The sequence below is a fragment of the Ipomoea nil genome, unplaced genomic scaffold, assembly GCF_001879475.1.
Source record: "Ipomoea nil cultivar Tokyo-kokei standard unplaced genomic scaffold, Asagao_1.1 scaffold1286, whole genome shotgun sequence".
NCBI classification, from domain to species: domain Eukaryota; kingdom Viridiplantae; phylum Streptophyta; class Magnoliopsida; order Solanales; family Convolvulaceae; genus Ipomoea; species Ipomoea nil.
Window position 1 is genome coordinate 327200 of NW_017617714.1, and position 72089 is coordinate 399288.

The following is a 72089-nucleotide window of genomic DNA, read 5'->3' on the forward strand; positions in this document are numbered from 1 at the left end:
TCCTTTCTTACCCATACTTTCTTGCTGTTATTTTTGCTTTGTACTGTCCAATCTCTGTTGTTTTGTCTGTAATAGAGATCATTTTGTCTTTTGAAGCAGTATGCCTTTATGTGTCCCAATTTGTGGCAGTAATAACATCTGATTCTCCTTCGGTGTTGAAAGTGATGTTGTGACACCTCAGGATTTTCAGAAGAGTGGCTTTCACTGGACGCTGGATTTGGAGATCTAGGCCTTCCATCTAGTGCCTTGATTTCTTGTAACAGTTTGGCCTCTCTGTTTTTAGATTCTAATAATTCATTTTGAGTTTCTTTGAGGCGCTTTTCTTCTCTATCTTTTTCACCTTTTAGAAACTGATTTTCTTGCATGAGCTCTAGATTCACTTTGATGATTTGTTCCCATTTAGCATACAATTGGGTATATGACTCTAGCAGTTCTTGCATATCATTTTCGTTTTCGTTGTCATTCTCATGATTTGCGGTGAATGCTACGAAATTAGTGTTGGTGTCTTCTTCACTATCTGAGTCATCGCTTAGTGTTGCCACATATGTTTTGTTCTTCCTTTTAAAATATGTTGGACATTCTGACTGGATGTGTCCAAACCCTTTGCACTCGTAGCACTGAATTCCTTCAGGTTTTAGACTCTCCCTTCCTTTTGAAATAGATTGATTTTGTCCAGTTGGGAAGTTCCCTTGATTGATTGAAGCACTTTTGCTTCTAAATTTGTTGAATTTTTGGAGAACTCTGTTGAAATTCTTTGTTAGGAGAGCAATTGATTGTTCCATGGTTTCAGTATCAATTTCTGGACTCTCTTTCTGCTTTGATTGGAGCGCAATTCCTTTGTCATTATTTTTCCCTTTTTGCAATATCTCAAGCTCATATGTTTGAAGATTTCCCATTAGATCACTGAGTTTGTAGGTGTTTAGATCTTTGTTTTCTTGGATGGCTGTAACCTTTATCATAAATCTCTCAGGTATGGAACGTAGGACCTTTTTGACGAGCCTAGGTTAAGGAATAGGTTCGCCTAGGTTAAACGCATCTCCAGCAATCCCTAAAACTCTTGCACTAAACTGTGAGATATCCTCATCTTCTTCCATTTTTAAATTCTCAAACTGTGTTTGTATCATTTGCAGCTTGGATTGCTTAACAGAAGTATTTCCTTCGTGATGATCACATAGTATATCCCATGCAATTTTAGCTATGCCAGTGGTAGCGATTAGTTTGAAAGTATCTTCACTTACCGCTCCATATATGGCATTCATTGCTTTTGAATTGTAATTATATTCTCTTCGCTCTTCTTCATTCCATTCTGCTTTAGGTTTTTGATTACCTTTATCATCAACTGGATTCTTCCATTCTTTCTTAACGACTTCCCAAACTCCTTCTCCTTGTGCCAAAATATAGATTTTCATTCTAGCTTTCCAGTAGGAGAAATTTGTACCAAAGAGAGCAGGGGGCCTGGTGCTTGACAGTCCTTCTCTGGGAAACTCCATTAGGATCCTGCTAATAATTTAAGCAGTTTGGCTCTGATACCAATTGAAAATTTGTAAAGCGCAGCACACAGTGATGTTGAAACTGACGTTGTAACACAAACGATCTGTAACGCAGTTCGGGCAAACAACCCTAATCTGCGAGGCACTTCTCAATTTGAGAACTTGCCTAAATCCACTAAAAGCTCAATATTTAAAGTACACTGTTTGGAACCTGAGATTACACAATAGAATGATCTTTCCTACCAAACTATTGAAACCTAAACACATGTACTACTTTCTAGGGGAATTTAGTATCCTATTCTCAAAGACTCTCGTACCTCACAATTAGATGTTGAATGCTTGAGGTCTACAATAAAGGACATCCCCTAGTATTCTTCAATAACCATTCCTCTTAGTACTGATATTCCTTTATAGAACTGGAATTCTTTTTGCACATAACTTTGACAAAATACTTTGAGTCAACACATTCTTTACCACCACATTGTCCAGTTTTACAACAATTGGTTGCAGGGGCAAAGTAAGAGAGTTGAAAAAAGAGGGCTCGGATTGCTTCCTCTTGCAGCGGCGCGTGTAGAATTGCGTAATAGGGGGCTTCCACATTTTTATATAATTGCTAGGTGCCGCCGGAACGAATTGCTTAGCTGCAGGATGTCAAAAGTTGTGATTTTGCGAGAGGCCTTGACTTTCTTCGATCCTTTGGCCCTGACGCAAAGGGAGGTTGCCAAGTAGACGTCACATAGTGAGACATACTTCAAAGGCGAACCTCTCTCCATGTCCACAGAGTCCTCCTCCACTTCCAGCAGCTGCCGCTGTCGCACCCGCCACGGCGACGGCGACCTTTCCTGTTCGTCTCTCCACGCAGTTCGAGTTAAATCACTGGACGGTAATGCCATTGAAGGTGGAGACGGAAGGGGTGCGTGTGGGTTCTTGATTTCCCAAAATGGAGCGAATGAAGGTATTTTGTGGGAAATGACATATTTACCCCTACTTTTGACACCTTAGACAGAAGGAACTAACGGGAGGATGTCAACTGGTCAGGTTTCGCAATTCGGAGGATCACGGATGGTAATTACGGAAGTTAGGGACTATAGGTGGTGAAACCACCAAACTCGAGGGACCTTGGCTGGTATTTACTCATATATATATATATATATATATATATATATATATATATATATATATATATATTTTTTTTTTTAATTACCGTCAAAATTTCTCAATCAACCAAGAACTAATCTGTTAATTAGTTTGAACTAAAGAATTCTGATTAAATTGGAAAAGATATGTGGGCACCATCTGGACTTTGTATTTTAGGGACACCAAAATTCATTCTCCCTCCCCTTATATTATTAAGAATATTATCATTTGTACCCGCATGAGCTTAGCTCAATAGTTTAGTAAGTAGTATTTGGGGTAAGAGATCAAGGTTCAAACTTCGGCGCTAGCAGTGTGGGAATTATGTCTAAAGTGGGCAGATTCCTTGTGCGCACCGGCATTCCGGCATTTGGTCCTGTTAAAAAATTTGAAGTGCAATATTAATTTTAATAGAATTTGTTAGTAATGGATTAAAACTGCTAATTTACACAAAATTAACAAGGAAAATATGTATATGCTAATAATTCTTGGATTAAGTCTACAATATATGTATATATTTTTTTTTATTTTTTTTATTTTGAGATAAAAGGCTTAATTCATTAAATCAGAAGAAAGAGAATCGACAAGACAAAGGGGTGGTATATCAAACCATTCTCCGCAACCTAACACAGAAACGGCTTCCCTCGCAATAGTGTGGGCAGCACGATTCGCAGATCGCTTAACACAGGAGAAATTAACACCATGTATACTGGATGCTAATTCCTTTACATCTTCAATAACCAAACCAAATGGAGAACAATATATGTATAATTAATGGACTAAAATCATCATTTTTTCATTTAAAATTTTAAAACGTATTATTAATATTGACATAATTTGTTAGTGGTGGATTAAAACAGCCACTTTACACATAATTAAAAGAAAAAAATTTATATATGATAATAATTTATGGATTGAATCTACGGTATAAGTATAATTAATAGACTAAAATGGTACATGATTTTCCCTTTGATTATTCAATTCTTTAGATTTTAAATCGTTTTCATAAACATGAAAACGTGTATTAGGTAGTAAGTACTTTTCTTAAGCACATACTTTAATCTTCAATCTTTTTTAAAACATCTCTTTTAAGTCATCTCTTGCTAACATCTAGCTTTTGCCTTTAATAATTAACTTTATGATACACTATTAAATATTTAAATATAATTAATATATTGTAGTTATTTTATAGATTAATTAATTTATATGTTTCTTAGTCTGATTGTCACCCCTTTAACTTTTTTTTCTTTTTTTTTTTTTTTTTTGGGATACGATGTACATTACATTTATTGTTGTTAAAGCATATGAAAGGTTCAAAATAAACCTCTAAGGGGTCGTTTACTTCATTTCTCTGTTTTTCTATTTTTAATTTTTCATTTCTCAATTTCTCTAGTTTTCCTTCTCCATTTCTCCAGTTTACCATTTCTTCATTCCTCCAGTTTTTCATTTTTCTAATTTTTTATTTTATTAAAAACAATCCTTCCATATAACATTTGTACATTTCTACAACAAAAAAAATTTAATAATAATAATGATAATAATAATAATAATAATAATAATAATAATAATAATAATAATAATAATAATAACAACAACAACAACAACAACAAATTTGTGTACATAAGGAGGAGGAAAATGAAAAAAAGGAAAAAAAAAAAAAGAAGATAATAATAAAAAAAAAGTGACATGCACAGCAATAGAAAAAAGAAGAAGCCAGCTTTTAAACAACAAACATGTTGTGGGCAGCATTCCATACCAGGACCTTGGTTTAAGCACTATTCACGCACATCCCATTATCCATCTCTCCATTTAGAGAATGTGTATTATTTTTTCTCCAAAATTGTACATGAAGTTGGAAAAAGGAGAGGAGATAGGTAATTGGAGAAATGATTTTAGTAAATAACTTCTCCCATTTTTATTTTTCCACTTCTCAATTTCAACATTTTTCTGAAAAATCTTCCATTTCTCCAAGTTAGTAAACGACCCCTAAACTTTGTAATCTACGATTGAAGAATATAATATAGGGGGTACAATATGAATGACCTCTAATAGGTCCAGAGTCCTTAATCTCGACTCAACTTGTAAGTTCTCGAATGACCTCTTATGTAACGGTTGACACTTAAATTTTGATAAATATTGATTATTTATCAATATAAGTATATTTGAATATATTTGAACATATTTATGAATAATATTGATATTATCTAATTTGTTAATTAGATACTATCAAAAGAGTTTGAGTTTATCAAAACTCTTCTATCCTACAGCTATAAATATGACCTTTCATTTCTATGTAATCACACATCCTAGGAAAAAATTCATAGAAACATCAAGTTTATTCATAGATCACAATAAAAATGTGATCCTGAAAGTAAAAGCCCCTCCTCCAATCCAATCATGCATGTTGATCCAAACCTCCATTGAAGGTCAAACCATTTGAACCCGGAGGCCCTTCAATGAAGAAAGCTATATACAAGCCCTTCTTTGAAGATTAAGCCACTTGAAACCTGGAGGCCCTTCAATGGTGGAGTGTTCAAGGCATCCAATTGAAGAATCAGAGGACATCCAGAGATCTTGTACCCACACCACATTGATACTCAATGTAACCAGAATTTTGAATATAAATATATTTTATTCAATTTTCTTTGTTCACAAATTGGCACGCCCAGTGAGACAGCTCTGTCTCTCATCTCTTCATAGACACTTACAACCGATATGGGGGCAAACCCTGTATGAAATTTGAAATGGAGGAAGCTAAATGATACTCCTTGGCACGAGTTTAAACGGCCTCATATTTAGGCTCCTTGGCACGAGTAAAAACGACCTCATATCTTTCAAGGCTCCTTGGCATGAGTTGAAACGGCTTTATATCTTAAAGTTGTAGTGTCGAGACTTCCTTGCACTACATACTTTAGAGTATTATATACTCTCAAGTGGTGTACACACAAGTCTCGAGGGGGCATTTGTTGACACTTAAATTTTGATAAATATTAATTATTTATCAATATAAGTATATTTGAATATATTTATGGATAATATTGATATTATCTAATTTGTTAATTAGATAATATCAAAAGAGTTTGAGTTTATCAAAACTCTTCTATCCTACCGCTATAAATAGGACCTTTCATTTTCATGTAATCACACATCCTAGGAAAAAATTCATAGAAACATAAAGTTTATTCATAGATCACAATAAAAATGTGATCCTGAAAGTAAAAGCCCCTCCTCCAATCCAATCATGCCTGTTGATCCAAACCTCCATTGAAGATCAAGCCATTTGAACCCGGATGCCCTTCAATGAAGAACAAGCTATATACAAGCTATATACAAGCCCTTCTTTGAAGATTAAGCCACTTGAAATCCGGAGGCCCTTCAATGGTGGAGTGTTCAAGGCATCTAATTGAAGAATCAGAGGACATCCAGAGATCTTGTACCCACATCGCATTTGATACTTCATGTAACTCAGGAATTTTGAATATTAATATATTTTATTCAATTTTCTTTGTTCACAGGAACATTTAGTTCGTGGAATACATTAGCAAATAGAATGTCATCATTATGTGAAAGTGTGAAACATATAGATCTATTCTACTGTTTGATTCCATTTTTACAGCATGGAATATAATTCAACGGGATGGGTTATTACATTTGCAATAGAAATAGTAATTTCCAAGACCCCTTGGTATTAGCTATTCCTAACTCTTTGAAAATATCTGTATAAACCCTTCATATAAATACATATGTTTCAAGGCAGTGGGGGACCCAAAAATTTTGTTCAGTGGGGGCAAAACATTAAAACAAAAAGAATAGCTTAAAAAAGTTGAAACAGTTAAATAAGTTAACCATAAATATTGTGATATGAACGAAAAATAAAAAAAAATATTTATAACAAAATATGAAACATAATTAATTTGAGACATTATAAATTACACGTCTTATTATTAATAGAAAATACATTATAAATTATATATTTTATTATTATTTTTTTGAAAGGGTACACATGTTACGTCTTATTATTAATAGAAAATACATTATAAATTACATATTTTATTATTATTTTTTTGAAAGGTACACATTTTATTAATAGAAAATACATTATAAATTACATATTTTATTATTATTTTTTTGAAAGGGTACACATTTTATTAATATAAAAGTAATTACTCATATTTTTTATTCTTTGAAAGCCTAATTGTGTTGGAGGCTTGGAGCCACGTAATCACGCCTTAAGAGAGAATCGAACCCTTGCCCTTCCCTATAATGACACACTTGCTCTGCCATCTAGACTAACTTACTTTTTATTAATATTAGCTGTTTTCTTTTACTTATACTAAATCTTATACTATATATACTTACACATATACATACAAGGGTTATATATGGGGTGGGGGTGGGGTGAGTGGGGGCAGCTGCCCCCACTGTAGGTCCGCCCCTGTTTCAAGGTCTCCTTCAAGCTTCTGTGATTAATTTGTTAGCTTCCCATCATCATATCGCTAATCAACAATATTATGTTTCTATGTTGTGTTTTAAGTTTCATGTGTACGAGAGTGTTTGTGTGTCTATATATATATATATTTATTTATTTATAGTTTTTGTTTTTGTTTTTTTTTTTTTTTTTTTTTTTCGATTTCATATGATCATATGCGTATATTTAGTTTTACTTCCAAATTTTGTGTATGTATATATGAGTATATGACTATGTACATATACACTACACAAACTTGAAAAACCCAATTCATGTACAATGTATACACATACACTGTCCATGAACTGGGTTTTTTTCAATTCGTGTATAATGTATTGTTTTGTTCTTTTTCAGTATTTTTTTGTTCTTCGATCTCCTTTTTAGTTTTTTTTGTGTATTACTTGTATTTAGAGAATTAAATCTACTATGATGCATGGTTCACTTTATATTTATAATGTGATGTAACCAAGAGCTCAAGATATTTTGTTTTGTTTTGTTTTTTTTTTTTGTTTTGTTTTGTTTTGTTTTTTTTTTTTGTTTTGTTTTGTTTTTGTTTTGTTTTGTTTTTTGTTTTGTTTTTGTTTTTGTTTTTTTTTTTTTTTGTTTTGTGTTTTTTTTTTTTTTTTTTATAATGTTTCTAGAATTGTTTAGGAGTTTTAGATGAGACATGTATCAAAATTTGAGTGCCTTTGGAAGATAAATCTTGATATGGAACTCGTAAAGGTGAAATTGTATGAACTAGTCAATCAGACAACATGATGTGTGTTAATGAGCTTCCTTGATGCCTTCAGAAGGTATCATAAAATCTTTATGCATATAGGCAACGTCGAGAAGATGACCTTCACTCCCCAAGAGGAGATTTTCTGTTACCAAGTGATAGGCCTTCGAACTTAAGAACTCTGGGGCCACATATATGAGAATGGTGGCTAAGGTGTTTCAAACTAGTCATCGACTATACCATGGAGGCCTATATTGATGACATGATCGTCAAGAGTTGTGAAGCTGGCTCCTATGCAGTCGACCTCACCAAGGTATATTCCACAATGAAGAATTTTAATCTAAGATTAGACATTGCAAAAAGTGTATTGTACCTACGAGGTGCACATGGGGAAATTTATGGGTTTAATTTATTGTCTCAAGGAGGGGGATTGAACCTAACCCGAACAAAGTGAGGGCCATCCCTAACATTGAATCCCCGAGGTCCATCAAGGAAATCCAACGCCTTAATGCATTACTTTCCACCTTAGGTTCGTTTCTCTTCAAGTCAGCCGAAAAATGTTTACCTTTCTTTTAAATTTTAAAAAAGCACTAAGGGTTTGAATTAACCCCGAAATGCCAATGAGAATTTGAAGAGTTAAAGCAATATTTGATGTTGCTGTCCCCACTGGCCAAACCCATAGAAGACGAAGTCTTATATTTATACTTAGGTATTCGCAGGTGGCAATCAATTTTTTGCTGGTCCGAGAAGACAACGAGACTCAACGTCCCATTATTACGTAAATCGAGCACTCCACGGTGTTGAGATTAGATACATATCCATAGAGAATGTCATATTTGCGATGAATGTATTGGCCAAGAAGCTAAATCATTACTTCTAGGCGCATTTGATTCATGTCTTGACAAACTAGCCCCTTGAGTCCGTCTTGAGGAGCTCAAACACCTCTAATCGCTTAATAAGATGGTCAATGAGGTTGAGCCAATTCGATGTCCATTTCAAGTCTAGGCCAACCATCAAGGGGCAAGCTTTGGCTAACTTCATAGTCGAATGCATTGTCCAAGTGATGACAAAGCAAGCCCGAGTTGCGGAGGAAGAGGGATGGACCATGTCATCATATGGATCCTCCAACATGAGGGGTTGTGGTGGTGGGGTCATCCTAGTAACCCCCAAGGGCTTCTGAGCTTACTATGCCTTCCACTTCCATTTCAAACTCTCTAACAATGAAGTCGAGTATGAAGCTCTTCTTAGTGGCCTCCAACTAGAAGTTGGAATAAGGGTAGAAAAAGATAAAGTAAAGTGTGACTTGAAAATTGTGGTTGGCTAGGTCATAAGCGAGTTCGAAGATAATGATTTGGGGATGAGGAGGTATAGGGATGCGGTGCTCCGAGTCCTAGGTTAGCTAATCTAGTATGTAGTCTAGCAAATTCTAAGGGACCAACATGACAATATTGATATGTTGTTCAAGCTATATCAAGGCGCCCTAGAACGCATCTCCAAGATTGCAAGGATAAAGGATCCCTCAAGTCCTCGAGCCTGGATTCATACCTAGTCTATTTGGTGTAGGTTTAGGTCCCTTTTTTGGGTAAATCACTTGAACGAATACAAAAAGCTTGACACCTTACCCATTGATGAAGCCGATCACTACAAAAAAACACAAGAATAGCGACGGACGAATTCCGTCGCTAAATAGTGAAAATCCGTCGCTAAATACTTTAGCGACGGAATCCGTCTGTCACAAAAACCCTCCTCGCTAAAAGTTAGCGAGACAAATTTTTTTCCGTCGCTAAACTTAGCGACGGAATGCTCCGTCCCTAGCCGAAATATATCCGTCACTAAATGCCTTTCGACGACGGATCCGAAGACGATTATTGCGAACGAATAACGACGAAATAGTCCGTCGCCATAAGTAGCGACGGATATGCCGTCGCTAAAGCAACAACAATTTCGTCGTTAAAGTGCTACTACTATGCTCCGGCGACGAGATTTGCAACGACTTAGCTACGGATTTTGCAGCGACGGACATGACCGTCACTACCGTCCATCGTTAATATAACGACGGAAATTATCCGTCGCTAATATTTTATTATTATTTGAATTGAATGTGATTTAACTACAACTTAGTGACAGAAATATCCGTCGCTAAATTTAACTACGAATTTTTTGGTTGCTATTTCGTTACCTTACTATCGTATTTGTCCGTCCCTAAATTTTGAAAATTAATAAAACAATGGTACCCACTAATTAATATCAAAAACATGCATTAAGCCTATAATATAGTACTTGAATAATATAATTATAAAATATATTTATATTAAAACATTCAAAGTGAATAACAACAACAAAGTATAGTAGTATTATGTTACATCATTAGAACCAGTATCAAATATACTAATAAATATAATCTAATCATCTCCTAAGGTTTCATCATTTGAATTAGCCGAATGTTGAGCTTGAGTACTTTAGATTGGATAACATGCCATTGCGACACAACTCATCCATCAAACTTGCAATTTGAGCTTGCATTTAAACTTGCATTTGAGTTCTTTCAGCTTGCATTTGAACTTGCATTTGAACCTGCATTTGAGTTATTTCAGCTTGTAGTTTATCCGGTACTGGTACCCACAGGCGGTTTATCCGGCAAATAAAGAACAAATGTAAAATGCAGACAAAACAGACAACAAACCTTTTTAATTTCTTCTTTCTCTTCTCTTTTGATGATGAATAATAATTATCCTCTGCAACTTAATTTCTTCTTTCTCTTCTCTTTTGATGATGAATAATAATTATCCTCTGCAACTTAAACAAGTTCGGGTTCCTGCAGATTCAAGTAAATAATTGAGTCTACAAAATATTCAAGTAAATAATCATACTCTCATATCATCGGATCTAGATATCAGAAGTGACTCTCATATATCAATCCATTATTATCATCATCATCTAAGAAGTGAAACCAACCAATGTGTTCCAAAATGTACCAGTTATAAGAAATTTTTTAAAATACATTCATGTATATAATCTTTATTCTTTTTGAACATTCTTCCAGTAAAGTTGACAGCACTGTTCTTTTTGAAGGTGCGCAAACTAATGAAGAGAATCAGACAAAAACCAAAACAGATCCCCTCTTAAATCTCTCTTTCTACCCAAAGCCTAAAAGCCCCCCACTACACCAACCATCTATTCCATTCTATTTTCTCAAACCCATCTCTAACAACAATCAAATCAAATCATGAAATATGAACAAGCAATTGCTTCAACCCTACACTCCACCCTAAGGGTGCCCCCCCCACCCCCCCTTAGGATGGATATATACAGCCAAGAACAGCTAGAGGCTCTCATGATATTGTTGGCAAAGGGACAGACCCTTTGCCATTTGTTATAAACTATTCAAATTGAAAATCAATCACAATGCTCCATTTGACTTCATATTTCTGGCCTTTGCATTTCCTTGTTTTGACTGATCTTACTTTTGCTTCTCCTTCAATATTCAGTGTTGAAATATGATTTTTTTTTCCAGGTTTACTGCTCTAAACAATCTGTTCTGTGCAATATAATCGATATATATTAATTTCTTTATAAAGGACTTGTTTGATTACAGATCGCCAGTTGAATGACCTGCAAAGCACTTTTCTTACCTATATTTCAAAGGTTATGTATTTATTGCACATCTCTTTCTAGGTGTTTTTTGAGCTAACAAGTGATAAACTGAGTTTTGAGTGGACAGACCAGTGACATCTTGCACCATACTGTTAAACACTTCACTTTATCAAATCAAATATATATATATATATATATATATATATATATATATATATATATATATATATATATATATATATTATCACACAATGGATTCTCAAGAAATCCTAGTAAAGAAATAATTAACAAATTACATTAAAGAGACGGTATACAACAAGCTCAATTGAGATGATAATAACAAGAATCGAACATATAATATTTTACAACGAGAATCATACTCTATTTATTGGACCGTCCCTTCTAGAAAATAGTTTTAAATATTGTTAAATCAAAATTAGTAGAAGATTAGAAACTCCATATGTATGAAAAGAAAATAAAGTATCAGTCCTTGTAACTGGGAACATTACCATCACACCACCCACCCTTCACCTTCTCTCTCTCTCTCTCCACTCAATTCTCTTGATTTTGAAAGAAATAAACAACTGTGCATGTCTCGATCACAACACACAACAGCCCAATATTTATTTCCCCATAAACACATGGCCACAAACTCTAAAATAACAAACTTTGTTTAGATGATGTAAATAATAGTGATCTGATCTGATTAACTTCTAAAATGATTAACTTGTAAATAATAGTTCTGATATGATCTTGACACAATTTTGTACCAACAAGATAACTGTGTGCTGCATAATAAAGCGAAAATGACTTTTAAAACCGAATTAGAGGCAAAGTTTCATAGCAGAGGGCCTAGAGGCTTTTCAGAAAAGTCTCTAGTTAAACAAGCCCTACCTGTATTCTATCCAGAAGAGACAATATAGCTCAAAGTTAGAATCTAAAAATTATCCAAATACAGATTCTAACTCTGTATTCTAACTCTGCCCATTATTATACAGATTCAGAACACCAAACCTGCTCACCTTGAATTGGTCAACAAAAGTCACCACAATCTCCCTTGTTTTCTACTCCTATCTACAACAATCCCGTTGGTTAATCTCCCTTGAATTCATATCTTTCAACATCATAATACTATTAAAAATTGCAATTAGGCCTAATTCAATACTTGGCTTTCAGAGTAAGATAAATAAATACGCTTTAAATACTCAGAACAACGAAGACCCGACCTATTTTATATCAGAAAGAAATGGAAAAGCAACGACCAAAAGAAACGAAAGCACATTTAATTGTCGAACTCCATTTCTGTGTTTCAATGGCGTTTAGAAATTGGTGAGCAAAAGGGTATAAATTTGTTGTTTTCTCGACATTGGGATTTACCTGGACAAATGGAACGCCGGAGACTGCCTTCGGCCGGAGATAGGAGAACGCCGGAGAAGCTCCACACCCAGCGAGTGGTCGGCAGTGAGAGGCAGCGAGCGGTTGGCGGTTGGAGGCAGCGAGCGGTCGGCGGTCGGAGGAAACTAACGGCGATGGGCGGTAGAGTAGGGCTAGAGCTCTGAGCGGTGAATTTGTTAGCAAGAGGCCGTCGAATGCAAGAGGCCGGTAGCTAGGGCTCTGAGCGATAATTACATTACATATGTTAAAATCTTAGTAAATATCCTTAGCGACGGACAAATATCCGTGGCTAGATATATACTTTAAAATCAAATAAATAATCTTAGTGACGGACACCTATCCGTCTCTCTCTCTCTCTCTCTCTCTCTCTCTCTATATATATATATATATATATATATATATATATATATATATATATATATATATATATGATACCGATAACTAATATTAGCTACGGAATGTGATCCGTCGCTAACTTATCCATGTCAAATTTACTGAATAAGTTTAGTGACGGAATATGATCCGTAGCTAGTTTATCTATGTTAAAATTCACTGGATAAGCTTAGCGACGGAAACATATCTGTCGCTAGCTTATAAATGTTAAAATCCTTAACTAAAATTAGCGACGGACATCAACTTCCGTCGTTATAATATTTTACGAAATTCGCGCGTCCTAAATCTAGCGACGGATATACATGTCCGTCGCTAACTAGCTACGGAAATATAAATCCGTCGCTAAAGATAGCTACGGATATGTATATATGTCGCTACAATATAAACAAAAACCACATTGATGTTGTAATATCTAGCGACAGATTCCATATCCGTCGCAAGGTTGTAGCAATTAAAATAATCAAGTAAGACCGCGAAAATTTCGTCGCTAATCCGTCACTAATCTGTCTCTAATTTTCGCACCAAAATTTACCGCTAAAATTAGCTACGTATTTAATGACGGAAATTTTCCGTCGCAAAATCCGTCACTAGGCCGTCGCTAGGCCGTTGCTAGAGTTTCATTTAACAAAAAAATTAAAATCTGTCACTAATCTGTCGCTAATCCGTTGCTAGGTTAGCAACGGAACATACCTAGTCTATTTGGTGTAGGTTTAGGTCCCTTTCTTGGGTAAATCACTTGAACGAATACAAAAAGCTTGACACCTTACCCATTGATGAAGCCGATGCCGAAGCCAAATTGGTGATGAAGACGTGAAACTCTACTTAAGTATTCCTAGTAGATACCTTGGTCAAAAAGTTGTATAATAGAACCTTACTTTATTGAACATACCTAACGAGACCCAAGTTGTTGACCAATGAGCTTATACCATAGAGGAGTTTATGGCCTAACGAGGCCAAACAATGTGCTTACTACGTGAGAGGTTGTCCAACTTTTCAAGAGTTTAAGGACGTGACAGACCTGGCAGACGGGCAACAAATTACAGCCCCATTAGCTTAGTCATCCTTTCTTGAGATAGGGGTAGACATAGTTGAGTCCCTACCAATGGGGTAGGGAAAAAAAAGTATCTTATCGTGGTAGTTTGCCTACAAGAGTATCCTATGTTGATTCAAGGTCCCTCTGCAAATCATTACTGATAACAAATGCTAGTTTGAGGGCAAGGAATTCAAACTATTTTAAGCCAAATGGTACATCATATCATGCATAACTTAGTTACCATTTCATATCCCCAAGCTAATAGCCAATAGTCGAGAATGTCAACCGCACCATAGTCAATGTCCTAAAAAAGATGTTGGAGTTGATTGGAGGAACTTTGGTAGAAGAGATGGATGCCATCCTTTGGACATATCACACCACACCAAGGAGGGCGACTAGGTAAACCATGTTTTCTCTAACGTATAGCTTCGAGGCTTGAGCACAAGCCAAAGTAGAGATCCCCTCGAGACAAGTTGAGGAGAATGTCTCTAAGGCCAATGAAGATATGCATTGGATCAACCTCCACCTTGTTGACAAAAGAAAGGAAGCTACCATTATCCAAGTTGAGAAATATCAACGGCAAACAAAGAACTATCATGATAAAAAGATCTGACCTTGGTACTTTTAGATCGGTGACTTCATTATCCTCTAACGGGAAGAAGGCTAACCACTAACCGGTGGAAAGTGGTGGCGACCTCATTGGTGAAGTGGTGAAGTTGACCAGTAGTTGACTCTTCCTTAATCCATAGAGAGGTTCAAAGGGTTGATCGAGTCTAGAAATCTATCAAAGGGAGATTTTATGCGTTAAAGGAACAAGGGAAAAAAGTGAAGATGGAAAGGCGGCAATAGGACTGAACGAGCAAATAGGAAAAGGGAGATGGAAAGTGTCTAATAAACTAACCTGACCTAGGAAGAGCGGAGGAAAATCGGCTTGGGCTCGGACCTAAATCCTTGACCTCAGAGTAACAAGATGAAGAAGATGCGGGGGGGGGGGGGGGGGGGGGGGAGGGGAGGGGGGGTAACAAATTAGTTTTAGGAAATGGAAAAAGTAGAGGTGACTTAGGGAAGTTTCAACTCCTTTCATAGTGTTCCAAGGAAGGAAAAAACCCAAGACATGTTGGGTTTTCTATGTGGTGGCACCGATGACTGTTACTACACCCAACGGTTGTGGTCTTGGCTCGTTGTTAACAGGCCCAACAACGACAAGGGTAATCGATGAGGTGAAAATGGTTATGAATCTTAGATGTTGTCCATGATCAATCGACTAGGTCTAGCTCGGGTATCGAAACGGGGCAAATACTGTATTGATATCGATGTCTCACAGATCTGAGAGGAGGGAGGGGGGGGAGGGGGGGGGATGATGATGGATATATTGGATCATTCTAAGGGGTACGAAGTGGATTAGAACCGAGACGATGGAGCCAAAACCATTGAACTCAGGGTTGGTCGACTTGAGTTGGGAGGTTGGGTCAGTGAAGAGGACTACGGTCGGTCAAGCCATTGTAATCACTCGTTCAGCATAGGGTGTCTGGATCACGCAAGAGTCAAGACGATACTTGAATGCGACTTGTATAAATGGCTATTAGTTTGTCTTGTTTAATTTAGACATCTCTTGTCATATAAAATCAATTTGACTTGTAATCTCTAGCAATTAGTACTACATTCACGATCATCTTTCTTATCAAAATGTTATTTTTTCCTTCACGTCCTTTCCTTTATTCTTAATCGGGTACTTAGTTCGGGCGGATAAGATGAATTTATTCCATCATGTACGCGTAAATGTTAAAATCATTAAGGGAAAATGATCAAAAGTGTAATTAGGATCTTGAACTTTAAAAAAGTACAATTAAACACTCAAATTTGTCAACGGTTGTATGTGTTGTAAATAAATATATGTGGACATTACTAAAGTTATTATACTATGATATATAAACCCCTCATCTTTTTATAGTAATATCCTAGTTATACTCGAAACTCTGTATATCTTATATAAATTGGAATTGAAAAGATGATTAATAAAGATCGATCATTCTCTATGTATTCTTGTCTCTCTCTTTACCTTATTGCATTCCTGAGATGTAAGCGATGCACTATGATACATTATCAGCACGAATGTTTTACATCTTCGGAGAACGGTATTTTTCTGACAAATTCAAATCTTCATATAAAATTTGTTGGGGTATCAATATGTACAAATTTTAGTATCGTTTGAGGCCAAAGAAATTTGCATAACATAATTGGTTCATTAATATGATTAATTATATGAATACGAAAGGAACAGTGAAGTATGTGAATGTATAAGTTTGTTTGTGCAAATTGAATGTAATGATGACAACAGGTTTGGCAAAGTCAATATGTGAGCGTATAATACGGAAATTGAATGTATAAGTTCATGGTGTCTGTTTCCATGTAGCCAAATCCGTTTGGCAACCACTGCGGCGGACGGTGGTGTCTCATCTTGCAATAGTTATGCCATGAACTCGAGTTTACTTTACAAGATAAATTCAAGTCAAAATACATATTTTATATATTGAATGTTCGTAATTTATATACTATATTATGTAAATTGTGAAATTTAGTAAATAAATTGTAAATATTTAATACGCAAATTTTGAACATTCAACATATAAATTGTGAACATTCAGTATAAAAATTGTGAACATGCAATATATAAATTGTGAATATTCAATATATAAATTTTGAATTTTGGACCTGGGTCCACCTTGCAAAGTGGACCCGGGTCCACAGAATTTCCTTAACTTTTTACTTATTAGTTTGTGAAGAGTTTTACCTAATAACGACATATTTAAGTTGTTACAAGAGGAGAAAGTATTGCATTCTCACCAAACCTTGGTTTAAGAAGCACAAGGAAATCAGTCGTTATACCCTACACCATGGCGCGCATAGCACTGTGCGCCGCGCGCCTCCCAAAACGACGTCGTTTTGGTAGGCGCAGTAGGAAGTTGTTGGGATTATGTGTATTTGTTCACACAATTATGTGTATTTGTTCATACAATTATGTGTATTTGTTCATACAGTTATGTACATTTTTTATACAATTATGTACATTCTTTTTATACAATTATGTACATCCGAATCAGAAAATTTGTGTGTATTATGTTAAGAGTTGATGTATATTATGTTAAAAGTTTATGTTTATTATGTATTATGTTAGATTATGTGTATTATCTTTTAAAAAGAGTATGTATATTTTGTTATATAATTATGTACATTTATGTATACAATTATGTGTATTCTAGTATAACATTATGTACATTTTTGAACAGCGGATTTTTTTTAAAGAAAAAATTACTGCCATTCACTGGGGCGGGAAATTTCAAAAAAAAAAAAAAAAAAAATTAAAACGACGTCGTTTTGCATCTGGGTGCACAGTGCAACGCGCGCCGTGGTGTAGGATATAAATTGCCCAAGGAAATACAACATGCTATCAAACTTACCCTGATTAATTAATTTACAAGTGCAAATGCTTCACAGGTGCTTTTATTTTTTTTTATATTTTATTTTATTAAGATCAATTTTATAATAAATTTTTTATACAATGTTGCCTAAAAAAACATTTATCTGTAAGTGAAAAGAAAAAAAAAAAAAAAAAAAAAAAAAAAAACAAACAAACAAACAAATTGAGCAACACCGCAACAGCGAACTCATTTGTATTTAAATAGAAATATTTTCTTAACCAACGCACGGAAGTCGTTGTAGTATAGTGGTGAGTATTCCCGCCTGTCACGCGGGTGACCCGGGTTCGATCCCCGGCAACGGCGTAGCATTTTGTTTAATCTTTCATGCATGAATCCCAGTTTCTGCACTTTTGCGATTTCTTGGCAGTGTAACTAAAAAATCCGACCTGCCGGATTCGAACCAGCGACCTAAGGATATCAGCTAACACTCAACTACAGTCCTCCGCTCTACCAACTGAGCTAAGGTCGGAATTGATTACTAGGCCTAGAGTCAAACTATATAATTGATGAGAGTAGACAGAATTGTAGCATTATATAATAATAATATACTCCGTATAATCTAAAAAGAGTTAATACCCAAAATCGTCCTCGACTGTAGTGGTTTTTCTCAATTTCATCCTAAACGACTTTGGTGACCTAATATCGTCCCAGACTTTTGTGTTTCGCTCAATTTAGTCCCAGACTTTTGTGTTTTTGCTCAATTTAGTCCCTCATTTGTTATTCTGTCCATTTGGTGTTAAATAAATAGACAATTCAGTAATTTTAATATTGGCATCTCTTTACTCATAGACATGTGAACTGCGAAATCCCTTTTTTTTTTTTTACGAATTACTGCTAAAACTGCGAATATAAAATTTGATTTGCAGGTCCGAGAGTAATTCTGCGTGTAATTCGTACAAGAAAGAGGAATTTCACACTTCACAAGTTGAAAGTAAAGAGAGATCAATATTGACATTACTGAATTGTCCCTTAATTTAACACCAATTTGACGGAATAACAAATGGAGGACTAAATTGAGCGAAACACAAAAGTCTGGGACGATATTAGGTCACCAAAGTCGTTTAGGACGAAATCGAGAAAAACCACTATAGTCGAGGACGATTTTAGGTATTAACTCAATCTAAAAACATAATAAGTTTCAATCCAAATTAGGTTCAAATGTAATAAGTATAGACTAATTTGATGCATCCATCTAGGATAATAAAAGGCTAAAAAATCGAGTCAATTTTATAAATATTTGTATAAGAGAATCAACTTAGGGATTCCATACATCTATTTCTTTACAGTGTTATTTATACTACTAGTAATTACATGTGCATTGTGCGAATAGTTCAATGCCTAATATGTATTTTTAAATTAGTATTTCAGAATTTATCAAAGTATCATTCGGTATCTTGACGTATAACAATACAAGATTATCATATTTTTCATAAAAGGAAATATTTCAAGAATTCATATCTATGATATGTGGCATAATTTTTCATAACATTAACTAGTCAATAGCAATTTTAGAGGGAAACAACCTCACTAGATAGTACCAAACATAATTTAGAGGGAAACCCTATTAATTGGTGTAATCCATGCTTCCTCTTGTTGCCACTCCCGCCAGCAATAATTCTTGATTTAATCTAGTTCCCTGGTTTGCATCACTGCAATTTTAGTGCTTCAACGCAGTGCACCTTCAAAAATATAACCAAATTATCCTTCCCCAAAAAGACAATGATAATAGGCATAGTTTCTCATATGTGTTGAATATACACTGTAAATTAGGTGTACCATTTCATCAATGCCAATGCGTGATTCTAATTAATTGACCAAAGCTCATGTTAATAAATTTTATATTGTATTTTTTAATATAGGTACTCTAACATATTCATAGACTAGGCGAAGGCGTGGCGACTAGCAAGCCGATGAACTAGAGAGTAGTGAAGTCGCGGCGAACCACCGGCTGACCGGAGTGACCGGCGATTGTAGACGAGTGTCGATGGTATTGGTAGAATAGGTAGATTTGCATAGAATATTTGTTATTTATCGATTGTCGAAGTAGATTAATTGTCGATTGCCCATTGTTATTTGGTTTCTATGCTTTTAATAACTTCATTATGAAAATCAATGAGTAAGTTAAGAATAATAAATAGTTAACGGAATATTCCGTGACTAGAGTTTACACTGATGGAATGCACTAAGCTTGTTATTTGGCTTTGGCTGCAATGTAGATTTTTGCAGAGAAAATTTGTTATTTGGCTTCTAAGCTTTTTTATCCTGGTTCTTCCGTCTTCTCGACTTTGATGAAAAGTCGAAAATACAATTAACCAATTTTTCAACTTGCCCTCTGTTGAAGACACATTTAAACCTGTACGATACAGAGACTAATCCCCGTCACACCGGGCCGGCCTAATTAAGAGGGAAAATGCTAGTCAAATTGATTTTTCTTACACGAGAGAAGATTCGAACTCTCAACCTTTCTTAAGGGATAAGAGTGCACGACAACTCAGGCCAACGAAACTGGTTATGCACAATTCAAGTTAAGTACTCATATTCTTCATGCACTTCATGTGCATTGATAGTTGCGTATATCACTACTGGAAATTCTGAAATTTCCGACCACCTGAAAGTGATCTTAAATCAAGTTGAAAGTCTTTTTCCGACCACTTTTGGTATTCGGAAAAACCTTTGTTGCTATTTCCGACCACTTTTTGGACTTTTTGGTATCAACTTAATTTAAGATCATTTTCTGGTGGTCGGGAATTTCAGAATTTCCAGTAGTGTATATGTATACGAACTTTCAGTAGATATATTGTTATGGATTCAAAGCCTCGTTATACATGCATGTGCATAATATTAATTCATTTTGGATCTTTGTGCAACTAATGTATAGTAGTGTTTTAGTCAATAAATAAATTATTAATGACAAGAAAGGCTTGGAAGTGTTGGAAGTGTCTTTAAACATCTCGATCACCTTCAGAACTAGAGGATTCAGTGTTTCGTTGTTATTGAAGAAGCAACTGTTGACATCAGAAGAGAATGAATTAAATGATCTTGCGATGAACATAAAATTGTCAAAAAACTTTTTGAAAGAGCGGCTAATAAGTATTCTTAATTTCTAATGAAAATTTTTACATGCATATATTTATTTGATAGATGATTATTATGTGCAAGTTATCATATTTTCCTGAAAACATGTCTTTATGTCTTTATCGAATATTTAAATATTCATGGTAATTAACTTAGGTGGATAATACCTATTGTATATAAACATAAATGCCAGATAGAGTAGAGGTGTCAAAACGGGCTAGCCCAGCCCATATGGGCTGGCCCGTCACGGGCTGCTGGGAAACGGGCCAAACCCGGCCCGTTCTCCAATACGGGTTGGGAATCATGGCCCAACCCGTACACAACGGGCTGGCGGGCAAAATGGGCCAGCCTGCCAGTTTATTTTTATATATTATTATTTTATTAATGTTGTAAAATTTGTGTATAAGACAAGAGTTTAACCTTAGACCTCTCATATAATAATTAAACTTTATTCCAATTGAGCAACATGTACTTTTGAAGCAAATTGCATGTATAAACATAAATAAGTATATATATGAACAATGCACACACATAAATTATAATCAAGTTGTGATATATAGTACACATAATCACATATACACACATTAACTTATAAAGTTTATAAAATATATACAATAAATAAATTTTATGTAACTATATAATTATATTAATATTTACATAAAGTTATAATTAATCATATAAATAAGCTTGTAAACATAATATATATATATATATATATATATATATATATATATATATATATATATATATATATATATATATATAATTAAATTTATAATTATTTATCCGTTATGTTATATATAATTTATATCATGATAGTTTATTAAATGTTAATCAATAAATCAATTACATGATCATGATTCATAAATTATATAAATATATAACTAGTATTTGCGCCCGTGCGTTGCACGGAATGAATTTGTTATAAAATTTTAAAAATATTTATATCGATATACAATTGTATAAATTATAAAATCGAATATTATATAATATAATTGAAGAATTGAGTTGCACCGATTATGTTTTCTGATGTTATCAATGCTTGAATTTGAATAAATAATTGCCCAATTAATAGCTAACGTGTAGATATACGCATTCGGTGTTGTAACTTTAGATATTTTATATATCAGTGTTTATAATTTGTATTAATTGGGCTAATTAGCTCGTTGTTTAGCAACTCAGTTATATAAATTATTTATACAGAAGATATATTTTCTATGTAGATCAGCTATATAGCAATTTTGTCATTTTTGTATATAAAAAAAACATAATATCAATGGCTTAAATTATACATTATTGAAAATCTCTTTTTAGCTAGACGACATTGGTAGTAGTAACGGAATTTTATCCATCATCGTCTAAAGTTAAAACTATCAGACTATCAGGATGGGTGACTCGGAAAAAAGTAACATACAATTAACCGTGATTAAAGACTGATTTTTTCAGTAATAACTCAAATATTATTATATAGTGCAATTAAAGATATGGTTTCGCCCGTGAATTTGTTGTAATATATTAAGAATATCTGGATTGATATATAATTATTTAAATTAGAACATTAAATATTATATAGTGCAATTGAAGATATAGTTTGGATCGTTTATATGTTTTGATGTTATCGTTGCTTGAATTTAAACAAATAATTGCTCAAATTAATAGCTAATGTGTAGATATACGCATGCAGTGTTGTAACTTTGAAGCTTTTATTTATCATTGTTTAGTATTTTTATAAATTAGGCAAACGTGCTCATTCTTTAGCAACTCAGTTATATGAATGAATTGCTATCCTAATTCATTTGTATGAATTTTTTTTTTTGTCTAAATTGCTTTAAAAAATTTTATTTTATTTTTTGTGTGTAGATATATAGCAATTTTGTCATTAAAAAAAAAAACATAATATCACCAATTGTATTTACACATTAATAAAACCTCATATTGTAGACGACATTGGTAGTAGCAACATAATCTTGTCCGTCATCGTCTATAGCTAACATCTTCAGTCCATTATAATGGGTGACTCGGGTGAAAATATATCATCGTAAAATATCAGTCAATTAGTAATATCATATTCATTTTCAACCAATTATTCTTTTTATTTTCTGTCAATTAATCAATTAGAATATCATATGCAATGGTATTTTTACCTAATTTTAGTTTTATTTTTAATTGGTGATGTAGAATATTATTATTGAAATATTTCTGTTCAATTTTTAATTTATCTTTATTATTATTTAAAATATACCTTTACTATTGATGATGTAGAATATTATTATTGAAATATTATCTTTTCATTTTTAATTTATTTTTACTTGATGATGTAGAATATTATTATTGAAATATTTTCGTTCTATTTTTAATTTCCGTTCTTTTGTTTTAAATTTTGAAAGATTTATTGTGATATAATTGGTTCACATATTTCAATTATTTATTTTTTCTTTAATTATTATAAACAGAAACGATATTGTACTAATTAATTTATGATATTTATCAAATTGTATTTTTTAAAAAATATAAGATTTACACATGTTATGAGGGGTTAAAAAAATATTTTAAAATGATTTTTTATTAGTATGAATTTTTATTTTAAAATATTTTATAGCAATCCAAACACTCCATTAGCCTCTCATAAAAAACTGATAAAAGAAAAGCCATTCCATTAAGAAAATTAAAATTAATTAAAGTAAATCAAATCATGCTATATTTATTTGTAACTGTATATTAATTTCATATTGAAATTATTGGTTCACATATATGAATTTTTTTTAATTATTATAATTTATAAACAGAAATGATATTCTACTAATTAATTTATAATATTTATCAAATTGTAATTTTAAAAAATATAAGATTTACACATGTTATTGGGGGAAGGGGAGGGGGTAAAAAATATTTTAATTTTTTTTATTAGTAAGTATTCAAAAAATAATAATAATTTCCAGCAACTCAAACACTCCCTTAGTCTCCCACAAAAAACTGATAAAGAAAAGTCATATCATTAAGGGAATTAAAACTAATTAAAGTAAATCTAATCATGCTATATTTATTTGTAACTGTATATTAGTTTCATTTTGAAATCATTGGTTCATATATTTGAAATTATTTATTTTTTATTTAATTGTTATAAATATAAATGATATTGTACTAATTAATTTATGATATTTATGAAATTGTATTTTTTTAAATGTAGTGTTTTACCCGTGTGTTGCATGGAATTTTTTTTTTTTTTGTTTTTATGAATTTAAAATTAAAATAAAAAATAAAAAAATGTTAAAATGTACAATATAATAATATAGTTGGACTTTTATATATTTGGTCAAGTATCTATTTTCATAACATACAAAATTTAAATTTAAATTTTGTATGGTTAATATAATCTCTAATCATGTACATATTTAGATAAATTTATAGAAAAAATTCATATAATTAAGTTGATTTATTCCAAATTGTATTATATATATATATATATATATATATATATATATATATATATATATATATATATATATATATATATATATATATATATATATATATATATATTATTAATTCTAAAAATATGAATAATAATAACTAAGAGAATTGTACTTAGAAATCAATAAAAATGTAAATTCTAAATTTTGTATGAACAAATATAACCTCTAATCGGACGCATATCCTTATATGATTGTATAATACATTGTATATACACATAATATTTATTAATATGTATATAGGAAAATTATAATATAATTTCATTAATTTTAATTTATATTGATAGATTTATACTTAAAAAATTATATTTAGAAATTTAAAAAGTGTATGTATGTATATTTAAAAAAAATTATAAATATTCATGTTTTGTTAATTTTATAATTTCATTTCTTTAATTATATTTCATATTTTATTAATTATAATTTAATGAAATTGTCACAAATATTTCTACGAAAGAAATCTTATATTTCTCAAATTTCTTAATTATATTATTTATAATTAACAAATATTGTGGCAATTACAATAATAATTTCATTAATTATAACATTTTTTCTCTTCTAATATTTAAATACATTACCATAATAATTACACAAAAGAATGAAAGAAAAATTATGAGAATAATTACCTTTAATAAATTAGGAAATTATATTAAAAATAATCTATATATATTAAGGTAAGTATATTTATTTTGTGCCCAATAATATTATACATTAAGTATAAAAATATATATGTATATAAATTACCATAATAATTACCCCGAAAAAGGTGACAACACATAATTATTAGGCAATAATATTAATAATTAATTATTAAGGCAAGTATAATTGATTTTGTACTAATAATATTATACATCTATACACTTTTAATTCTATATTGATAAGCATAATCTGTGTATATACTTTAAGAAAATATTCATTATTAAAAAGGGAATATAATTTAAAAAGTAAATTATTAATTAGATTACATAATATAATTGTCCTACTAATTAATTCCATGCTACTATGTATAATAATTAATATATTTATTCATTATGAGTAATATTAATTTCCTTTTTCACTCATAGAAAAAGTTAATATTCATTTCCATTTCTTTTTCCTTCATAATTTTTCCTAATATTTCATGTGTGGTGGTTACTAATTTTTTTGTAGGGAAAGCGGTGTTATATTTTCAATAAATTTTTAATATTAAATCTTTTTTTCATTTGTCCTGATTCCTGTGTCTATTAGTAACAAAATATTAATAATAGATTCTCGTGTGTAAAATTCATTTTTTTCTGTTCATATTCATTTCCTTTTTCCTTCATAAATAATTAATATAATTATAATAATATAATTACTGATTATATTTTAAGTGAAATATGGATATATTCATTTCCTTTTTTCATTCATAGAAAGAGTTAATATTTGTTTCCATTTCTTTTTTCTTCATAATTTTTTCCTAATATTTCATTTGGTGGTTACTAATTTTTTCGTAAGGAAAACTGTGTTATATTTCCAATAAATTTTTAATATTAAATCCTTTTTTCATTTGGCATGATTCCCATGCCTATTAGTATAACAGAATATTAATAATAGATTCTCGTGTGTAAAATTTATTCTTATTTCTGGTCATAAAAACAATCTGGTACGTTTGTAATATTCATTTTCAATCATAAAAATAATCTAGTACAATGTTTAATAATCATTTTCCTTTTCCTTTACCCTAATTTTCTGTCTAGCAAATTAGTTATTTACTTATTAAACACATTTTTTTAATTCGAGTCCATTTTTAATATTAATTTCGTTTTTCTTTTAGTCTGATTTCTGTGTCAATTAGTAACAGAATATTAATAACAAATTTCATTATTACAATTAATTCTTTAGTTTTTTTTTTTTTTTTTGAATTAGAATAATGATAATTGTAATTATATTAATTAATTAATTGTATGGACATTTTTTTGCAATGAGATACAGATCCACCAATATACCCAGATGTGTTCTCCTGCCTCAAAGCTTAATAAATCATACACATGTTGCATCTTAAATGCACGTAGATATAGACATTCATTTTTTTTTTTTTTGAGAATGCTAATCGATTCACTGATAGTTGAAGGTAGATAACAATACTTATAATATGAAATTAAACCTTTTGGAAGAATAATATGAAATTAAACTCAAATCCAAGTTACTTTACATCTATTAATCCCTAATTGAGATTATATAAAAACGAAACATAGATTTAAATGATTTCATCTAAGAGCTTGTAAATATGGTGACTGCTTTAGTGTTTTTAGAGAGACAACATGCTTTACCAATTCGCCAGGAAGAACCAATCTCATGCCAGCCTGGATCTCGCGGGAAGTGATTATTGGCTTCTTGTTGTAGTGGGCCAAGCGAGTCACCTCTTGGGCGAGCTTCAAGAAGATATCGTTGATGAAGCTATTCATGATGTCCAAACTGCAAAACATATTGAAGTACGTGAGAATATAGTTAGAAAAATATAGAAAATTCATACAAAAAGAAAGCAGAAAGATGAGTCTGAGATTCTTTGATTGAAGAAGCTCTTGTATTTATAGATAGAAAATACTAATTCAAAAGGAAAGTATAATAATTTATTTATTTAAGGGAAAGTATAATAATTTATTTATTTAAGGTAATAACATTATTATTATTATTATTTATTTAATTTCCATTTGACATTTACTTACCAAATAAGTTTTACTACAAAAGTTTTGGGGGGAAAATTTGTTAGGAGGATTTTACTTTTTTATATATATAGATTATAAAACATACCGTATGGATTATGAAAACATATAATGTTTGAAAGTAATTTATATGCATATATAATCATACAACATATGAGCAATGAGTGGTATTAGACTAGTTGGTTATTATTAAATAATAAAGTAAGTATAAGAGTAGGAGGTCATGGGTTCAAGTCTTGTTGCAAACAAGTATTTAAAACTTAAATCAATTAAATTAAAAACGGGTCCTGAAAAGTGGGTTAAATGGGCCCAGGTTGGGCTTGTTTTGACAGCTCTAAGATAGAGCATATGCTTCAATTTTGTGTCAGAGTCACGCGTCACCCGATAAAAGAACCATCAAAAGTATTGGCGCACATCAAAAGCAATCGTGAAGGGGCGTGTTGAGCATAAAATATATATAACCGTAAATGTGCAATCCAACTATCAGCTTAGGCTTTTAGTTGAGATGGAGCACATGCTTCAATTCCTATTTTGTGAAAGAGACATTCCAATTTTGGTCAAACAATTGACTGATGCTGATGATGTTTGTATGTAGGCCTTTGACAAGAAGAACTTTCTTTAAATTCGGTAAGCCCGCCACGTTCAAAGTTCCAACGCCCATTATTTTACCTTTGACCCATCACCAAAAGTGACTTCACCGTCACTGGTTTTGACATTGTTTAGGTATTGTGAATTGCCCGTCATGTGGCGTGAGCAACCACTGTCAAGATACCATTTTTCTTCTCTTGACACACTTTTGGAAAGAAAGGATGCGTGACATACAAAATCAGCTTTCCTAACCCACACTTGTTTGACAAAAGGTGTGATGTTCTTGAGCATGTACTTCTCATGTCGTTGGTCTTTGTAGAAGTGATAGCATTCTGGCCTTATATGACCCCGAACCCTGCATTAATGACAAACGGGATTATAATTTTTATATTTTGGTTTAGTTTGTCTTACTTTAAGGCGTTCCTGTTGAGTTGAGCTAGACTCTGGAATATCAGGGTTGCAATAGTTGCTTTGACAAAGACTGTGTTGTTGTACTTTTGTCCCTTGTAAATCCCAAATCATACTTTGTGGTGGATTTTCTTCCTGAACCAAGTATTTGATCCAGCGTGGATGTATTATCCATCATCTTGATTTGTCATTTTAGCATTTTCAGCTCCTGTTTCAGCTTTTCTTTTCGTTCAAGACTTGTCTTTATCAGTACATCTCTATCAGACATTTGATTTTTATATAAATGTTGCGCATTTTCTAACATTTTAACTTGACTAGACAAGGATCGATTAGCTGTTAACAAAAGCTCTGATTTTGCATGCAACTTCTTATACTCTTGTTCAAATGAAGGGGCTGGTAGGTCTTTGTCTTCGGCTGAGATATACTCCACAGTATCTGATTCTGATTCGATCCCTGTTATAGCTGTGAAAGCAACAAAATTTCCTGCAATTTCCGAGTCAGGCTCAGTGTGGTCTGATTCAAGTTCATCATCGCTCCATGTTAAAGCAGATATGGACTTTTTCCTCCTTAGGTATGTGGGACACTTGGCTTGAACATGCCCGTATCCCTCGCATTCGTAGCAGCGAATCCCTTTGTTCTTTTCTTTCGATTGAGAAGTATTTGAGGTTGATCCTCGGTAGTAGTTTGAAGCGCCGTTTCTTTTCGATGAGTTTGAACTTTGTCCTTTCTGGCTTTGTGATTTTCCTCCACGTGAACTATTCCTTTGCTTTACCTATTTCAAGATTTTAGAAAACTATTTGGTTAGTAAAACAACATGATCATCGTTTGACTCTTCAGAGTCTAATACAGAGTTATTTTCTTCCACAGTAAAGGCGATATTTTTCTCCTTTTTAGTGTGATCAGATAACATCTCCAATTCATAGGTCTGTAGATTTCCCATTAACTCGGCCACAGTCTTTTTCTCTCAACCAGCATTCTCCCGGATGGCTGTTACCTTCATTCTGAAACGCTGAGGTAGAGACCTAAGAATTTTCTATACCAGCTTAGGTTGAGGAAAAGGTTCACTAAGTACTACAGCACGATTAGCAAGCTCCTAGATTCTCGCATGAAAATCCACTATAGATTCTTCTTCCTTCATTTTGAGATGATCAATGTCAGTCTGAAGTAGCTGTAATTTGGATTGTTTGACTGAGCTTGTGCCTTCATAAGTGGTTTCAAGTATGTCCCACGCCTCTTTTGCTGTATCACAACCTGCAGTAATAGTGAATTGGCTCTCATGCATTAAAGAAAAAATAGTATCTAAAGCTTTGTCGTTGTAGTTAGCCAATGCCATTTCGCCCATTGTCCATTCAGTTTCAGGCTTTAACACAGGGGGATCAGTTGTTGTTCCTTCGTTGGATGCTTCCACCTAGTTAATACAGATCTCCACACTAATTCACCTTGAGCTTTTACGTGCATTTTGGTGCGAGTTTTTCAATAGGCATAGTTAACCCTAGTTAACTCCGGTGGTGGCCTATGCCCATCCATGCTGAAACGCTCAATAAACTGTTAGAAAAGTTTAGCCAAAGAAGAACAAAAAAAAAAAAAAAAAATCACAAATAAACTTATATCCTGAGTTCAAGAACCACAAATCCCCCAGAAATCTAGAGTAAAAAATTAAGTCCACGTGCTCTGATACCAATTGAAAATTGTGGATCTTGAATGCAGGATAAAACCTAACTGGTTTCTACTTCACGAATTAGCCATCTGTGTTTAATACTGTATTAGAAACAAAATAAACAATAAAATAGTGCGTGAAAAATAAATTGAACCAGGATATGTTTACGCAGTTCGGAGAAGCACTCCTACGTCTGCGGGGCCACACACAGGTGAACCCAACTCTACTAGATGATTAAAGATGTTACACGGTTCAATAGATTTCCATATAACTTATATGGCCGAATCTAATACACTAACCACTCATCATCATCTCCTGAGCTGGTTTGTCTCCACCTATCCTGGACTTATCTAAAGAATAATCTTCCTTGAGCAAGACCAGACGGAGGAACGATGGAGGAGAAGTGTTGGTGCTGTCAGTCGATCTCTTTCTCTCCATTGATGGCGGCAGTCTTCCTTTGTTTCTCTCCTAATTTTGTGGTTGCGCCATGGCAGTAGTCTTTATCTCTCTCCTATTTCTAGTAAGGTAATACATTTTAATTTATCAGTTCTTGTGCTAGTCAGAACTGCCTCAATCTTTTTACTTCAAGATTGCAACTTTCACTAGGTTTGTTGTGGGAATCCTATGAAGCTGTTTTCTTTTTCATTGTATTCATGAATTATAGCATTAGTGGGCTGTTGTGGATGCGATTTGGCTGTGCGATTGCTCAAGAGCCCCCCCTATTCTGAAGAGCAGAAAAAAGAAATTTAAAAAAAAATACAAAAAAATTCACGAGAGATTTCATTCTTGGTTTTGAAGATTTGGCTGATCTGAGGGGTTGTTCTGGTATTTCTGGGATGTTTTCAAGTTCGCAGCTGACAAATTTCTGCTTTTTTGTTTGGTGTTTGCGTCTTTAGCTGAAGAATTCTTTGCCCGCTTGCTTAACCAAATCTTGATTGCTTAAACACATTAATCAATCTAAGCTTTATGGGTTGGTGTTACAAGTATGGCAATGCCAAGAACAGGCCACCAAAGTTTTTCTTGGTTTGTCTCATCGACTTTTGACTGAGAACAAGAAACAATAAGGGCTGAGGAAGAAGAGCAATAGAAAGGACAAAAACGCTCTTCAATTTCACGGAAACTTAATGTTAATTTAGACGGTGGACTAAAAGTGTCCAACTTTTATAAAGTCTGTCCAAAATATGGCCAAATTAATAAAAGCGGGCAAAATGTGTTCATTGCACATTAAATCTAAGACCAAAAGTGGATTTCACTCTTGCTCAAATCTAGTATTCAATATAATGAAGCGATTTTCATATCCACAACAATTAGAAAATAATTGACTCTAAAGGATTCCTCAAGTGATTGCATTTCCTCTTCATGATCATTTTCGTCAAATTGTTATCTCCTAATAATACATCGTTTAATTGAAAATGTAGAACCTATGTTCATCTCACATGAAATTGGTTGCATTGATAACTTATACATTGAACTTTATTTTTTGTATATTTACAAATACCTTTTAACTTTATAATTTTCTAGTTAATTTTGTCTATATCATTTCAATTTTGAGTTGCTGTTGTTGTTGTTTTACCTATTTATGAGTTTTGTTGCAATTCATTTTTTAACTGCATAATTTTTTTATAGTATTAGTCTAAATAAAACTCTTAGCTCAAGCTTAAAAAAAAAAAAAAAAATCTAAGCTTAAATATTGTGATGGTTAAAAATAAATTTAATATTTTTTCTTTTATTTCTTTGAATTTCAATAAAATGAAGTAATTTATTATTCAACTACATATAATTATATATTTGATAGTGTAAATTGATTGATGTTGACTATGATTAATGATGATCTCAATTACTTAATATATTATTCAACTTTTTTTGAATGCTACTAGCTCTATTACATTGTAGTAGATCCTTCACTGAGGCTTGAACTCACAACCTTTCAAATGGAAGTCCAACCCGAGTACCATTAGACCACATAGTCCTGGTTAATATATTATTCAACTATTTTGTTACAATTAGATAAGATATGATAAATAGATATAAAATATAAAATTATAAACTAATTAACAATTTAATTATCAATTGTACCTGAAAATATTGTAATTTTATATTTATTGATAATGTAATTATACAATTATTTTTTAAAATTGAACATTTATTTAGTTGCGCAACGCGCTTCATTTAACTAGTTATCTTATAGACAATATGTGATATCTACCTCTACAATCTACAAATCTAATAAGATCCAATAAAGTTAGACCCCTAACAGAAACAAAAAATGTTAGTGTAATTGTTTATTAAAATGAATGGTTCATATTATTTTAATTTTAGTATTTTTTTTTCCTATTTTATCATCTATTACCATTTTCTTAATACTAGTGCATTCCATCAGTGTAAACTCTAGTCACGGAATATTCCGTTAACTATTTATTATTCTTAACTTACTCATTGATTTTCATAATGAAGTTATTAAAAGCATAGAAACCAAATAACAATGGGCAATCGACAATTAATCTACTTCGACAATCGATAAATAACAAATATTCTATGCAAATCTACCTATTCTTCCAATACCATCGACACTCATCTACAATCGCCGGTCACTCCGGTCAGCCGGTGCTTCGCCGCGACTTCACTACTCTCTAGTTCATCGGCTTGCTAGTCGCCACGCCTTCGCCTAGTCTATGAATATGTTAGAGTACCTATATTAAAAAATACAATATAAAATTTATTAACATGAGCTTTGGTCAATTAATTAGAATCACGCATTGGCATTGATGAAATGGTACACCTAATTTACAGTGTATATTCAACACATATGAGAAACTATGCCTATTATCATTGTCTTTTTGGGGAAGGATAATTTGGTTATATTTTTGAAGGTGCACTGCGTTGAAGCACTAAAATTGCAGTGATGCAAACCAGGGAACTAGATTAAATCAAGAATTATTGCTGGCGGGAGTGGCAACAAGAGGAAGCATGGATTACACCAATTAATAAGGTTTCCCTCTAAATTATGTTTGGTACTATCTAGTGAGGTTGTTTCCCTCTAAAATTGCTATTGACTAGTTAATGTTATGAAAAATTATGCCACATATCATAGATATGAATTCTTGAAATATTTCCTTTTATGAAAAATATGATAATCTTGTATTGTTATACATCAAGATACCGAATGATACTTTGATAAATTCTGAAATACTAATTTAAAAATACATATTAGGCATTGAACTATTCGCACAATGCACATGTAATTACTAGTAGTATAAATAACACTGTAAAGAAATAGATGTATGGAATCCCTAAGTTGATTCTCTTATACAAATATTTATAAAATTGACTCGATTTTTTAGCCTTTTATTATCCTAGATGGATGCATCAAATTAGTCTATACTTATTACATTTGAACCTAATTTGGATTGAAACTTATTATGTTTTTAGATTGAGTTAATACCTAAAATCGTCCTCGACTATAGTGGTTTTTCTCGATTTCGTCCTAAACGACTTTGGTGACCTAATATCGTCCCAGACTTTTGTGTTTCGCTCAATTTAGTCCTCCATTTGTTATTCCGTCAAATTGGTGTTAAATTAAGGGACAATTCAGTAATGTCAATATTGATCTCTCTTTACTTTCAACTTGTGAAGTGTGAAATTCCTCTTTCTTGTACGAATTACACGCAGAATTACTCTCGGACCTGCAAATCAAATTTTATATTCGCAGTTTTAGCAGTAATTCGTAAAAAAAAAAAAGGGATTTCGCAGTTCACATGTCTATGAGTAAAGAGATGCCAATATTAAAATTACTGAATTGTCTATTTATTTAACACCAAATGGACAGAATAACAAATGAGGGACTAAATTGAGCAAAAACACAAAAGTCTGGGACTAAATTGAGCGAAACACAAAAGTCTGGGACGATATTAGGTCACCAAAGTCGTTTAGGATGAAATTGAGAAAAACCACTACAGTCGAGGACGATTTTGGGTATTAACTCTTTTTAGATTATACGGAGTATATTATTATTATATAATGCTACAATTCTGTCTACTCTCATCAATTATATAGTTTGACTCTAGGCCTAGTAATCAATTCCGACCTTAGCTCAGTTGGTAGAGCGGAGGACTGTAGTTGAGTGTAAGCTGATATCCTTAGGTCGCTGGTTCGAATCCGGCAGGTCGGATTTTTTAGTTACACTGCCAAGAAATCGCAAAAGTGGAGAAACTGGGATTCATGCATGAAAGATTAAACAAAATGCTACGCCGTTGCCGGGGATCGAACCCGGGTCACCCGCGTGACAGGCGGGAATACTCACCACTATACTACAACGACTTCCGTGCGTTGGTTAAGAAAATATTTCTATTTAAATACAAATGAGTTCGCTGTTGCGGTGTTGCTCAATTTGTTTGTTTGTTTTTTTTTTTTTTTTTTTTTTTTTCTTTTCACTTACAGATAAATGTTTTTTTAGGCAACATTGTATAAAAAATTTATTATAAAATTGATCTTAATAAAATAAAATATAAAAAAAAATAAAAGCACCTGTGAAGCATTTGCACTTGTAAATTAATTAATCAGGGTAAGTTTGATAGCATGTTGTATTTCCTTGGGCAATTTATATCCTACACCACGGCGCGCGTTGCACTGTGCACCCAGATGCAAAACGACGTCGTTTTAATTTTTTTTTTTTTTTTTTTTTTTTTGAAATTTCCCGCCCCAGTGAATGGCAGTAATTTTTTCTTTAAAAAAAATCCGCTGTTCAAAAATGTACATAATGTTATACTAGAATACACATAATTGTATACATAAATGTACATAATTATATAACAAAATATACATACTCTTTTTAAAAGATAATACACATAATCTAACATAATACATAATAAACATAAACTTTTAACATAATATACATCAACTCTTAACATAATACACACAAATTTTCTGATTCGGATGTACATAATTGTATAAAAAGAATGTACATAATTGTATAAAAAATGTACATAACTGTATGAACAAATACACATAATTGTATGAACAAATACACATAATTGTGTGAACAAATACACATAATCCCAACAACTTCCTACTGCGCCTACCAAAACGACGTCGTTTTGGGAGGCGCGCGGCGCACAGTGCTATGCGCGCCATGGTGTAGGGTATAACGACTGATTTCCTTGTGCTTCTTAAACCAAGGTTTGGTGAGAATGCAATACTTTCTCCTCTTGTAACAACTTAAATATGTCGTTATTAGGTAAAACTCTTCACAAACTAATAAGTAAAAAGTTAAGGAAATTCTGTGGACCCGGGTCCACTTTGCAAGGTGGACCCAGGTCCAAAATTCAAAATTTATATATTGAATATTCACAATTTATATATTGCATGTTCACAATTTTTATACTGAATGTTCACAATTTATATGTTGAATGTTCAAAATTTGCGTATTAAATATTTACAATTTATTTACTAAATTTCACAATTTACATAATATAGTATATAAATTACGAACATTCAATATATAAAATATGTATTTTGACTTGAATTTATCTTGTAAAGTAAACTCGAGTTCATGGCATAACTATTGCAAGATGAGACACCACCGTCCGCCGCAGTGGTTGCCAAACGGATTTGGCTACATGGAAACAGACACCATGAACTTATACATTCAATTTCCGTATTATACGCTCACATATTGACTTTGCCAAACCTGTTGTCATCATTACATTCAATTTGCACAAACAAACTTATACATTCACATACTTCACTGTTCCTTTCGTATTCATATAATTAATCATATTAATGAACCAATTATGTTATGCAAATTTCTTTGGCCTCAAACGATACTAAAATTTGTACATATTGATACCCCAACAAATTTTATATGAAGATTTGAATTTGTCAGAAAAATACCGTTCTCCGAAGATGTAAAACATTCGTGCTGATAATGTATCATAGTGCATCGCTTACATCTCAGGAATGCAATAAGGTAAAGAGAGAGACAAGAATACATAGAGAATGATCGATCTTTATTAATCATCTTTTCAATTCCAATTTATATAAGATATACAGAGTTTCGAGTATAACTAGGATATTACTATAAAAAGATGAGGGGTTTATATATCATAGTATAATAACTTTAGTAATGTCCACATATATTTATTTACAACACATACAACCGTTGACAAATTTGAGTGTTTAATTGTACTTTTTTAAAGTTCAAGATCCTAATTACACTTTTGATTATTTTCCCTTAATGATTTTAACATTTACGCATACATGATGGAATTCAATGATGTGTTGGGTGAATGCGAGCTCATTGATATGGGGATGACGGGGGGGCGTTTCACTTGGGAGAAAGGTCGAGGAACAGATACGTGGGTGGAAGAGAGGTTAGACAGGGTCGTGGCAACGGTGGAGTGGTTGGAAATGCATGATGGGGCGGTGGTTAAGAACATCTATACTAATTCATCCGACCATTGCGCTCTTCTTGTCGACCTTCATACAAAACCTGTATGAACAGCCTTACGCAAATTCAGATTCGAATCAGCGTGGCTTTTACAAGCACTTTGTGCGAAAGTGGTGGATGAAGCATGACGCATGTCCACTGGCATGAATTTTCAGGACCGAATAGCTATTTGTGGCGAGCGTCTTTCAAAATGGGGTGGGGATTATCATCGGCAATTTGGCGCACGGAGCAAAGAACTTCGGCACATTCTGGCTAAGTTGAAAGAGGATCGTACGCCTCACGCTGTGGCCATTTTTTTGGCGGCGGAGAGGGAGTTCGCGGCTCTTATGAAAGCGGAGGAAGTTTTTTGGAAACAACGATCCAAGCAGCTTTGGTTAAAACACGGGGATGCCAACACGAAATATTTCCACAGGTCGGCAACGGCACGACGAAAGCACAATATGTTGTCCCGTGTCAAAGATCAGAATGGCATGTGGGCCGAGGGGACGGCTATGAACTCAGAGATAATCAGGTATTTTGAACACATTTTCTGTTCTGGCCCTCGCACTGCTAATTTGTTTGACCGGGTTCGGGAACGTGTAACAAACGAGATGAAAATCTCTCTATCACAACCGTTCACAATGGCAGACGTTAAATCTGCCTTATTCGATATGAAACCGGAAATGGCGCCCGGGCCGGACGGTATGTCACCGGCCTTCTTCCTGCATTTTTGGCCGGTCCTTGGGCATGACTTAACCATGTTCATTCTACACTGTGTGGAACACAAGCAATTTCCACCGGAGTTGAATGATTCTAATATTGTTCTAATTCCTAAAAAGCCTGTACCGGAGAAAGTGTCGGACTTACTTCCAATCGCTATGTGCAATGTGGTGTATAAGGTGTTAGCCAAAATGCTTGCCAATAAGTTAAAGGGGTGTCTAGCTCAGATTGTTTCCCAATCTCAGAGTGCGTTTGTTCCTGAATGTTTACCCACGGATAATATCATTGTGGCCGGGGAGATAGGTCACTACCTACGGAGGAAAACCGGGGGGGGGGGGGGGGGGGAGGCACAAGGGTGGGCTGCGTTAAAGCTTGATATGGCTAAGGCGTACGATAGGATGGAGTGGCCCTTTTTAGAGGGCATGATGCGGGCGTTGGGTTTGGAGCGTGGGTGGGTAGAGATGATTATGTTGTGTGTCACGTCTGTGAATTATTCTATTATGGTAAATGGAGATGTCGCGGGACGAGGACGTCCTACCAGGGGTATCCGACAAGGAGACCCTCTATTACCTTACCTCTTCATCATCTGTGCAGAAGGTTTGTCTATCCTTCTGCAACAGGCGGAGGCCCGGGGGGACATTCACAGTGTGAGGGTGGTGCGGGGAGCCCCGACCATCACCCACCTCTTTTTTGCTGACGATAGTTTACTCTTTTTCAGGGCAAATGAACGGGAGGTACTAACTGTAAAAGAGTGTCTTGAAATTTACAGTATGGCCTCGGGACAACTTATCAATTTTGAGAAATCCAGTGCAATTTACAGCCATAACACGACAGTGCCTTTACGGGAGGTGGTATCTAGGCTCATTGGGGTGCCCGAAGCGGTGGATTTGGGGCATTACTTGGGCCTTCCGTCGGTCTTGGGACGCAACAAAACTATAATTTTTAAATATATTGAAGAGAATATCCGGGCAAGAATTGGGATGTGGCAAAACAAGATACACTCTCGTGTAGGTCAAGAAGTGCTGATAAAGAGTATAGCACAATCTCTACCGATTTTTACTATGTCGGTGTTCTTATTACCTGTTTGTGTTTGTGATTCTCTGGAGAAGATGTTTAACCGTTATTGGTGGGGTGGTGGAAGTTCAGGAAGTCGAGTGATTCATTGGCTCAGCTGGGGTAGAATGTGTACTCCAAAATCGAAGGGCGGGCTCGGCTTCAAGAAACTACACGAATTTAACATAACTCTTTTGGCCAAACAGGGGTGGCGACTTTTAATTCATCCAGATTCCTTAGTGAGCCGCTTGTTAAAGGCAAAATACTACCCTACGACGGGGTTCATGGACGCACAAATTGGGCAGAATCCTAGCTTCATTAGGCGTAGTATCCTTGCCGGGGGGAGAGCTTTACAATTGGGCGTTGCTCGCCGAATCGATGATGGCCGTGACACAAGGATATGGGGTTGGGACTGGCTTGCAGGTCCTTCTAATATACAGATTCATACTCCGTGTGTGGAGCAGCTACGCGAGGCCAAGGTGCACAGCCTCTTGAACGAGGCCAGGGGGTGGGATGTTGATCTTCTCAGGGATATTTTTCTTGCGGAATATGTGCCCAGAATTTTAGCAACCCCGGTGAGTAACCATTTTCGTGACAGTTGGCGGTGGAAGGGAGACATTCGAGGCTGCTACACGGTCCAACATGGTTATCGTTTGTTAGTAGGCGAGGTGGCTCGACACGATGACACTCACGGCTTCCTTGCGTGGAAGGCGTTATGGGCACTGCCAATCCCTCCAAAGGTAAAAAAAACTTCCTATGGCGTTGTGCTCGCAACATTTTGCCGGTTCGAGATACTCTGCATACAAAGAGAGTTTGGTTAGGTGGAGGTTGCCCGATGTGCGGCTTTGTCTCGGAAACCATAGAACACCTCTTTTATGGTTGTGCTTTTGCGGAACAGGTCTAGGATGAGGAGAATGTGCTGTGGGGAAGAGATGCTTTCAACTATATGTCTCAGGTGATTGGTGGTTCATCGGTGGATATAGCGGTGCACCTAGCAGCAGGGTGTTGGACTATATGATTGTTACGCAACGATGTGGTGTGGCATAATAAGCAACCATCAGTTGAGGTAGCCCGTGAGCAGCTATTGTGGCTACAACTTAGCTGGAAAGAGACATATACTGCCCAACCTACGGCTACAATCTAGACGGCTAGCTGGTCTCCACCTCTAAGGCATACTTTCAAATGCAATGTTGATGCTGCACTATCCGGGGACGGCGCAAGTTTTGGTGCAGTGGTGCGGGATTCCGAGGGTCGTTTTGTTGCGACTAAAAGTGGGCGTTTGAAGGATGTAGATGACCCATATATGGCTGAGGTTCTTGGAGTGAAAGAAGCGTTGTTATGGCTCAAATCGCAGTTCCGTAGAAATATCATCGTTGAATCTGATTGCTTAAATTTCTGTAATGCGTTTAATTCTTGTAATTCCGACTTTTCGTATGTTGGTCTAGTAGTGAAGCAATGTCTGTCGATTGCTAGCGACATGGAGAATATTAGTGTCTCCCGTGTCAAGAGATCAGCGAACCGTGTGGCTCATGAGTTAGCTCGGGCGACCGTTTCTATGGCTGTCTCAGGGGTGTGGACTGATATCCCACCATCTTGTATCGTGCATTATTTAAGTTAGTAATGGAAGTGTGTGATGTTTTGTTCAAAAAAAAAAATTAATTTGTTATATAAAAATATTTAAAGCATTTCACAAATATATTTGATGAAATCTATTTATTATTTATTTATTTTTAAATTCAAATGTATTTTTGAAAAGAATTTTTTTCTATGTTTTGAAAAGCTTCACATTTTTTTCAAATGCTACCTTTTGGTCTGATGACATCACTGTCGCAAATACTATTGATAGGTTAGATCAATCGTTATACCTTGGACCAGGATCCACAGTGCACTGTTGAGCCTAGTCCTAAACGACGTAATTTTAAATTTTAATTTTGATGGCGGCCGTTTGTTGTTCAATTCACGTTATAGTTTTTTTTTTTTCAATCGTAAAGCATGTGTATGTGTCTTGTGTTATGTGTTTCTGTGCTTCATTTTATGGAATTCTGTATCTGAAATAAAGTAAATATAACATGCGCTTTTGTGTCTTGCGTTATGCATTTTTGTGTCTTATAGTATTATGCAATTATGTACTTTAAGAATATTAATTATGTACCTGAACTAAAGTAAATATAAAACATGTTTATGTGTCTTGTGTTATGCGTTTTTGTGTCTCATGTTATGCAATTATGTATCTTAAACGTATGGATTATGTACTTGAAAAAGATTAGTAGTTGTGTAACACACAATATATTGTGTGTCTTATTTTACGAATTTATGTCTTGTATTATGAAATTATGTGCCTATAAGAAATATTATCTACATAAATCAGATTTAAAAATAAGTAAATATATAACATGTGTATGTGCCTTGTGTTGTGAGTTTTTGTATCTCTTGTTATGAAATCTTGTACCTTAAGAGTATTGATTCTTCTCCTAGATAGAATAAATTAAAATTTGTGTTGAAACATGAGAAACAGAAAACTACAAAATCTGTTAAAGCTTAAATATCAAAACAAAGTCGTTTTGATCCAGGGTCGATAATGTTATGTGGACCCTGGTCCACGATATAAATTGCCAGGTTAGATGGTAGTCACAACCAAAAAAAAAAAAAAAAAAAAGTCTATTTTAATCAATTTTCAAAAAAAAAAAAAAAAAAAAAAAAAAACACCTTGGAAGAAATTAATTAAATCAATTAGCATTGTTATATATGCTGCAAACTACAATCAAGAATTATATGACAAAAACAAAAACAAAAAACAAAAATGATGGCATCTAAAACTAGGATGAAATTACAACAAAACATAGAAAGAAATATTTCATTGTCCTAACATTATCTTTTCAATTAAGAATGGAAAAAGGGAGGCTCTTGCTCCAGTACGGCTTCTTAGCTTCAAGAACAAAATCCCTGAAATTCCCTTTGAATACTCTTCGATCTTCTTCATCCATTATCCTCACCATTGTAGATGCACCAGAATCCAGATGTTTATAGTATATCAAAACCCCTTTCTCATCATTAAAAGTTGTTCTTTGCTTAACAGCAGGGCTGCCTTTTCTCTATGGGCAGTTTTCTTGTGTAGCTATGGTGTTAAAGGTCAAAGAGATTGTTGAAAAGGTCAAGAGAGGGTGTACCTGGAGAAATAATAATTCTTGGAGAAATGAAAGTTGCTGAAGGACTAGGTAACATGAAACTTGTTTCTAAGCCGTCGTAGATTTTATTACTATGGAAAACCGGGCTTAAATCTGGGAAATAGCCTACCGGGTTTTGACCGGACGGCGACGAAAATATACTCGCCGGTATCGGCGGGAGAGAAGCCGGATTAGGTGACAAAACCCCGCTTCTTTCGGTATCAGAGCTTAGCTCTATCCCTTGAACCATTCCCAAGTCCGGTTTTCTCACCTGCGTGGACCGGGTTTTTTCTACCGAAGCGAACCGGGCCGCCGGAGACACGGCGCCGTCGTCAAAACCGCCGTGGAAGGCGTCAAACGTCGATGGCTGCACGGCCATGGAAGAGGAGTCCGGGCCGGTGAGCCGCTGGACCAACGTCATGAACTCATTAGGGTTTGCATGGATAACCTTGGGTGACACGGTGTAGATGATCAACGGAGGGCGAGGCGGGGCCGTCGCCGGCGGTTGCTGAGGCGGCGCCGCCACCGGCGGCTTCCGTATCTTTTGGGAGTCTTTGCGGACTTTGAGAGGCGTAGGACGGGGGCCTTGGAGCTCCCGCCGTGGAGACTTTCCGGCGACGGGTACGATGTTCATTGGTGAAATATAATGTTAATCCAACGGTCAGTAATGATTGGGAAGAGAGATTGGAGATGATGGCGAAGGTGGCATTACTGTTTTTATAATACAAAGGAAAAAATAAATAAATATAAGAGTGTAGGGTAACATTGAATTCGTATTAGGTAGCTAGTCAAAGGTGGTGAAATGGTTAATATAATGGAAAAAATTAATAAAAAATGTTGTTATTCAGTAATTGGATAAAATTTGTTGTATTTTAAGGTTGCGCCGGTTTCGTATTTTAGTGGGTGTTTGAATCTGTCTAAAGTTATTATCGGAAAAAGAAATCAAAATACTTACAAAGAAATTGTCAAACTATCTTTAAAAAAAGGCAAAACGCTTTAGCAAGTACGGAGTATATTAGTACTACTACTAGTTATAATATTCAAATTGTGCAATTAAATTAATGTCCAACATGAAAATTTAAATAAAAAGAAAATGGTCAAATAGGCCTTTAAATTTTACTTCAAAAGTTAATTAGACGCTTAAATTTTAAAAAACTATAATTAAACTCTCAAACATGTCAAATTGAGTCAATGAAGCCCCAAAACCGATAAATAACCTGTTATTACATTTCATTTCAATTCCGACGACGAATTCCGACATCCGATGACAAATTTCGACTACCGGTGACGGCAAAGCTGCCGCCAGTCACCTTCTATTGGTGAAGGCGACCAGTTGGTCCCCTTCCCTTGGAGAAGGCGACCAGAGCGCCTTCTCAGGCGAAGGCAACCAGAGCCTGCTTTTCCTTCTCCTCAGCCTCTGTGTTCTTCCCACACTCTTGTTCGTCAGGTTCTAAGTTTGAGTGCTCAAAACATAGAATCGTAGTATGTTTTAATTATTCTGAGAAACCTAGGTTGCAACACTCCTAGCACCTTTGGGAGGCAGCAAAATAAGGTTTTAAGGAGAAAGTGCTACTCGGCTCGTATTAAAAACCTATCCAAAAATCCCTTTCGTCCCTGTGGTTGATTATCCCTGAAATTTCCAGTTTTTCAAGAAAATAATAATCCTTTTTCGTAGAATTATTATTACGTTCTTCCGACTTGTTTACAACACTTTGTAAAGTTGGGTTAAAGATAGAGTTAGGGTGTGTTTGGTTCATGGGTTTATACACTAGCAATGAGAATCAAAACTATAGTTAGTGTTTGGTTAACAACTTTTTATAATACAATTATGAGATTTAACTACCCTTTTAATTATAAACATCATTCCTTAATTAAACACGAGTATCATTCTATCCTATTGGTAGTTTAATTTTTTATTTTTTTGACAAAAAGAAGGAGGTTACCTAAGGTCAGTTTCTGACGCTCACGTTAACATCACTACCCAAGAGACCAAGTTCATCAGCTCTCAGGAATCTCAACATGTTGTCCGTAGCTTGCACGAATACGCGATCTTCACTTTCATCATCAAAGGCCTAATTTGCCATCAGGTCAGCGGCTCTATTTTGTTCCCTGGGTGCATGCTTGAAGCAAATTTCCCAGTCCCAGTGCTTTGCTTCTCTGCACAACATCACTAAACTCCTCCCTTGACCAATGTAATCTTCTTAATCGTTGATGAGTTTGATTGCCTTCGCACTGTCTAACTCGATGATAACTCTGCGGTAATCAAGGGCCTTAGCTTGCTTTATTCCCTTGCAAAAACCCCAGAGCTCAGCTCCTCCCTTGGTAGTTTGATTTTTAAGTTTGGATTAGTGATTTTAGATTTTTGTTTTGATTTATTTTGTTCATATAGGTGCTTTGAATGTTATTATAATAGGATTAATTGTCTTAACTTTTAATTTTTGTATTTCTAAAACATTTATTCCCATTATAGGTCATATATAACAAAACATCAATATTGATAATCATTTCAATTCCACCATACTACCAAACATGCAAAATATTTTCACCAAAAGCCATTACCATTACCAAATATTTGATTCTCATTCCGATTCTGATTCCCTTATGCGAACCAAACACGTCCTTAATTCCATTTTTGGTTTAGTTTTATAGGTGACAGTCCATTTTTTTTTTAGAACATCTTTCTTTGGTCCTAGTATTATTATGGTTCAACCAATTGTGGTCCTCCGTCATCAAAATCGTTGAAATATCATTAAATGCAAGGACATTTTGATCTTTTTAATATAAAGTGGATTGACCTGCTATATTTTTGTTTTTGCTTTTTTTTTTTTTTGTTTTTTGTGAAAAAAAAATCACAATTGAAGACCTAAATGCTTGTTTACAAATAAACAAAAGTGAAGAAGGTTCAGAATAATTATTTAACAAAATTTTCGTATCATGGCGTTCTACTATGTAACAACTAGTAGTAACATGTTCCAACCACTTTGGGATTATGGCCCTACATGAACTGCAGAAGGGTGTGTTTGAATAAGATCAGTTATATGGCATATCTAGAAGTGGTATGGATTAAATGTTGGAAATAATGAATCAAAGTTGATTTAATATCGCAAAATAATATTTATATATACACACGAAAGTATATAAAATATTATATATATATATATATATATATATATATATATATATATATATATACACGAAAATATATATATCAACCAAAATGAAATTTATAATCCTCAAATTATAATTCCACCCAAAAGGAATCGGAGTAACGATTTATTGCTTAAAAGCATAATCCCAAAATCGAAGAAGAAAGAAGAGTGGTTCGTGTTTGGTGTAGGTTTTAGCACGAGTCGAGCGATCACTCATTCCTTAAAACCTTATTTGTCACCTCCCAAAAGTGCTAGGAGCGTTGTGGCCTAGGCTTCCCAGGATAAAATGTACTACGATTCAACATTTGAGCACCCAAACTTTTAACCCGACGAACTAGAGCAAAGTTTAGAACACAGTAGGCTAAGAAAGGAGTAGAAGCAGAGATTTTGGAGCTGAAAATATTATTTCGTTATGTCTTTTTCTACTGAAAATTCTGCTGCTACTACTACTTCTTATATAGAAGAAGGTGGTGTAAATAGCATTTACTTTGACATTTAAACCCATGTTCAAATCCTTCAAAACAGACCATTTAACATGGAGATTAATTCTGGAATTAATATAGAATTAATTCCATAACAACTGAATTAATCCTCCAAACAGTCACTGAAACAGTACAGGCAACCGTACCATTCTGGAAGACGTGTACCGCTTGCGAAGCGAACTGAACGTACCGTTCCGGAAGGTTGGCATAACTTAGCCCACAAGACCAACCAATTTCCGGACGACATTCGTGCCCACGTACACGAATTCAGGCTTGAAGGCTCACATTGGGATTTGATTTGTACCAACCCCCTCCCCCCCTACGCGCGAGAGAGAGCATCTATGCTATACAATTCAATAAGTCTTAAAAAAGCTCTTGTATAAATAGTGGTGCAAACCCACTTTCCAAACCAATATGGGACAAAAGCTACACTTTTTCCCTTCATTTTCCAACTCCAATGGGTCTACTTTGAGAATCAATATCTCATTCACCCATTATCTGTTTTGAATGTACAATATATCAATCTCATAAACCCTCAAACATGTCAAATTGGGTCAATGAAGCCCAAAAATTGATAAATAACCTGTTATTACAGGTCATTTCAATTTCAACGACGAATTTTGACAACCAACGACAAATTTCGGCGATCGGCGACGGCAAAGCTGTCGCCGGTCACCTTGTATTAGTGAAGGCGACCAGTTGGTCACCTTCCCCTGGAGTAGGCGACCAGAGCGCCTTCTTAGGGGAATGTGATCTTTCTGGTCGCCTTCTGCAATACAAGGTGACCGATGATAATAACAGGTCATTTTACCGGTTTTGAGTTTCATTGATCCAATTTGACATGTTTGAGGATTTAATTGTACTTTAAAAAAAAAATTAGGGGCCTAATTGACTTTTGGGGTAAAGTTTAGGGGGCTATTTGATCTTTTTCTCTTAAAATAAATAAATACTCAATGTTAAAGAAAAGGTATACAATTAAATTATAAAATAAATACAAATTTACTGTACTATAATGTCGCATACAATTGGTAATTTTAATAGAGTTTAATAGTTCGGTTGCTATGTTAAAAATTCATCTTTTTTGAAGAGTTAGGAATATATATAGCCATGGTAAACAATTAGAGACTAAAATCGCTAGCAATAAACAATTGATCGAAGAACTAAAATTGCATTTTTTTCCCTTATTCAATGTTCAAGAATTTACACTATCAAATATTTAAGTATATGTCGTAGTTGAATAATAAATTGCTTCATTTTATTGAAACTCAAAGAAATAAAAGGTTTAAAATATTAAACATAAGATTTGAGATAAAAGTTTTATACAATACTATAATAAAATTGTGCTGTTAAAAATACAATGAGAAAATAAATTTCAACAAAATCCATAGAAATGTTACAACAACAACAACAACACATCTTTAAGATTAAAATGTTGTAGGCAAACTATGAAATGGCAAAATTAGAAAATAATTGTAATTGTATCAGAAAGAAACACAAATAATGTACATTTTGAGCTCCTGCAATTCATCGTTGTGTACATAAAGTACATTATTTGAATACAGAAAATACTATATATTGTATACTATCAAATAATGTATATTCAATATACAAATAATGTATTTTTAGTGTATTAAAAATGTTCACAATTTACCTTTATATATTGTTAGCTATAGAAATATAGCTAAATGTTCCCAATTTACCTTTATATAATATAATAATAATGTTAGCTATAGAAATATAGCTAAATGTTTACAATTTACTTTTAAAAAATTCACAATTTGTCATGACTTTGTATTGTATTCACAAATTCTCAAAATTTCGAAACACAATTTATATTTTAGATATTCATAATTTCAATACTAAAGATATAGTATAATTTAGCACTAGAGTCCACCTTACAAGGTGGACTTGGTCAATGGTATAACAATTGATTTCCATATGAATTGACTTTAATTTAACCCAAGCATCAAAAGAGTTGTTATACCATGGCCATAGTCTACCTTACAAGGTAAACCAACAACAACAACAACAACAACAACAACAACAACAACAACAACAACAACAACAATAATAATAATAATAATAATAATAATAATAATAATAATATTATTATTATTATTATTATTATTATTATTATTATTATTATTATTATTATTATTATTATTATTATTCCATCTAACCTAGTACATATATGATATTTAATTTTTATTAGTGAAATTAAATTTTCTTTGTTGGCATATTTTCTGTGATTTTTAATTTTAATTTTAATTTTTTGTATTTAACAGAGCTTTTAAGTTAGTTTCTAAATTTATATAGTTCATTTACTAATACAAATTCACTTCTTTGTGTTCCATAGCTAACATTATCCTCAGAGCCGCCAGAGGTGAAGCTTTCATCTTTTGCTGTTTTAATTTTACTAGTGATTAGTATATTAGTGTACTAAAGATAGACTTGTATATTAGTGATTCATTATTCCAAAAGACTGAACCCCAACCTTAAGGGCCCCCCACACCCCGGCCCGACAGAGCATTTTGGGAGGGTATATTAGTGATTCATGGTATAATGATTGACCGACTACTCCAATAAGCCAAGTTAAATAAATACTTATTTGTGTGACCTATTTGTACATATATGTGCAATTAGATATGCATGTTGTTTGTGAATTTTGACCACAAGATTGTGTGTAAATATATTCTGAAATTTCATGTAGAGCTAGAATGGATTGAGCAGAATTCGTGTTGAATTCATGCTTGCATGATTGTTGTGCTTTTTACTCATATTACAAGCATGACTATTTGTCTTGCTTTTAAATGTTAGATGTTGTTTCTTCATTATTTTGCCTTTCTTTCATTGTTTTGTATGGCAAGAAATGAAAATCAATTTGAGTTTATTTATTTATTATTATTAATGCATGTCTAATTGAGATATTCGAGAAAACCAAAAAAAATCAAATTTAAATAAACTTAAATAAATAAGAAGTGAAGAAGATAATGTATTATTGACTATACTATAATGAATGATTGAATTCTCTTCTCCAATAATTGTCTTGTGGTAAATTAAGTCGGTGCACCAGCACAAGCATTGTCGGGGGTGCACCGTCGGGTTATGATTTTAAGCGGTCGTGCTTTTTGTTATTTTCTGTGACTTAACTTATGTTGAACTGGAGTCTTTATTGAAACTCTGTAGTCTATATACTGTCACACTTTGTTGTTTACTTATTATTTTTGGTTTTTGGGGACGTGGAAGATCATTGGTCTTGTAGATCAACAGCACTCCAGGCTGCTGCTATGTTGACAATGTAATATAAAAAATTCATTTTCATCACTGTTTCCCCAATTCAAGAAGTGATCCTTAAGAAGACTTGTCATAAAAGTGGGTTATTTGGAAGTAGTCATTTAAATTTTCTTTAGATTGTTTCAAAGTTGCTTTTATTAATAACTTATTTTTGTGATTCTATTAACTGCTCTTTTTTTTTTTTTTTTTTTCTCACTACATGTTTTTTGGGTAGCATTATATATAAAATAAATTAAAAAAATTGTGTATAAGAAAAGAATAAAAACACATGAATTTTGAAAAATTTCTCCTTAGTAAGTTCAGTTGTAACACAAATTTCGTAGTTGGTGTCTCTGGGTGACAATCGGGAGGCGCACCACGATTATTTGAAGACAACGCTTGAGTAATATAAGTTGCTACCCCAAGCCGATTGGTCGGTGTTGCCGGACTCATGCTCGGCAACACATACTCAAAGCGACAGCTCGGGTACATCTCCCCAGGCCCAAACACTGCAAATCTTACTTTCATGATTAAAACGGAGGACAGGAATATGCACTTAAAAATAACTGATAGATCATCTATGGAAGATTTGTTTTTGATCAAGAAGACTGGAATCACTTTTGAAGGGACTCTGATCTTTTGAGGAATCTGCACTTGAAAACCTCTCTCTTGTGTTAAGTCAAGCAAGTGAACTTGACTTCAATATTCTGGGTCACAAAAATTCTGAAATAGAGATTAGTTCCGCTGATTGCATAGACAAGGTTGCTTTACCAGAGAACAAAGGTCAGCAGCACATGTTAGATGGATATTAAAATGGTTGTCCGATTTTGCCTCTGATCCTGATATTCGTGATGGATCGCCGGGCGAGAGAGAGAATATGGGTTTTGGTACCATTTTAACTTTTGTGGATACAATGAATATTCTAAGAAATTTAGGTTTTGTAAATGCCAGTAAGAAAAACAGCAAAAGAAAAGAGCTAAATGAATAAGAAAAGAGCAGCAGAAGGAGGAGTGGTTCATTTGCATACCCAAGGGATTCCCACATCGGCTGAGTACAAACAGTAGAGCAGAGCAGTAGGTTATAAAAATGGGGCGAGTGCTCTTGGGCAACATACTTACCTGGACGGGGTCAATGGGTGATCAGCAAGGCCCATGGCCTAGGTTGATGACTTCCATTGCACTTTGGAAGGGTGTTAATCTAAGGTCTACCTTATAGGTGGAGCCTACGTCATAATTTGTGGTAGAGGGGGCCTGCGTTCGCGCGGCCCCTACCCAATTTCATACCAAAGTTTGGTTATCTTCTTCAGAGGCCATTTGTTTGTGCGCAGTTGTACATATGATTTTCGGCTTCTGCAACTCTGCAGTTGTACGCCTAAAATCATAGATTTGAGAAACGTCTATGTGATAAAATAAGTTCAATTGCTATTGGTGCTCTCGGATTCATTTGCTTTGCACGCCTAGATAAATTTCACCCATCTTTTTGAAATAAATATAGCTCTTGGATTCATCTAGGTTGCTTTGTCTAGATAAATTTCACCAGTTGATCTTTTTGAAATAAATATAACTACCATTCTTGCTCGTTTTCGAGCATGAACGTACACAAAAATGATGGCTTTCAATGGGTATATATGAGCAGCGGAGTAAGAAATTTCATCAGGTAAAGATTAAAATAAATTAATCATGTAAAAAGAATCAATCTCTACTACAAAAACACACACACACACACACACACACACACACACACACACATATATATATATATATATATATATATATATATATATATATATATATAACCATTTAAGCACTTCATCTTTAAACATATACTTAAATATATATCTATTTATTTATATCTAAACATTTACTATATAGAATTAGGTTCTGGTGCATGTGGCAGCCCCATGTGTGATTGTGCGGGAAGAGAAGAACCATTGATTTTGTTTAGATCAATGTCGAGGATTACCAAAAAAAAACGCTGTGGCAATTTAGTAATTTTTGCAACTAGGTCAAATTTAAGGTGCATGAGTTTTGTGCATAAGGTGCGTGACTTTTGTGCATAAGGTGCGTGTGTTTTGTGCTTAATGTGAGTAGTTGTTGAAACTTAAGGTGCGTGGGTTTTGTGCTTAAGGTGCGTCATGTTTCTTCTTTGCACACCTTTCTTTGTGAGTCACGAGTAGTTCAGACCTTCAAGAAGAACAAACTTTTGAACTGAGGGGTGGTTCAGACCTATAAGAAAAAAAAAACTTTTGAACTGAGGGGTGGTTCAGACCCTCAAGAACAAAACTTTTGAACTTAGGGGTGGTTCAGACCTTCAAGAACAAAACTTTTGAAGAAAACTTAATGTGTGCCATTTTAACACTTAAATTGCGTTGTTATAACACTTAAGGTGCGTGTTTCTATCACTTAATATGCGTCATTTTTAGCTCATTTCCTCCAGACACGCGTTTTTTTTTAAAATAATTTCCATTGATTTAGATTTTAATGTTTAAGGTGTGTCAACCACACAACCGCACGGGAGTTTTTACCGCACCTGAACCCTTCCATATATATATATATATATAAGCTAAGGGTCCCCTATATATAAGGGGTTAGGTGGGATGGAGGAGGGGGTAGCTGCCCTCATACTGGCACCGCCCATGTATATGAGTGAAACTAAATGGCCATTGTTGATTTTTGAAGCATGTAAAATTCTTAGTGCTTTAAATTAACTTCAAGAAAAACCATTGATTTCTGTTATTCAAGATTTAAATGTCTCAAGTTTCACTCATAATGTAGATTAGTAAAAGTGGAAGTGATTATGTATTTTTATGGAATTGTCTTCCTAGGCTCCTTTCTGTGGGAATTTTCATAATTTTAGTGCTATGTAGTAATCTCTTAACATGCTCTATGAGTAACGTACTATTCCTTTTATTGATGCTTTGGACAAAATAATTTTGATTTATTGGACAAAACGTGGGAAGAGACTGAGAATTGACAGCATAAATTCTATGAGCCAAATGTTGATCATGCTCTTATCTTGTACTAATTATTAAAAAAAAAAAAATTCTTCTTTTTACTGACATTAGAGCTAGCATTTCCTATGATATGATCATTGTTAGCACCCTGTGATTTATGGCTTTAAGCCTTCAAGCCAATGAAGCCATGGACACTGGGGTAGGGTGCTATGTGGAAATAGATCTTTCATTTGGTACCATATCTGCATTTCTCTGTTCATTTTTTTTTTTGTCTCTCATATTCTTGTTCACCTTAGGGATTAGACACATTTTCTGAATTCTGTGTGATCAGTAACATTATTATTGCTCCACCAGTCCACTTCTTGTGATTATTGTAGAATGGAAGTTGTGTCCAATTTTGCAATTCACAAAAAAAAGGTTTGGTTCTTTGTTAGCAGATATATTTGCCTTGCTTCAGAAAGTATGTTAGCTTGCTGTCTTAAAACATCAATATCAGTTGGAAATATTAAGGGGTTATTGTAAAAGTGATTAGGAAAGAAAATGTGGGAGGAGAGAGAAAAAAAAAACTAAAATTAATTTTTTATTAAAAAAATAATCTAAAAAGCATGGTCAGATGCCCCCGTGTGCTGTGAGCGTTTTTCTGGGAAGAGAAATATGTCAACCCCTTACAAGGATGATTTTACCTTTTTCTCCCTTGGCTCTCTCTCTTCTATGTAAACAAACATTTTTTGTATACAGTGAATGCTTCTCTGATGGAGATGCTCTTATAGATAGTCAACTTTTGTCTATCACTTGTTTCTCAGTCCCCGTGTGGGCCCCTTTGGGACCGGATTTTGAGGGCCCTTGGGCCCTCTTGGGGCAAAAGTGGCAAAACATTCAGAAATCATTCACACAGTTCATCTTGTGTTGAGCGAATAGAAAACTTGTGATTTGTGTAAATTGATTTAAGCCTTGATCTCATTTAGAAATCATTCACACAGTTCATCATAATTTAATTTGCTTCCTCGCAAAACATGAGATGTGTTAGTGTTGATAGGTTAATGAGAACTTCAAGTGCAATTGGCTTAGGGTGTGTTTGGTTCGCACATAGGAATCGGAATCGGAATGGGTATCAAATACTTGATAATGGTAATGAGTCTTGGTGAAAGTATTTAACATGTTTGATAGTAGGGTGGAATGAGAATGGTTACTAATAGTAGTGGTTAAGAATGAATAAGGGAATGAAACCCTTATTGTATTTGGGTATGAGTTTTTCAATTGATGGGGTATTCGAAACCCATAGTAGTGTTCTAAAAACCTATTAACCAAACAACAACAATCACTTTGATACCCATTCCTATGGGCAAAACCCACCAACCAAACACACCCTTAGTTATTATGACCCTGTTTCGTAAATAGTTGGCATATAGGTCAATTTTGGCTTATTTGATCACTATTAATTGTTTGATTTAGTTAAAAAATCAATATAAATGTTTGGTTTATTAGCTTTTTGTAACTTCAAAATGCTAAAATTCAAAAAGCTACTCCAAGCAACTTTTTCAATTAGCTTTTAAAAAAAAAAATTATACCAAACAATTATCAGTTAACAACCAATTTACCAAACACTTTTCTACAATTAGCTAATGTTATCAACTAGTTATGTCATCTAATTAACCAAATCAGCTAACAGCTAATAGCTATCAACTAAAAGTCATTTACCAAACAAGGCCATATTAGAGTAAATATCCAAAATGGTTCATCGACTATAGCTAAATTCACAAATTGGTCCTTGACTTTGAATTTTAACCAATTAAGTCCTTAACTTTGCAATTTTAACACGATTTGTTCCTTTGTCTATTTGACCGTTTGTTGACTGTGATTTTTGAGGATACATATGTAATCTCATGATCCATCGTCGATTATTTAAGGTTTCGGTTGTATTTTCAGACCGCACTGTTACATTTGGATCCACCGCCGAAAGCAATCTGCCAAATCCTGTCGCCTTTCTTCATCCTCCCTTTGGATTCAATGTAGTTGAGTTCGTACCAGAGTGAAGAAGACAAGGTGTTTACAAACCGGTGCAGCGTCATCCTGGAGGCCTCCATGTGCTCCGATGAGAGCTACAGGTTCTTTTGGAGATCGTCGATGACGGCGCGGGCGTGGGCGTTAATGCAGAAGTGTTCGAAGTACCAAATCGTGTTAAAATTACAAAGTTAAGGACTTAATTGGTTAAAATTGAAAATCGATGACCAATTTGTGAATTTAGCTATAGTTGAGGGACCATTTTGGGTATTTACTCTAACACAAAATAGGATAATAAGAGTCAATAGAGTCCATAGGTTTAGATGGTTTATTCGACTGTTGATTGCATTTCTTCAAAAGATACTTAGACAGTAGAAGTCGAATTCAAAGATAGAAATGGTTATTGACTCAAGGAGCAAAGAATTTGACCCACTCATTTTGATCTAACAGTTATGAAAATCCAGGGCTCAAATGAAATGGAGCAAAGAAAACAAATTGAATCTGACTCGCTCATTCTGATCTAAAAAGTTATGAAAATCAAGGGCTCAGATGAAATTCAAGAAAGGTGGAACAGATAGTCAATCTAATCTGAGAGAACCCAAAGAGAGAGATGAGCTGTTGAGAGGAATTATGTTTGAACATCATTATATTCTACACCTCTAAATCAAGTGATCGATTGAATACGAAGATCAATGCCAAAGTATTCAATCCGTGTACTCTAGTTTGAAACTTTAAGGACACCGTATGGATTACACTTCTGGGCGTTAACAACATTAGAGCATCCACAATGGTGGAATTTATTTGTGGTTTTTGAAGAGTTTTTATAAAAGTGATTAGGAAAGAGAATATGAGAGGAAAGAGAAAAAAAAAATACAAAAACTGCTTTTAGAAAAAAATAAATAAATAAAGATCAGACGTCAGGCGCGCTGAAGCTTTGTTGTGCGCGAAACGCGCACAGCACTTGCTTAAGAAATAACTCTTCCTTGCAGAGGAGTTGATCTACTCTCTCTCCTATTTCTCACTCTTCCTAGTGGCTTACTCAATCTAAAAAACCGTGAATTATACCGAAATTATCTTCTGATATTGTTGCTCTTAGCGACGGGATATTGTGGTGAGTGAAAGCCAATAAAGGATAGATTGAAGGTAGATCATCAAAGTTATTCTCTCATCAATCCAATGAAGAAGTGCTTGAACAGAAGGTTAGGTCTCTATAACCAAGGATCGGAGTACATCACTTGGTAACTTGGTATTACCTTTCTTTGTTCGGCATTAAAGCACTTAGTGGATTTGGCATCCTCTCAGTGTAAGCTATCGTATGCTTTGTTCAAATCCAACTTCATGACCATTGAGCAATTAATCCCTTTCTTAGTTTGACGAAAACTGACTAACAGAAAGAGTAGAAGGAAAAGGTGTGGTAATCTGAACTTGGTAAACTGAAACAATATAATGTTCTCTAACTCTGTACAAGAAGCTTACAAAAGGTAGAAATACATGAATGGAAAAGAGCGGCAAAAGCCGTTATAACAAACAACTGAGCAAATGAAAATTGTGCCCTCTATTAACTATCCTTCTCCCACATGCTCTAACTATCCTTCTCCCACATGAGCAAATGAAAATTGTGCCCACATGCTCTAACAAGGTGGCCGGTTTCTTCATTTCAACATGTAGATCTCGCAGAAGGTAGACCAACCATTGTATTTCGCACACAGTAGCAGCTAATGCCTGTACTCAGCCTCAGAGGAGGACCTTGAAACTGTGACTTGTTTCTTCGATTTCCATGAGATGAGAGCTTGTCCTAAAAACATACAATATCCCGTGATTGATCTCCTTGTTTCACAACATGCTGCCCGGTCCGAATCTGAGAAAACTTGCAGCTGCATTTGAGTGTCTGTGGGGTAGAATAAACCTTGTCCAGGTGATTGCTTAATATATCGCAACACACGATGTGCAGCCAGTAGGTGTTTGTCTGTGGGAGAGCCGACGAACTGACTTAGTTGTTGAACCGAATAAGCAATATCGGGTCTTGTGGCTGTAAGATAAAACATCTTTCCCACCAATCTTCTGTAGCTTGTAGGATCAGCCAAAGGAGTGCCATCATTGCGAGTAAGTTTTAGGGACTGCACCATGGGAGTGCTTACAGGTTTGCACTCAAGGAATCCAGCCTCTTTCAATATGTCTAAGGCATATTTTCGTTGACACAAGTTCATGCCTTCATTTGTTTTGCGTGCTCCAATCCCCAGAAAGTATCCAAGAGACCCCAAATCCTTGATTTTGAATGTCTCATCTAGGAACCGTTTAACAGAATCTATGATATGAATGTTTGCACTGGCAACGATTATGTCATCGACGTAAACTAATAGAGCAATGAAGCTATCATCAGTACCTCTAGTAAAAAAGGATGGCTCAGACTTAGACTGGTGAAAACCAATGTGAATCAATGCAGCACTCAACTTCTCATTCTACTGGCGGCTTGCTTGCTTGAGGTCGTATAGGGATCTTAGTAATTTGCACACTTGGTTGGGCTTCTCACTTTCGAATCTGGGAGGTAAGACCATATATACTTCTTCATTGAGGTTACCGTGCAAGAAGGCATTATTAACATCCATTTGATGAATCTGCCAAGCGTTGGAGACTGCTAGAGCTAGGAAGGTTCGAATGGTAGTTAATCTTGCCACCGGAGAAAACGTTTCAAGATAGTCCACTCCAAGTTGCTGAGTATACCCCTTCGCCACAAGTCTTGCTTTGTGTCTCTCCACTGTACCATCGACTTTGAGCTTAACCTTGAATATCCATTTACACCCTATAGGTGTTTTTCCTGGGGGTAAATCAGTTAACTCCCATGTCTGGTTATCTTGGAGGGCTGCAATTTCATCATTCATAGCTTTCTTCCAACATTCTTGTTGTATAGCTTGGTTGTATGTTTGTGGTTCCTTGATTGATAAAACTGCCAAAGAGAATATCTTATGCGAAGGAGTGAGGTTAACATAAGATATTACCTTTGATATGCAGTGGGGAGAAGTCCTGTTGCTTACAGCAGCATCACAAAAATAATCTTGCAGTTTGATTGGAGCACTGCGTTGCCAGTTTGATCTTCTAGGCTGTGTGGGGGGATCATTTGTATGTTCTTCCACATTTTGTTCTTCATCATGGGCTGCATATGATGAAGGTCTACTACTGCAAGTATGAGCTTCAATCTGATCGTCAAAAACTGGTTCATTATGGCTGTAAGAGAGATTTTCATAATCTCTTTCATTTCCTCTTATGCTGTGAGGTGGTTCCCCATTGTTGCTGTCACATATGCCATGTAAGAGCTCACTGGGAGTGTGACTAGGATCCAAGAAATTGAGTTCCTCATTGATGGAGATGATTGGTAAGGATGGATTCGACTTTTCTTGGCTGTGATCTGCTGCATGATAAAACTAATTAGCCAAAGGGAAGTGGTCTTCATAAAAGATCACATCCCTTGATATGAATATGGACTTGTCTTGTATGTCATACAATAGATAACCTTTGACATTAGCCGGCATTCCAATAAAAATGCAACGTCTACCACGAGGTGCCATTTTGTGCCGGGAATGAGATAAAGTGGCAGCATAACTCAAGCAACCAAAAACCCTTATGTTGTGAAGATTAGGCTCTTTTTCATGCAGTCTCTGATGAGGACTTAGCCACTCAATGACAGGAGATGGTAACCTGTTGATAATAAACACAGCATATAGAACACATAATCCCCAGAATTCAAGAAGGCTGGCTTGGAATCGAAGAGCTCTAGCTACATTCATGATATGTTGGTGTTTGCGTTCAACCACGGCGTTTTGTTGAGGTGTGTTGACACATGAGGTGTGATGAAGCATACCAGTCTCAGCGAAGAATTCTGCCATGTTAAATTCCAAACCATTGTCACTTCGAAGGATTTTTATAGCTTTTCCATACTGAGTCTGAATTTGTTTATGAAAATTCTTTATCACTCTTCACGTTTCAGACTTATTCTTCATGAGGTGAATCCAAGTGTACCTTGAATAGTTATCTACAATGGTTAGGAAGTATCTTTCTCCTCCCAAAGATATAATCATAAACGGAACCCAGATGTCCACATGGATTAGATCGAAACATCCTTCTGAAGTAGTGCTGCTTAGAGGGAATGAAGAACGTTTCTGCTTAGCATAATGACACACATCACAAGGTAGACTCCTTTGATGAGAAGTAGAAATGTTCTTTATTAGATGAATTTTATTAACAGGGAAATGCCCCAAACGTTTGTGCCACAACTCAGCACTATTACACTGCAAAACAAAATGGTTACAAGCATTGATTTCAGGAGGTTGAAGCAGCAAGTATAGGCCCTTCTCCTCTCTACCAAAACCAATTGTCTTCCCAGGACTCCGAAGTAGACACTGGCCAGAATAAAAAAACCAAAGTGTGAGATGAATTTTGAAGCAACTTGCTAACAGAAACAATATTAAACTTAAATTTTGGAATGTGCAGTGCATTCCGCAGCCAAAGACCATTTGCCAATTTGATGTTTCCCTTATGTCGAACTGTAACTCCTTCTCCATTAGGTAGATTCACAGTAGCTCCCTCAGAAACAATAATTTATTAATCGTAGGATCATACAATCCTTCAAGGATCAACTTAGGGTCTATGAATCTTTTCCGATCGAATATTCATAACTAGAGCCGTCAAAATGGGCTTAGCCCGTGATGTTATCACATCTGTGCTTGTTTTTATGGTTATTTTGAATCATCATAGTAATTAAGTTCTTTAATTTTGCTTATTTAATACAGGTTTTCCTTGCTATTATCATTTAATTATGGTTCGTACTTGTTTTGAATGTTTTACGGTGTTTGTTAGTGTTTTTGAACCATTGTAGGTCAATTCTATGAGCAAGGGAAGTTCAAGGATGAGTTTTGAGCAATTTTGGATGAGTTCGGGGCCCAGTGGACTCGACGCTTGGCTCGACGCGTCGAAATTTTCCAGTAGCTAACTAATTCGCGCACAGGAAGTCTCGACGCGTGGAGAAAATTCTCGACGCGTCGAGAGAATAGGCGTCTATTTCTGGGATAAAAACAGACGCCTAAAGTGGCGCAGCTGGGCAAAATTCAATACAAGCGCGAGATTTCTTTTCCTAATATCAATTGCACGGATTTCAAGGCTCATATCTCCATATTAAAAGTTAGCAATTCAAGGAATCTTCCAAATTCTAAATATCATTAAAGACGGCAATTTCTTTATTTAAATATAGGAATTAGAATTTGAGTCCAATTTGGTACAAGATTCCTATTTCATCTCAACTTTGTACCCACTATAAAATCCCTCCTTCCTCAAACCTAAGAAGAGGGACCGAGACCGGGAGAATTCAGAGATTCTTGGAGACAAGAAGGAGAGAAATCAAGAGCCACAAGTTGTCTTGGAAAGCAAGAAGAAGACTAGGGAGATTTGGGAAAATCGTCTGGTTAATTCTTGTACTCTTTTGATAATTTGTAATTCTTTATTTATATTTGCTATGTATAATTTAGTCATGCTTGGCTAAATTCTTTAGAGATTCTTGGGTAAAAGTGTTTATGAACCTATGTGCCTGAGCTCTTAGTTTCTTTAAAATATTATTATTTGGGTTTAATACTTGTGTTGCAATCGTGATAATATTGTTTGATGCTTGTAATTAATGGCCATAGTTACTAGCTTCATAGCCATGTTTGTGTCACCAATGGGAGTTGGGGCATAAATTAGGGCACACACGATTGCACCTAATGGTTGGTCCTTGGGAAAGGGGAACTTATTAGGGGAAGTTTATTCTAGATTATTGCTCATCGGGAGATGGTAGTAATTAGGAATAATTGAATGCTGATCTTTGATCTTATTGGGTGTTTAAGCCATGGGAGTGGAAATTCACTAGGAATAGAGATTACGGGAGTAATTCGATTCCACTTTGCATTCCCACACAAATCTTAATTCCAAACTAAATATTGCAAACGATAATTGGCACTAGGTGATTAAATACTTGAATCCCATGAATCTCAACTTCTCTCTAATTGTTTTCAAAATCCTGAACCTCTGTTTTATTTTATTTATTTTATGCCAATCAATCATCTAAGTAATTGTTAGGATTAACTCTAATGAATAAGTTAGTAACTAGTGCTTGATACAACCACTTCCCTGTGGATCGATAACTCGTACTCCGAGAATTATTTGTTTGCAAATATACTACGCATCAAATTGGCGCCGTTGCCGGGGAGGTGGTGCTTCTAGTATTAACATTCGTGAAATCTTTATTCTAGGAGACTAGTTCATTTTTATTTTTTTTAATTTTTTTATTTTATTTTATTTTATTTTGCTAACCCATAACAAGTTCATTGTTTTGAGTGTGATTAAGTTTATGGATAGATATGCATCCCAAGGAACCATGCCACCGTTTTACCCTCCTTCTCAAGGTTATGAGATGAGTTGGAATATGAATCGAGAATATGGAGGAATGGAACAACAATTCCCTTTCTCAAATTTTGCCAACTCTAGTCAAGGATATTATCAAGAAAGTTCATATCAAACATCACAACTCCAATGGTGCTCATTTTGTGGTGGGAATCACTTTGTGGAAAATTGTTACACGCTCAACCCCACTAACCATATCCCTCAACAATCTACTCAAGGATTTTGTGCCAACATGAGTCAAGCTACTTATCAAAGATGCACACCACCTACTCCACAACCCTCATGGTGCATGATATGTGGTGGACCTCATGAGGCGGAAAATTGCTTTATCATGGATCCCAATTACAAGTATCAAGGGCAAGCTCAAGAGTTGCCGTACCAAGAGTTTCAACAAGATTGTCAATCACTTGACCAAATAATTGAGATGAAGTCCAAAGAGACCAAGACAATGCAATTGTGCTCGAAATATCTGGAGTTACAAGATCACATGAATGCTCAACTTGATCGCATGAATGCTCTACTCGATCACATGATAGCTCGACAACAAGATTTGACAATTCAAGAGCCACTTCAAGATTCATTTAATGGAGAGGTTCTAGAAGAGTTGCTCTTGCCAAATGAGGGTCATGAAGTTGAGAGAAATAAAAAGGATGATGAGGATCTTAGAGAGGGAGATGAAGAAATATTTGATAAATGCATTGAGATGGAGACACCAAGCTGGGAGGAAAATGTAGAGTTGCAAGGTAATGATGGCAAGGAACATATAGAGAGTTGCCCATTAGATGAGGAAGTTCTCAATGGAGCACATGATTTGAATGAGGATGTCTCACCAATGGAGAACACTTCCCTTGGAGAGAACTTCAGAGAAATTTTGAATTTGGGAGGCATTGGAGTTCTTAAGGATAATGGCACACATTTGCCTATCTATATATCCAATGATTCCCAATACTTGCTGGTTCATGTGAATGATCCGAGACTCTCATTACTTGTTGAACAAAAAAGTGATGAAAAAGAAGGAGAAGAGAATGGAGGCATAATTCTTGATTCGGACAAATGTGGTTCCTTACATGATGACGTGAAGGGTTCGAGCTTAAGAGAGTTTATAAATGGACACCACTTGAAGAAATACTTGGAAGAGAAAGTTGATGGAAAGAAGGGGATTTTTCTTCTCCAATCACCTGATGGCTAGAGAGGTAACGTCGAGCTAACGACGTTAAATTTAGCGCTTCATGGGAGGCACCCCATGTTATCTTTTATTACTTTCCCTATTTATTTATTGCTTTCTAGTTTCGTCTTATTTAGTTTTATTATTTTCTAGTTCGTGATTATTTTATTGCTTTTTAGTTTTCTCTTTTCTCTTGTTCTCCTTTTCTTTTATTTTGCATCAGGGATGATGCAAAGTTTTAAGTGTGAGGGGGAGGAATCATTAATTTGGGGATATTTCTAAATTTTTAAAATTTTTGCTTTTGCTTGGATGACTCATATGCTATTTTTGGTGAATAAGCTACTTGTCTTAGCATGCAGTTACAATTATTCTCTCTTGTTGGTTTGTGGTTTGTTTTAGTGGTGCTTGCTGCATCTCAATTTGTGATGGATGATTCGAGGTGTAACACATATTTGATCTATTCCCTTGCCAATAGCTTTGTTAACCACTTAATAATTGGATTAATTCTTGATCTTGTGTTTTGCATTGCTAGTGAAGGCTTATGTGAGATTCCGGTCATGGGTGTTTTGCTAGAACTTGCCTCATTACTCCCTAAGTGATGTCTAAGTTTTGCATGTTTTGAAGTGATTTAGGCCATTTTTTTGTTTAGCCATAGCCTTTAAACCTGTCCCTATATATATTTTTATCTTTCGTTTCCCCATTGTGCCTTTTGTTTGTTCAAATAAGTGCTAAGCACTTATACCCTCTTTGTGATTGTTTTTCTTTGATTTACCCCATTATTATAACCCTTAGCCCGTGGCCAAATATTTCCCTTCCACCCTTGAGAGAATGAAACTTTTATCTTTATCTTTTCGGTAAGAAGAGTTTTATGGAGTTGTGCTACGAAAAAAAAAAAAAGCAGCTAGTGTTACAAATGTTCAAGTGTGGGGGTCATGAAAGTTTGGATTAAAATTATCTTGCTGTATCCAAAAGAAGTCCAAAGACAAAGAAAAGAATGAAAAGAAAAAAAAAAAAAAGAGATTGAAAGTCTTTGAGTTTGGATCCCCACTTTACCAAAGAGTTGCTAAGTTCTTAAAAGAAATTTGCTCCTTGGAATTATGATTATCTCATCTCTTCCAAATTTTGAAAAGTTTAGATAGATTGTGACATTCTCTCTTTTTGATTAATTTTTCCATACCACTTCTTTGTTAGCCATCACCCGTAGCCCCATTACAAGCTAAATAAAGTCCTATTTGATCTTAGCATGAATTCTTAGATTTGATCTAGGGGAGTATGAAGGGCAAGTCTATGGGATCTCATTCTTGAGTTGTGTCTTGCATAATCTCAACTGAGTATTTGCCCACACTTGATCCTCACATACTTTAAATTCTTGGTGCTTGGTTATTGGCTTAGAAATGGGTCTCTTATGTGCCAAACTAATTTGATTCTTGAAGCTTGTTATTTTGTAGCAAGTTGGTTGGTGGTTTGAAAGGTTGTGCAAGAGAGAGTATGAGTAATTTGTATGTTTTGACTTGTGATTTTATTCCTTAGTTTTGCTTGAGGACAAGCAAAAGCTTAAGTGTGAGGGGGTGATGTTATCACATCTGTGCTTGTTTTTATGGTTATTTTGAATCATCATAGTAATTAAGTTCTTTAATTTTGCTTATTTAATACAGGTTTTCCTTGCTATTATCATTTAATTATGGTTCGTACTTGTTTTGAATGTTTTACGGTGTTTGTTAGTGTTTTTGAACCATTGTAGGTCAATTCTATGAGCAAGGGAAGTTCAAGGATGAGTTTGGAGCAATTTTGGATGAGTTCGGGGCCCAGTGGACTCGACGCGTCGAGCCCTTAGCTAACTAATTCGCGCACAGGAAGTCTCAATGCGTGGAGAAAATTCTCGATGCGTCGAGAGAATAGGCGTCTATTTCTGGGATAAAAACAGACGCCTAAAGTGGCGCAGCTGGGCAAAATTCAATACAAGCGCGAGATTTCTTTTCCTAATATCAATTGCACGGATTTCAAGGCTCATATCTCCATATTAAAAGTTAGCAATTCAAGGAATCTTCCAAATTCTAAATATCATTAAAGACGGCAATTTCTTTATTTAAATATAGGAATTAGAATTTGAGTCCAATTTGGTACAAGATTCCTATTTCATCTCAACTTTGTACCCACTATAAAATCCCTCCTTCCTCAACCCTAAGAAGAGGGACCGAGACCGGGAGAATTCAGAGATTCTTGGAGACAAGAAAGAGAGAAATCAAGAGCCACAAGTTGTCTTGGAAAGCAAGAAGAAGACTAGGGAGATTTGGGAAAATCGTCTGGTTAATTCTTGTACTCTTTTGATAATTTGTAATTCTTTATTTATATTTGCTATGTATAATTTAGTCATGCTTGGCTAAATTCTTTAGAGATTCTTGGGTAAAAGTGTTTATGAACCTATGTGCCTGAGCTCTCAGTTTCTTTAAAATATTATTATTTGGGTTTAATACATGTGTTGCAATCGTGATAATATTGTTTGATGCTTGTAATTAATGGCCATAGTTACTAGCTTCATAGCCATGTTTGTGTCACCAATGGGAGTTGGGGCATAAATTAGGGCACACACGATTGCACCTAATGGTTGGTCCTTGGGAAAGGGGAACTTATTAGGGGAAGTTTATTCTAGATTATTGCTCATCGGGAGATGGTAGTAATTAGGAATAATTGAATGCTGATCTTTGATCTTATTGGGTGTTTAAGCCATGGGAGTGGAAATTCAATAGGAATAGAGATTACGAGAGTAATTCGATTCCACTTTGCATTCCCACACAAATCTTAATTCCAAACTAAATATTGCAAACGATAATTGGCACTAGGTGATTAAATACTTGAATCCCATGAATCTCAACTTCTCTCTAATTGTTTTCAAAATCCTGAACCTCTGTTTTATTTTATTTATTTTATGCCAATCAATCATCTAAGTAATTGTTAGGATTAGCTCTAATGAATAAGTTAGTAACTAGTGCTTGATACAACCACTTCCCTGTGGATCGATAACTCGTACTCCGAGAATTATTTGTTTGCAAATATACTACGCATCAGCCCGCCGGGCTTTCCCGCCCCGCCCGCCAAAAGGGCGGGGCGGGCTCATGGTTTTGAAGCCCGTATTAAAAACGGGCTTTTTTGCCCGCCCCGCCTAGCCCGCGGGCTTGGCGGGGCAGGCTTGGCGGGCGGGCTACCCGCCAGCCCGCCTTTTTTTTTTTTTAGTTTTTAAGTTTATATATATATATATATATATATATATATATATATATATATATATTAGTTAGTTATATATATATACACACAGATTTACAGTGTTACTGTAAATCTGTGTATATATATATATAACTAATATATATATTATATATATATATATATTAGTTATATATATATATACACAGATTTACAGTAACACTGTAAATCTGTGTATATATATATAATATATATATTAAAAATAATATGTATAATTGTATAATATAATAATATAAATAATAGGAATAATTATACTTACCCGGTTACCCCTATTGGTGTCATTGTTGTCATGTTGTGATGAACGAATTTATGTTATTTTCTTATGAATAAGTGTTTTAAGTAGATAGCAATTAAGTTATTAACATAATCACATTAGAGTTTAGATTTTAGAGACACATCACATATGATTAAAAAAAAAAAAAAAGGCGGGCTTTGGCGGGGCCCGCGGGCCTAAGGCGGGGCGGGGCGGGCTGCCCCTACCTAGGCCCGTATTATTGGCGGGCTTTTTAGCCCGCCCCGCCAAAAGGCGGGCTTTGGCGGGCTTTGGCTCGCCAGCCCGCTTTGACAGCTCTATTCATAACCAAGGGTTTAGATTGAGAGGTGATAAATAAAATTAGTGCTCTTATTGTTTACCTTTTGGGCAAAACTATATTAAAAATTAGGCACTATCATCGTGTTTGGATACTCAAATTTGAGATTTATTTCAATGTCCGAGACTCGTATAAAGATTTCTAAAATAAAGACTAGCACCATAAATAAGCTTAAACTTGGACAAATAATCAATTGACTTCTAAATAAATACCAAGTCAATTTTTCATTAAGAGATTGTCCTAGTACTGTTATATTCTAATTAGTGCTATGACTTGTCGCCTTCTGGGCAATGCTATGTCTAAAAATTGAAGCTATAATCTCTCTCTTAAAACGTAGGGTGTGAGTTATATCACAACATTCGGGCTCATATCATGTAATCATGTAATTGTTATAACAAGAACAAGTTAAGGTTTAGCAACAAAAGTGCAACCTAACAAAACCATGTTTCCAGTGGCCTATAGCAAATAATTAATTGTCAACAAGAGAGACAACAAATTCTATCATATGAGCCTAATCAAGAGATTATAGACTAGATTTTGTCAAATAAGGAGAAGCATATTCAATATGTGATATAATTGTCCCTTATGTTTTGGACATCAAAAATTCAATTGAGTCATGCACATACATTATAATATTTTTATCACACATAAAATCATAACCACTGTCACAATGCATGCTTTCAACTGTATATGTGTAGAATATTACACACATAAATAATCAGGGAAAATTGATATTAATTTGTATATTACCTCTTGACAGGCATTGCTTGTTGCTCTTGTCACAGTACTCAGTAGTCCTTATTTAGAGAGCTCTTATGCTTGACTGCTTCACCAGATGTCACCATCATTCTTCACCTACCAGCTTTACTGGTGGCCTTAAGATCCACTCTCAGGCACAACGCCACAACGGTTAAAGCCTTAATTTCCTTAGTTCAGAACAAGGTTCTAACCCTCTCCACAACTGTTTCTGGTAGCTTTATTAGCAATAGCATTGAATTGGGAAAACACGAGTGACTGTACGAACAACTGAGCACTGAGCCATAGCCACAAGTATGAACCCCAGAATCTATTTTCTTACACTCAAGCTTCCCATTTCGTATGTACCATGTATGCATACAGTATATACATACTATGTATATGTAATTAAGGCCAATTACCAATAACAATAATAATAGATAATGTATTGGCATCATCTTCAACAATTGAAAATGAATACATATATATGCTTTTATCTGCAAAATTAAACTCTATCATATATATGTATGTACTAAAAGGGATAGAAGCACTTATCTCACTTTCATCCAAAATCAACGTTGAGCCTGTTTTCTGGTTTTGATATTGTTACATTTTCACAAACACCTTGAGTGCATATAGGCTGTCTGTTTCCAGTTTGTGCTACTGCTTCATTTTCTACATTTCCAAAATCTCAACTTTGCTTGTGCTTTCCAGAGGGACAACAAAAACCCTCTCAATTACCAGCTTCAAGACTCCCTTCGTTCTCTGTTGGTCACCATTATCTCTGCTTCCTGGTACCCCCGGCAAATGACACCTCCTTCGTTTTCAACGACGGAGCTGCCTCTGCTGCTTCTCTCTCTAGAGCCTCCCTTCCAGTTATGCTCTCCAACTCCCTTTCCATCGTAGGACGAGAGATCCGAGGTTGCTGGTGCTGGAGAGATGCGACGGTGGATGGCGCGATCGGTGAAAGACGCGATTAGCGTAGTGCGAAAAACAGTTGGCCGTCGCGGTGCTGTTGCTGTCTACAACCATTAGAGCAGGGAGACTATTGCAGAATATGTTTATTGCTCTGAGAATCAGCATGAGCCATCCAGAGATCGGAGGAGAACCACCGCAAGCCTGCTGCCGTTCCCGTCGCAGCCAGGTCCACCCGATGCGACGCGACCGATCTGGTCACCGAACTACGAAGTCCGGTTGCGGAGCCTCCTGTGGTCGGTCGGTCTGGTCTCGGCGGATGAAGGCGATCGATCCCATTCCATGACCGTCTCAATGAGGCGGAGCCTTTGAGCCGAACAGATCTCCGGAAAAGGTGACCATCGGCGCCGGCATGTGACTGATCGGGCGTCTTGGCGTTATTTTCACAAAGTTAACGTAGAGCAAAGGGTGATAACGTATTGTAAGTTTGTTTGTAGAGAATAGTAATAACAGAAAGAAGAAGAAAAGGATCTCTTATTCATCCTCACATTCTGTACATTAATATATAAAGTCGTTACTAATCATATCATTAATACCAGAATAATGTCAACATTTATCAAGAATGGGATTCAAACTCATGCCCTTTCGGAGGCTTAGACCAACTCGGCCATCTGGACTCATTTAATGTTTATTTGGTATTAATTCTATATATCTGCACTTTCAAAGATGTCTTTTTTTTTTTTCTTCCAAAGATGTCTATACCACATATATCCAGACTTTTCAAACATGTCTACACGATTTTATTGTACATATAGAGTTAATTTTTAAAATGGTACTCCAACTATGATCTTTTCTCAAATTGGTTCCTTGACATTTAATTGCATCAAAGTGGTCCTCCAACTATTGAATTTTAAGCTAAAATGATCTTTCGTTAGTTTTAATGTTAAGTGTCCGTTAAAATGAGGGATAAAACTAGTAATTCAGGGTTTTTACTATAGTAAGATGACTACTTTGGGTGCAATTAAAAGTCAAAGGATCAATTTGAGAAAATGACATAGTTGGAGGACTATTTTGAAAATTTTCTCTTTATAGTTCAAACATGATTTTGTACTCATTTTGATTAAAATGGATTGATCTTGTACTTATTTTCATTTTCTAAATAAACAATCTTTTTACTTTAATTGTTAGCTAAAAAAATAATTTTTAAAAAAATAACTTAGAATAATAATTTTGATTAGAGTTAATTACCGAAATGGTCCCTTGACTATAGCGAAATTACCAATTTGGTCCTTGCCTATTTTTTTAACCAATTAAGTCCCTCAACTATAAAAATTTAACCAATTTGGTCCTCCGTTTGTTTGACCGTTAGTCAACCGTTAACTTGGGACCAAATTGGTAATTTCGCTATAGTCAAGGGACCATTTTGGTAATTAACTTTAGGGGTGGGCAATTCGGTTTAGACATACGTTCATATGAACACATGCGACTCCATGATAACCACCTCATACCACCACCCCGTCCACCATTTGAAGCCCACCAAAATTTATTCATAGTCCTCTCGATCCGTTCACATAATGCTATCGGCAGTAAATATATACTCATGGTGTACGTTGGTAAAACTTGAGCTACGCTTTTGAGTAATATTTCCTTCCCTGCTCGAGAAAGGACCTTTCTGTTCCAACCTCCTAGCTGATGATTAAGCTTTGCTTCTATGAACGAGAACACTTCACTCTTATTTCGGCCAATTCCCATAGGTAAGCCCAGATATTTCCCAATATTATCCACCTGAGCCACATCAAAAACGGAAGCCACTGCATGTTTGATATCCTCTGTCGTGTTTTTACTGTACGTGATGCAAGACTTTGTGAAGTTGATTGATTGCCCAGACATGTTCATATGTTATGAGACAGTCCTTAACTGCTTCCGCTTCCGGACGAGTTGCTTTAAAGAAGAGCAAACTATCGTCTGCGAAGAATAGGTGAGACACACTTGGAGCACCCCTTGCCACCACGCATGGGGAAATAGACCCATTAGAATATTATTTTAAGCTTTCATGGTAGTCCATCTAAAATATTAATCCTCATAACTATATAAATTTCCAACAGACTATACATTTATATTGTATGTATTATGTTTAACATGCACCCTTATGTTGCATGCATGAGTTGTTTTTTCGCAACAAGTGCATACTCATGAAATCACTCCACTTTTACATTATAGCAATGATCTTACCTTGTAGTAGACTTCTGAATTTTGAAATCACAACTAACTCTACAAAATGCTTCAATTCATTGAACTTACCAATAATCTTCTCAAACCTTGGAACACTTAAGCACAGCTAAAAACTAGATTATTAGAAATCTAATACTTGAAATAATATGGATATGAATTTGGTTACGTAGTATAGTTGAGTAGTTTTTATTTTTTCAGAAATTTTTAATATAGGGATAAATATAAATAACAAAGTTTTCGGATATTCTTTCTTGACTTATAAACTAGCTTCTCACTACTTTACTTAGATTGAATGCTTCACACATACAATTTAAAATATCTAGGCACTTATCATATAAAGAAAGAGAATATTTTCACTTATAACCCAAGAAATAAGATGTCTCATACCATTGTGCCATGTGCTATTTATAGCAAAGAGGGGAGATATAAATTCTTAAAATATTCTTGATTTCCGCTCCTTATACTTAGGTAAGAAGAAAATAATCTACTATACTAATAAGAGCCTAAGAGAGTTAGGCATATAATGGGTAGAAAAAATGATGGTCAAATTTTTTAATCAAATGAATGGCTCAGATTGATCAGATTTTAATTTTTCTTTAAGATTCTCTAATTTATCCTTAATGAATATTATTATTATTATTATTTTTTTTTTGAAAGTTACTGGCTCTATTACATTGTAGTATCTGTTCATATACTTTCTCAACCTACTGAAACACAATGAACCAATAACGCCTCCATTGAGGCTTGAACTCATAATCTTCCAAATGGAAGTCCAACCCGGGTACCATTAGACCACATAGTCCTGGTTATCCTTAATGAATATGATTATCCGTTAACTTAATAAGAGCCCAAGAGAGTTAGGCTTATAATGGGTAGAAAAAATGATGTTTAAATTTTTTAATCAAATGAATGGCTCAGATTGATCAGATTTTAATTTTTCCTTAAGATTTTCTAGTTTATCCTTAATGAATATGATTATCCGTTAACTTTTTCGTTAAATATTATGTTTTCTGTTAATTTCTGTTAGTTCACTGTTAACTTACTCATTGATTTCAATAAGAAAGGTCTTAGGTTCAAATCTCATCCCAACCAAAGTTGGCATAATTAGTACTCTATTTTACTCTTATTAAATTAACATAATAATTTAGTAGCTACAACAAAAGATAATACATATGCATTTCTTTAATTTAGAATTATGTGTCTACAATGTCTTCATTCAAAAAAAAAATATTCATTATCAATAAATTAAATAAGGAGTTAATGAACAATTTGGTCCCTCAATTATTAGCGAACTGTCAATGTAGCTCCTCAATTGCTTATTCATCGATTTGGTCTCCGAAAACAATTATTTTTAGTCAATTTAGTCCTTCAAGCCGTCTTCCGTCGATGGCCGGAGGGACTAAATCGACTAAAAATAATTATTTTTGGGGACCAAATCGACGGTCGGAGGGACTAAATCGACTAAAAATATTTTTTTCGGGGACCAAATCGATGAATAAGCAATTGAGGGGCTACATTAACAGTTCGCTAATAATTGAGGGACCAAATTGTTCATTAACTCTTAAATAAGAGAAATAATTTCATTAGTTATATTGTCTTTATTTTTCTCCAATATAAAAATTCTTTACATTCAAATTCAACAATTGATTATATTCGTTACATTGTCCCTATAATGTCTTTATTAAAAAAAAAATAGTCATTATCAAAAAATTAATTAAGAGAAATAATTTTATTAGTTATATTGTCTTTATTTTTCTCCATGCCAATGTAAAAATTCTTTATATTCAAATTCATCAATTGATTATATTCACTACATTGTCTATTATCTTTTTTGTGCACTATTTTTTAATACCCAGTTTGGTCCTCCAATTATTAGCTAATACTTAATTTAGTCCCAAAGTATTAAAAGTACCCAATTTAGTCCTCTTACTTTTAAAATCGCACCTAATGTGATCCTCCGTTACAATAACCATTAATTGAAGGGCATAAGTGTCATTTTAGTTGAGGCCAAACCCGTTTCTTGCTTCTCGCCGCTGCTCAGCCGTTGAACCACCACTTGCTACGCCGGAGCTCGTCCGTCTCCGATGGGAGGTCTGCTACGCTAGAAGGTTGCCGGAACACGCCCCTGTCGCCTGCTCATCGATCTGCTGCTGCCGTTAGCTACGTCCAGCCAAAGGAAGGACGAAGAGGAAGGAGGGCGACCTAGGTTGAAGAAAATGGCGTTCTCAGAAATGGCTGAACGTGGTGAAAACCCCTTACCAAGACTCTTGAGAGGGTGCAACTTCCGGACTGACTCCGTTCCCTTTGTTCTTCATTACAACAATAATCCTTTTTCTGTCAATATTTCACTTTGTTCTTCGTATAATCCAAGACTCTTAAGAGGGTGCAGCTTCCTGACTAACTCCGTTCCCTGTTTTGCAGCTAATGACCTTTCTTCTTGCCAGTTCCGCTCTGCATTTCTCTGGTCAGATAGCAATACAATACATATTATGTTAAGGGGAATTACTTTTGAATGGCAGTGATAATGATGTATTCAAGAATTAGAGATGGCGGCGCCTAGAACTGGATTGGTTGGGATGGGATTCTAGTTTGGAGTTGGAGTGAAGAGACATATTGGCAATCTTTGACCCAGAACCAAGAAAGTTGACCAGGTTTGAGAAAACATTATTTTGATTAATTATTTTCTGATTCAGCACTGGGATTGCTGGAAGACATTGTTAAGGTAGCGAGTGAAAGGGTGTTCGATATGTCAAACGAAGATGATGTCGACAACGATTCGTCGAATGCATCCGAGGATGAAGCTTTGTGGGATTCTTGTTCGGATAGCAGATCTTCTCTTTCTTCTTCCCCAAACACCCCAACTTCAATGCTTCCTGAGATTTCAAACACGGGTATAAAGGCTCATTCGCCCTCCTTCCTCTTCGTCTCTCCCTTCCTTTGGCACGACGTAGCTAGCGGCAGCAGCAAATCGACGAGCAGGCGATGGGGGCGTGTTCCAGCGACTTTCTTGCGTAGCAGACTTCCTTTCCGACCAGCTCCGGCGTAGCAGGTGGTGGTTCAATGGCTATTGGCTAAGCAGCGGGGAGCAGCAAGAAACGGGTTTGGCCTCAACTAAAATGACACTTTTGCCCTCAAAATAACGGTGAATATTGAGTGCGATTTTAAAAGTAAGAGGACTAAATTGAGTACTTTTAATACTTTGAGATTAAATCGAGTATTAGCTAATAGTCAAAGACCAAATTGGGTATTAACTCTTTTAATTAAATATTAAAGTTATAATACAAAATAATGATATATATTTATTTACCAAGTATTTTATTAATACCATGAAAAAATTAAAAAAAAAATTAATAAATTCAATCATATTAACTACTTGAAAGATTTGTTGACAAAGAGAGTATTCAAATCACAAAACAAATTGAAGTGAGAACTAACTCGTAATGTCCTTGTTTGACAATTAGCAGTTAGCGATTAGCGTTAGCGGATTATATTAACGGATTTGACCAGCAAATTATATCAACGGTTGGTAAAAAGATATTTGAAAAAATCAGCTATTTAGATTAATATGTAAAATGACCTAAGGGTATATACATATTTTTAATAATAATAATTGTTTTAAAAAAAAAAAAAAATCTAATTAAGCCAATCATATTAACTACTTGGGGAATTTATTGACAAAAAGAGTATTCAAATCACACAATAAATTGAAAGTGGAAACTACCTCGCAATGTCCTTTTTTGACAATCAGTAGTTAGCTCTTCAATATTAGTATATATTTAATATTTTATGCCCTAATTTTTATTTGCTCTCCCTTATATCCCATATTTAGTTTCAACCATACCTATACAATTATTTTATTCAATTATTTTATTGACAATTATAATTAATCTTGACTATATTATCTTGCATTTGTAAACTTAGAATTACATATTTAAATATGCAAATTCAACATTCAATTATCTA

At 34.7% G+C, this 72089-nt stretch overlaps 2 protein-coding genes, 1 long non-coding RNA gene and 4 other non-coding genes across 8 annotated transcripts; 3 read left to right on the forward strand and 4 right to left on the reverse strand.

The window, feature by feature from the left end:
* The first annotated feature begins 17935 nt into the window (after positions 1–17935).
* TRNAD-GUC lies at positions 17936–18007 on the forward strand. The gene has a single exon. It is a non-coding gene; the product is annotated as a tRNA-Asp (tRNA).
* A 77-nt stretch (positions 18008–18084) lies between these two features.
* Positions 18085–18173, reverse strand: TRNAY-GUA. Its single transcript is given in 2 exon segments — positions 18085–18120; positions 18137–18173. It is a non-coding gene; the product is annotated as a tRNA-Tyr (tRNA).
* Positions 18174–33665: 15492 nt separating this feature from the next.
* On the forward strand, positions 33666–33754 carry TRNAY-GUA. The gene is given in 2 exon segments: positions 33666–33702; positions 33719–33754. It is a non-coding gene; the product is annotated as a tRNA-Tyr (tRNA).
* Positions 33755–33831: 77 nt separating this feature from the next.
* TRNAD-GUC lies at positions 33832–33903 on the reverse strand. Its single transcript has one exon. It is a non-coding gene; the product is annotated as a tRNA-Asp (tRNA).
* A 1938-nt stretch (positions 33904–35841) lies between these two features.
* On the forward strand, positions 35842–39401 carry LOC109184710. Its single transcript, XM_019334748.1, has 4 exons — positions 35842–36075; positions 36187–38523; positions 38688–38738; positions 38928–39401. Exons 1-4 carry the CDS (start codon positions 35842–35844, stop codon positions 39399–39401), a joined length of 3096 nt encoding a protein of 1031 aa, XP_019190293.1.
* Positions 39402–40490: 1089 nt separating this feature from the next.
* LOC109184764 (protein MKS1-like) lies at positions 40491–41687 on the reverse strand. Its single transcript, XM_019334801.1, has 2 exons — positions 40899–41687; positions 40491–40781 (listed from the first exon to the last, which is right to left on the reverse strand). The coding sequence occupies exon 1, from the start codon at positions 41579–41581 to the stop codon at positions 40907–40909; it is 675 nt and encodes a 224-aa protein (XP_019190346.1). The 5' UTR covers positions 41582–41687; the 3' UTR covers positions 40491–40781; positions 40899–40906.
* A 945-nt stretch (positions 41688–42632) lies between these two features.
* On the reverse strand, positions 42633–49202 carry LOC109184768. Of its 2 annotated transcripts, none has more exons than XR_002054865.1 (3): positions 48966–49202; positions 43124–43125; positions 42633–42644 (listed from the first exon to the last, which is right to left on the reverse strand). It is a non-coding gene; the product is annotated as an uncharacterized LOC109184768 (long non-coding RNA). The 2 variants fall into 2 exon arrangements; XR_002054866.1 differs by lacking the exon at positions 43124–43125 and adding an exon at positions 48482–48487.
* Between the last annotated feature and the right edge of the window lie 22887 nt (positions 49203–72089).

Coding starts and splice junctions, on each gene's coding strand:
- LOC109184710 (XM_019334748.1), top strand. CDS start 35,842: ATGATGGAATTCAATGATGTGTTGGGTGAATGCGAGCTCATTGATATG. Junction 38,524..38,687: donor CACTGCCAATCCCTCCAAAG/GTAAAAAAAACT, acceptor GAACAGGTCTAG/GATGAGGAGAATGTGCTGTG. Junction 38,739..38,927: donor CTTTCAACTATATGTCTCAG/GTGATTGGTGGT, acceptor GCTACAATCTAG/ACGGCTAGCTGGTCTCCACC.
- LOC109184764 (XM_019334801.1), bottom strand. CDS start 41,581: ATGAACATCGTACCCGTCGCCGGAAAGTCTCCACGGCGGGAGCTCCAA.